The sequence below is a fragment of the Anthonomus grandis genome, chromosome 10 (genome assembly GCF_022605725.1).
Source record: "Anthonomus grandis grandis chromosome 10, icAntGran1.3, whole genome shotgun sequence".
Classification (NCBI taxonomy): Eukaryota; Metazoa; Arthropoda; class Insecta; order Coleoptera; family Curculionidae; genus Anthonomus; species Anthonomus grandis.
In genome coordinates, this window is record NC_065555.1 from 15,902,380 (window position 1) to 15,963,327 (window position 60,948).

Sequence of the window (60,948 nt, forward strand, 5' to 3'; positions counted from 1 at the left end):
GGGGGCTGGGATGATCATTTGATCCACCCATTCCTCTAATATATGAAAAAAATTGTCAAGCACATCTTGGTTCAGCCTTGATGTTAAAATGTTTTCAATACCAAATCTCTTTTGCATGTACTCAGATAAACCTATCATAGACCTGTTGGTTAAAATTATACCTTTCTGAAAAGGAAGCAAATATTTTTGGGTGCCAACGGTCATACCCAGAACTACATTTGAGACTTGATTTAGTAAGTCTTGTTGAGCTCTCAGTTCTGTACCAAAGGCATTTTTTTCCATGCACCCTAAAAATTTATTTCTTGAATTTAATAAATCGAACCAATCATTAAATAATTGACAAATATCTGCTACACTTTTCCATGATACGTTATCTGGCATATATCCATTTTCCCCAAGGTATCTAATCGCTTTTGCATTTGAATTTGACAATAGCTGCACCGCTGGCCTAACTTTTTGTCGCTCTGCTCCAGTAACATTTAAATGGTATTCGGTTATCTTGTGCGCAATTGTTAATTCAGATATTGAACAATCTAGAAGTGTTTGGAAACATACCTTGTTGATTTTTTCCCCGTTTACAGTAAATCCTTGGTCAAGAAGGTGATTACGAACCAGCTTAGTTAAATGAGGGACATCTGCAAACACAAAAATTTTTAAACTTTCATCTGACGGATGAATGAAATGGCAATTTTTCGTATGTCCAATATTCAGCTGCGACCATAAACCCATGTTTATAGGACCCATGTCGCTGACTATTGCCACCACAGTTAACCCCACATTATACAATTCTATAATTATACTTTTTATAATGTCAGCTGTCATTGTTTGATCAAATTGAAAAAAAATGGGCTGTTTCCAATTTTTTAATAATCCTCGTATCATTACAGTTTGGCAACTCTTATGAGGTCCAATTTTTTGTTCATATTTTTTTTCGATGTCTATTCTGTTGGACACATACACTTCATCAAAGGATAAAATACAAAGTTTATCAATGGGCTTCATATTCAATGTTATACCCTTTAACATTTTGATAACACTGTGTAATATACCAGGTGTTAAATCAAAAGTGGCTGCCCAGGTTCTAAGAGTTGAGAGCCCTGGTAGAGGATAGCCATTAGCTCGTAAATATCTATAAGCTTTGGGGCTGACACTGCGTAAAGATATGGCTGATGCAATGTCCTCCGGGCTCCAATGAACAGTTTTCTTTTCAGGATGTATCAGTTTTTTAATTTGTCCTGGAGAGAAAATTTTCATTAAAGATGTTTTCATCCACTTCCCTCTTTGACTTTTTTTTTGAAGTATCTTTAAAAGCATTTTATTTTTTTGCCTTAACACTGAAACTTTTGCTGTGAGTTTCTCTATTTTGTCTAGGTGTTCTTGACATGGATTTCTAAAAATAATTAAACATAAATAATATTTCAAATTATGTAATTATTAATACTAAAAAACATTTTAGGCAGAGAATCAATGTCCATATTGATGCTAGTGTCTTCATAAGATACACTGTTTATGCTCGTCGAGGGTTTGAGCATTGGACTAAGATTTTCTTTTAGTTGTGATGACATTGAGGACTTCGCTAATGGCAAATTTAAAGTTGGCAAAGCATCTTCTTTTAAAATCCTAGTATTCTTTGGATTATAATTCAGTAACCGCTGTCTTAAAGGCACTTCATAACAATCCTGTTCAAAATGTTCTGAACAAATGCATGCTGAAATCGAGAAGTACAAGTTATTGAGAGGTAAATTCATAAAAATAAAGGAAGGTACTTATTAATACGAGGGGGCAACCACTTAGAACAATTTTGTACACCAAATAGTAAAAACTATGCAAAAACTCATAGTCATTAAAAAAATCATACAAAAAAAATCATCAAAATTATAGAAAATGTGTATGTACACCAAAATAGTATTAATTAGTAATAACACTGCCCCCTTGGTACCTAAAATACATGTTTTGAACACCTACCATTTTTCAGATTAATTTTGTCTCCTCGGTGACACCTAATTACCCATTGTTTAGCAAGGTCTTCTTGTTTTGGAAATCGAAAATACTTAATTTTAGTTCCTTTTGTCTTTTTTGTGTGATTTTTACACCCCAGAACCGCACAGTTCACCATATTGGAAAACGGCACACCACACACACAATGTATAATTAATATACTATAATCTTTTAAATAATAATACTCGATACTCGATTTATATAATAAAAAGTCTTCTTAAACTGCCAAACAAACTTTTAAATAAAAATTAATCACATATATGGCACACAAATAATAAATTTTCGCCTATTAGGTATTTACGTTTACGTGCTTAAAAATTCACATCATCTGTTACACAGATGACGCAATGCGCAGAACGAAAAAATTTTTACTCGAGCGGCTGACATACCGTGTTTTGGTGTATCGTGCCGGTAGGAAGCCGATAGCAGTTGATAAGACAGCAAAGCATATCATCAAGAGGACAGTACAAAATTTTGACACTTATAAAAGAAGACGAAAATGTACCAGAAATGGGAAGAAAAAAATTATGGAAAATTTTACACGAATTACATTTTTTTTGACAAAAGCAAAATAGAAAATCTATTTTAATAGATAAAGAAGAAATAGTCTGTTGGAGAAGAAAGTATTTAAGGCAAATTAAGGAGTATCGAAAGGAAGGAAGAAACATTTATTATTTGGATGAAACCTGGCTTAACGAAGGACACACCGTGAGCAAGTGCTGGCAGGATAAAAATGTTGGAAGCTCCCGTCAGGCTTTTTTAGAAGGTTTATCGACTGGGTTGAAGTCTCTTTCTGGTAAGGGCCACAGATTAATAATTACGCATATTGGGAGCTATAAAGGAGTTTTAAATGGCGGTCTGTTTGAATTCGAATCGAAGTCAACTAAGGATTACCACGAAGAAATGAACGCCGATGTTTTTGAAGATTATTTTTCCGAAATGATCAAGTCAATTCCCGAAAATTCAATTATTGTTATGGACAATGCCAGCTATCATTCAAGATTAATAGAAAAATTACCATCATCCTGCTGGCAAAAAGGGGAAATAAAAAACTGGCTTACCGAAAAAGAAATACCTTTTGGAGATGACGCGGTAAAAGCAGAGCTTCTGACAATAGTTACAGAAAATAAATCAAAATATAAAAGACACGTTGTTGACGAAATGGCAAAACAACACAATATAACTGTACTTCGTTTGCCACCTTACCATTGTGAATTAAATCCTATAGAGTTAATTTGGGCTCAAGTAAAAAGATTTGTGGCTAGAATTAATAAAACCTTTAAATTGAAAGATGTGAGAGAACTTCTGAAAGCAGCAATGGATAACGTTACCCAAGAAAACTGGAGCAATGCTGTGAATCATGCTATAAAAGAACAAAAAAAGATGTGGACCCTCGATAATCTTCTAGAAGAAACTGTCGAACCCTTAGTTATAACAGTGAGAATGTCTGATTCGGATGAAAGCGATGAGAGTAATGAAATGTGTGATTTATAAATTGATTTTTTTTTGTATATTTCGTAAATATTTTTATTATAATATATGTAAATATGGTTAATAAATTAAATGATCCTTATATTTATGTACCTTTCTTATAAATGACAAGATGTTTGGTGAGTTGCATTTTTTATTGGTTGGTATTAAAAAAATGAAATTTTACAACAATTTTTTAAAATTTAAAAAACAATCAAATTGCGGTATTAATCAAATTTTTATATTTCATTTTATTTGCCATAGTTTTATAATGAGGCTTTCCCGCTTTTAAGAAATGTTTCTTATTAATTTAATAAATATAGGTTATACCTATCAACCATACTTTTTTCTCTAAAAATCTTTATCTAATATCATAGATAATAGATAAAATCCAACACTACTTATAAATTTTTGAAAACAGATAATTATCTAACTTAAAAATTAAAATCAATATCCATAGTCGGGACGACATGGCAATCCGTTTGTCATAAAAATGATCTCGAAACCATTGTTCCGAATTTTACGACCTATTGTATTTGAGAACATACAGGACTTGTCCACTTAAAATTGGTAAAAACAGCCTGTTTTATAATTTTGTTACATGTAGAAAAATGGAAGACTCGCCCTATATTTATGCTACTTCTGCATAAATAATGCAATCCAAAAAGGAAATAGAGTATAGTGGGTAAAAAGTGAAAATTTATAAACACCAGGAAGTGTGTAAAGTGAGTGGTTTACGCACGGTAGTAGAAAAATACTTTTTTTTAGACATGTTATTATCTACCAATTTAATAAATATTAACAGCAAGAAATAGCCTTTTATTTCTAAGTTTTTTTGTTGGTGCTAAATAGGTTAAGATTCAAATATAAATAATATTAGTTTTGCTTATATTTTTTATTGGGATTCGAGCAAAACGGAAGTGTAATCCTTAGATGTATATACTGCAAAAAGTTTACAATAAAGTGCAAATATATAGATTTTATTAAAATAAATTCATATCTCGTATCCTATAAAAGTATGCTCGATAGTTCCAATATTCTGCCATATAAGACAAAGAACGACCTTTGTATTATTTATATATTATATAATCAATAATATTTCATATAAATCATGCTTATTAAATAATCCTAAAATAAGCAATTCTAGTCTATTTCATTGCGACAAGTCTAATGGGTTTCCAATGACCGCAATGCTACATAAGTGTAATATAGTTACTATTGTCACACATAATAATCATATGCATTATGTGGGCGTTATAGGAATGATTTAGTAGTAAGTAACTGTACTAGTTTGCTCTTGCATGTTATAAACAATTTATTTAATGTTTGTTAACAATTTGTGTAAAATTACGACCGTGAAGTGTCATTTATTTTTTTCTACTTTGGAATAACATCGGAAAAAATTGACTAGATTTTTTGGATTTTTGTTTTTTTGTTTGGGTATCTCTGGATATAGTCGGAATTTTCAAAAATTGTGTCCTAATTTAACCGCTAAAGTTCTCCAGGTATAGTCAAAATCGCTCTTATCGTGCGGGTGTATCGGATTATCAACGACAAACTTTTGTAGTTACGTTTCATTTCAATTTGCGCAACAACGTTTTTTAACTACAACGCGTCAGATAAACGAAACAGATATATGCAGCGTTAATGTATCAAAAGAAGATAAAATGATAAATGTCAGTGGTTCTAAAACAATTACATTCAAAACAAACATGCCTGTCTCGTTTCGATTGACGGATGACATTATTTGTCACAAAATAATTTAAATTTTAAATTATGGAAAAGAAAAAGCCTTTTTGTGGATTTCTAAATCCTCAAGCCAAAAAAATGGTACTTAATGTTATTAATTACTTCGAGAACGAAAAAGAAAATAAAGGGTTGCCTAAGAATGTACAAGAAGAAGTAGCTAAAGCGCTTGGAATTAGTTTAAGAATGGTGCAAAAGGTTGTATATGAAAACAAGAACAATCTTATTTCCAAGAAGGAAAAAAAGTGTAAAAAGAAGAAGCCGAAGACTGAAGATTTAAGTGAATGTGTAAAAATGGAAGTAAGGGATAGGATTTATGAACTATATAGGCTAAAAACAAATATAATGCTGCCATTTCTGAGGGATGCTTTAAAGCAATGCGGCACTTTGGAAATTGGACTTTCTGCTTTATCAAAATTAATTAAAAGCATAGGTTTTCGTTATAAAAAAGACTGCAATAGAAGATGTGTGAACTACCAAATATTGTGAGCCAACGAATAGGATTTTTAAGACAATATACACAAAATGAAAAATCAAAGTTAAGGAAAGTGGTATTCTTAGATGAAACTTGGATAGTTTCAAACGGGAGTGGAATAAAATCTTGGCAAGATGAATCTGTGAAAAGCGTGAAAAGAAAAAAAGGATGTGGTCAGGGAAAACGATTTATAATTTTACATGGCGGGTCTTCAACGGGATTCATTCCAGGTGCAAGTTTAATTTTTTCTTCTAAGTCTAAAAGTATGGATTATCATGACAATATTAATTGCGAAATGTTTGAAAAATGGTTAAAGGAACAGTTAATACCGAACTTGCAAGAACCTTCCTTAATAGTATAAGACAATGCGTCGTATCATTCAAGAATTTTGAATAAACAACCAAATGGAAGTTGGAGAAAAAGCGAAATTTATGAATGGTTAGTAAAAGAAAATCAGAATCCCTTGCCATATATGCTAAAATCCAAACTTCTTTCAATTGCAAAATCGCTGAAAAAACCAAAAATATATGCTGTTGACGAAATAGTACGTGAATATGGCTATGAAATTTTAAGATTGCCACCATACCATGGTCAGTTTAATGCCATTGAGCTTATATGGGCAGGGTCAAAATCTTATTATGAGAAGCATGTGGGTGCTGGGCTTAGATCTGACCAGGTTGAAGCTGTTTGGAATGAGGCATTGAATCACATCTCAAAGGAGTATTGACGGAAATCAGTGGATCACACAGAAAACATTATTAGAACCTGGTGGAAGAGAGAAAAAGGACTCGATATCCAAGTTGAACCATTGATCATTGCTCCATTTGAAGAAGATTCGGAAAATGACGAAGAGTTTTCCGACTCTGTTAGTGATAATGATAGTTATAATTAGTTTCTTTTTTTTAGTCAAATTTGTTACTTCATTTTTACACATTCACTTAAATCTTCAGTCTTCGGCTTCTTCCTTTTACACTTTGTTTCCTGCTTGAAAATAAGATTGTTCTTGTTTTCATATACAACCTTTTGCACTATTCTTAAACTAATTCCAAGCGCTTTAGCTACTTCTTCTTGTACATTCTAAGCAATCTCTTATTTTCTTTTTCGTTATTAAAATAATTAGTTTTCTTTTTGCATTTCGTTTATTATTTAGATATGATTAAAAAGTACAATTTTTTTTTAAACAAAGCTAAGTAAATAAATTGGTGAATGCCTTGGGAGATAGAAATGCCCGCCGCATTCACCAGTTTTTTTTTAGTTATTTTTTATCTTTCTTTGACTTTTAACTGATATAAAAGAAAAGATAACACAACTTTTTTAATTTTCTGTGCATCAACGTATAGATTGGGTCGAACGACAAATAATAAATCATAAAATTAAAATGTCATTTTAAAAGTGAGATTGTAACATGAACTTGCCTTTAAACAAAGAAAGTAGTTTTCTGGTCTCTGACTACACTGCATCACACACAATACAAATTAATTGTTTGTCATTATACCAAAATGTATAGTTTCCCAATAATTATTACAAAAAAAACACAATCACACATAAACAAAGAAGAAGACAAGATCAAATAATCGTTAAAAATTAGACGCTGTTCCCTGAAATCGACAAATTAGTATGTTATGCACATAAAATTTAGGTAACAACCATTTTTAAATGAAATATGTACAATTTTAATGAAAGGCTAGGGAGGCATTTTTGCTCTCATTAAAAAATATAAAATGCTTAGATTTAGATATTATTGCGTAAAGAAAAATTGTTATTGAGAATTCCGTCTATTTCGGGCAATTTTTCAAAAAAGAAAAGTAAATATTATGTCTGGCAACTTAGCAGAATATCGGGGATTCTAGGCATATACCGATGAGGCGTATACCCAACGGGCTTTTTCACGTCATGAAAGGAAATAACCAACGTATGTTTTACATGTCGAATCTCGGATACGTAGTATTCCGCAGACATTTTTACGGCGTTAAAGGCATTACGTCAGTTAATAATTATGATCTAAGGTGTATACGCGGCTTTAATATGTCACATTACGGCGTTCAATGTATTGTCAAACTCTCAAGGAAATAACATTTTGGCAGCCACTGATTTTTGATTCATATTACGTGGTGACCTTTGAACCCGCACGATAAGAGCGAAGGCGACTATAACTATAATTTGAAATGTTAAAAATGTTAACGTTAAATGAAGACTAGCAGTTTTGCAGACAAACACATAATTCTATTAAAGTGTTGAAAAAAGTCCAGATATAAATGACTTGCGGTCTGTAGTAAACATCCACCATACAATACGTATCACGTTTATGGAAAACAAAATGAATTTTATTACAGTATTTTCAATATAGTCTAAGCGTCCTCCTCCTCTTTCCTATGTTCTATCTAGGTGAATTATTTTAAACCCTAGGATATTAAATCTTGCAGAGATATTATTCTGCGTTAGCCATGATGCAGTGACAAAAACGACATCAAGACTATTTGAAATAAAAAAGAAAACTCGATAAATCTTGTAAATTTGAACCTGATATTTAGGTATGCAAGTTTCATTTCTAGAAATATCTATTTTTTTAAACATTTCCCCAAAACGACTTTCCTGGAATTAGTTTTTACTAGTTCTCGACTGAACGGGTTTCAAAACTCCAATAGTTACCCTCGAATTTGAGACACTTTGGACATAACGAGAACAATTTAAAAATAAAAGAAAAATTAAACTTGCCTTTAATTAAAAAAAAATATTTCAATTTTTTTTTTATCTTTATAGGAATGAATATTCTTTTTTCGAACTTTTTAAAGACATGTTAGAAAAAACTAAACAGACAAAATAAATTTAAAAAAAAATTAGCGCTTCCAAAATTAATTGTTGATTAGTTGTCAATTTTTGGAAAAAAAATTAAAATAAAAAAATATTTAAAAATTGAAAAAATTGCTTTAAATAAATTTGAAATTTCAAAAGGCTTATTAAATAGGATGTAAAAATCAATTAATTTGAATATAAAAGTCAGTATTGAGTCAGCAACTCTTGAAGAACCAACCACTGGAGATTTTATTGCTAAAAAAATTGCGAAACTTAGAGTTTCCACGTAAAATTTCAATTTTATGGCCGAAATTTTCATGTAAAAAATAAAATAAAAAAAAACTGCTATAATTAAGTAATACTTACACATTTAAGCCATAATTAAACAAAACATTTATTGCTAAGAAAACATCATATAAACTTTGAGTCACTACACTCACATACACAATGTTTATAAAAAAAAGTGCGTCGTGCCTAATTAAATTATGCACAATTAATTACATCAAATGTCTTAATTTAACTTTAGTGAAAAAGTTCAACAGAGAATTGAATTTTTCAATTCGTTTCCGCGTTTTGAGCGCAATATAATTGAACTCGGGACCCTTGAGTTTCGGGAAGGGATGCGAGTTTTACACTGTTCCCAGTTGCAATAGAGCGCGAAAAGTTTCGTAACTAAGCGCGTGCGTCGAAATCGAAAATTGTATTTTGTGCTGACGGTATAGTTAAGTATATACGAGTCATTTGATAGACCTTTAGTTCGACCAATCAAGGCGACCTGTGCCATAAAAGAAATTAAATTAGAAGTTTTCTAAAGACGAAATAAATAAATTCTTAAGATAGGAACTAATGGGATGTTTTATGAGGTTAAAGGATTTTCCGGATATAGAATTTTTTGCTAGAAAGCATTGCTAAGTAAAATACGTTATCAAATCGGTTGCCCGAGTAATAAACAAATCAAAATTTGAAGATTTTGAAATTCTATCGATTTTTTTATATGTTCGTTCTTCTAAATGAAATAAAATTATTCGTAAGAGCTTACCACTTTTTTAGGCGAGATATGGCAATTTTAGAAGCCAGTTTAGGGCTCAAAGAAAATTGCCAAAAATAGCATTATTGCAAATTTTCAAAGTGCACTCAAATATATCTCGGGATTTTTGTTTTATACGGGTTGACACAACAAGGCGCTGATATAGTTAGTTTGATATCAAAAAAAAAAAAAATCGGTGAAAAAAATCCATGCCCGAAAAATGAAAAATTCCATACTTTAAAGGCTGAGTTCTCGGCACCTATAGATTTTTTAATTTATAATTCTAACGGTTTTTTTATATCCTAGTCGTGCTGAACCGCATAGGACCATCCGCAAAGCTGTAGTTCTATTACTTGCCGAGAAATTTTAAAAAATGCATTTTTATACATTTTTAAAATGCAATTTTTACAGATCTGCTTGTATTATAGTATAACTCGGTATTTTTTTGGGCTATTATCAATACAAGGAAAACTTTAATTTCTGTCATAATATTTATCAATGAAACAGTACCTAAATTTTTTATTAAGCTTGCCCTGTAAAAGAGAAATATATTATCGTACAATTATAAAAGTAGAAAAGATTATTTATTATTTCTCCTTCTTTTTTAATTAAAACTTCAAAAATATCTGCCGTTATCGTTAAATATACATGCAGTTTCACTATTAAAGTCGAAGACATGAATACTAAAATTTATTTAAAAGCGTTATTTTTCTTTACGTTAAGTTTTTATTCCACACATTTCCTACTAATTTTAAGCGTACAATAGAGTAGAGTAAAATTAAAAGTTGGCGCCATAGTCAAATTTTAAATTACCCGCCATTATGACGTCACAAACCCATTTTCACTTCCCGTTAGTATTACTCCTCGACATTCAGAGGGCGCAACAGCTAATAGGCGTTCAGTGTTCTATTGGCTCTTATAGTCCAGGACTATTAGACGAAAAAAAGATCAATCTTCTGAAAAAATCCCATCTTTCTTTTCGACATTACAAATCATCTCTCAAAAGTCCCCATGAATCCAAGTGGAGCTTTTTGTTTATGGGGGGTCAAAGGTCACAAATAACACTTTTTTACAAATATCGTCGAAACTATCAATCCTACGATAAAATGAGCTATTACCTTTTTTGTTCAGTATGAAATTCTCCATAAAAAAGGTCTTATGCATTTTTTTCGTAGAGACCTTCGATTTGCAGAAAATTGCGGTCAAAGTGTCGTAACAGTCAAAAATCATAAAATTCGAGTCAAAACGTGTTTTGAAATGAAACGTGTTTCTTCGTTGAATATTTATGGTAGGGGCTCTATAGGTATTCCCCCTTGTGACCTAGAGCACAGCTGGCCCTTTTTTTCTATAGTCGTATGTGCATCACTGTATACCTGGCTGTGGGACATTGACGTCATTTGACCAGTCTTCAGGCCAGTATTCTGTTATTCTCAGTTGTAAACAGACGTGTAGAATAATTTCTCACAGTTTTTTCGTGATATTATTCACCTAGTTATCGAGAAATGGCCTAATATTGCATAATTTGCGACAAATCGCTGTCAGGCGGAGCGACTGTTTCTGTCGAGCGCGATATTAAAACCTTACGTGACTTGCTACAGCTCAAAAGCGTAATGATTCTCTTGGGAGGCTAGTTGAGAATTGTATTATTTATGAAGAAGATTTAGTAGCAGTAAATGCGAAATATCGTAGTGACTGCTACGTCTCTTTCGCGCGACCTTTATCATTCCAAAAGCATGGGAGACCCCAAGATATGAGGATCTCTTCAGCAATGGAAGAAATTTTTCATTACATCGAAAATAATGATGACTTTCTTCACGTTATCTGAATTGAATTCGTTACCTTGAATTCACGTTATCTGAAGAAAAAGTTCTCGTTGAAAAGTACGGTGAAAAAATCGGCATTATCGCGAAGAGTCGAAGTTCGACTATGATTTGCTTCTCCGATGTTCGTCATGATATCTTGAACAAAAACTATGAAAATCGAAAATACAATAAAAAAGAAGAACGTTTCAGAATTTTAAAGGCCGCTGCAGCAATCATTCGCGAAGATATTCATTCCACACCTATTAATAGCGATTACTATCCTTCTACAAATCAAATGTTCGACAATATTAATGAAGATATTCCTGAAAGTTTGCAATATTTATTGGAACAAATTATCATTAAAAATAAAAAAGGAAAGCTGGAGCCACTGAAATTAAAGTGTACTGCTTTGAGTCATTGCATTATGTCAGCAGTGCGACCACGATCCCTCATATCGCGTTTACAAATTGGCTTATCAGTTTTTCTACATAGAGGATTCGGGTCTAGGCGTATTCTTAACATATTATCAAGCTTGGGATTATCATCATCATATAAAGATACACTTCTCTATGAAGTTGCTGCTATTCACCATCCTCAACCGTTCATATTACCACCTGAAACTGGAACATTTATACAATTCGCTGCTGATAATGCTGATATTAATGTTTATACAATCGATGGTCATAATATCATACACGTAATGGGAGTAATACAAATGATTACACCACTAAGTTCAGTCATCGCAGAGGATCCAATTGCAAGATTGATGATCATCCCAGCGGCTACTGAAATTGCAAAAATTGCTGAAGTTCCAATTGAAGTTTATGAACATTATGATAACACTGGATTGAGCAAAATTACCATGGAAAATCTCGATTATGTCATTAAGACCCCTGTCCTTTATCCGCAAAATTGATTTGTTATGGATGTATGGGAAGTGGCGTTCTATATCAAAGGTTCCAGGTTGGAATAATTTTATGAAGTTACTGTTGACTGGCGACTTCAATTTTTTAACATCTCGAGTTTTATTTCTATCGTTCATTCATCAGCCTGCTAGTAATTACAATACCATCTATAGCACTTTAAAATGTACATTAAGTAATGGACATCGGTATGGTCATAAGAAATGTCATAACGTTTGATCAACCATTGTACATAAAAGCTCGCAAAATTGTAGCAGCATCACCAGACTCAACAGAATTGTCGAAAGTAATCGTAAGACTAGGCGGATTTCATTTACTTATGTCGTTCCTTGGATCAATTGGTTATATCATGGCTGGGAGTGGTCTCAAAGATGTTTTGAGTGTCATTTATGCTACAAACTCTGTTGAAAAAATTTTGGGTGGTCATGCTTATGCGAGAGCTATCAGAGCTCATACACTTCTCCATCTGGCTTTGGCGACAATAATCGGAAAAAATATTAATATCGATGAAAATGTTGGAATTCTTGATGGTAGTGTTGAACAAGTAATGATGCGTATCTTATCATTTGATGAAATTAAAAATTCCAATATGGTTGATCTATTGGTGGACAAATTTAATGACAAATTATTTGAATGTGAGAATAGAGGTCCAACGGCGCGATTATGGGTTCAATATTTCCGAATGGTATCAATTGCAAAAGAGTTCATTAGGGCTGAGCGAATGGGAGATTGGAATACACACTTAAATTCTATAAAAAATATGCTCCCTTATTTTCATGCTTCAGGATATTTCCTCTATGCAAAATCAGCACATTTATACCTTCAGGATATGTCTAAGTTACATCTGACTATGGAAGAAAATGCATTTAAAAAGTTCACAGAGGGATTTTTCACTATTAGACGATCTAATAAATCATATTGTGGAACTTGGTGCGACATGATCATCGAACAATCATTGATGAAATCCATGAAAACAGAGGGTGGCGTTGCACGTGGGAGAAGTACACAAGAAAGTGTTTTGGCAAAATGGGTGTATGGTATGCATGCTATGAATACTATCAGTGAGGGTATAGAAAAATTATATAACGTCTGTTTAGATACATCAGACCAACATGTAGATGCACGAGATGCTTGAGTAGACCGTGACAATGACGACGTCAAAAAAGTATTGGATTGGTTTTCTTCTCATGATCCATTCTTATGTCCATTTCGAATGGAATTATTGGTGACGATAAAATAAATTGTCATAATGCTTATGAAATCGGTGTAGCTTCCATGAAGACAGTAATGGGTCAAAAATTCTCAGATATAAAGCTTAAACGTATGCACAGGGTCCTTCCATTATTAAGTGTTACTTCTTCTGTTAAAGTTCATGATACGAAAATCGCTATAGATCCGCTGAGGCTATTTCAACGTATATGTGTAATAAAAAAATTTGAAGATCAACTACAAGAATTTCTCCAAAATGAGTTAGCGCCATATCCATTGGCTCTTTTTGATGAAATGGGATTGCGCAAGACCAAGAAATCATCCTTATATGATTCTTTTCAACCAGTGTCCCTAGAATTAACTCCTCTTCAAGACACATATATTATTGATGGCGGATTTCTTTTGCATCGAGTCGTGTGGAATCGAGATGTTACATATGATGCTATTTTTGATTGTTATGTTCATTATTTACGAAACCATTTTGGTTTGAACGTTACCGTTGTTTCGAGGCTATACCAATCAATGTAACAACACAAAAAGCAATGGAACAGCAACGACGATTAGCAAAAACCGGTACATGCACTGAAATCATGTTTGATCCGTCAATGACTCTGACAACAACTCAAGAGAAATTTCTCTCCAATGTCAATAATAAACAGCGATTTATTACAATGTTATCAGGAAAATTGAAACTAAATCATATAAATGTCGTGCAAGCAGAGGATAATGCTGATCTTCTCATTATCAATACTGTAATTGAGTTGACGAATGAAAATCGGAGTATAATTGTTGGAAATGATGTAGATTTATTGGTTTCATTGACAGCTCTCGTGCCTGAGAATAAAGATATTTACTTTATGAAACCTGGAAAATCACACATTGATACAGTTATATATTCTTCGAAAAGTTTTGATACTCATATTGCTAATAAACCACTCATTTTATTTTTGCACGCTTTGACTGGATGTGACACGACATCTGCTCTTTTCAATAAAGGCAAGGCAAAAGCCATTAAAATTTTTGAAAAGAGAAGTGACATCAGAGATGCAGCTAAAATATTTAATGAGGAGCAATGCTCCCCAGATAATATTTTCACAAGCGGTATCAAACCGTTATTAGCGATATATGGTGCTCCACCGCGCGAAGAACCTCTTGACCATCATCGATATAATTGCTTCGCGAAATCGACAAGATACGATAAAGCTGTTAAACTTTCAATGCTACCACCGACATCGAGTGCAGCTCAATCACATTTATGTCGTGTTTATTATTAAGTCCAGAAATGGCTTGGTAAGAATTTGAATTCATTGGATCGGGGATGGACCATGGTTGATAATTATTTACAGCCAATACAAACATTATTGCCACCTGCTCCTGATGTTTTATTAAACACAATCTTTTGTAATTGTACGAAAGGTTGTGGAGCTAATTGCGGATGTAGGAAACTTGGACTACACTGCTCTCCGATTTGCGGCTACTGCCATGGACAATCCTGTTTAAACATAAAATCGGACAATGAAGAGTCCAAAAACATTGAATTTGATGAAAATTTAGATCCAATGAATTTTTTGTGCTCAACACTTGAAGTTGGGGAAGATGCCGCATCATGTCACACTGATGACTAAATAAAAAATCTTATTTACTTCATATTTTCATTGTAGCTTCGTGGATTAGGCCTATTGGGGAGACCACATGAAAAAAAAACGCGTCTGGTACATCTATGGCGACGTGGAAAAAAGTACAATATTTTACAATTTTTTTCAATGTCCAACATTGAAACTAAAATTTATATAAAAAAATGACCTCTACGAAAAAAATGCATAAGACCTTTTTTGTGGAGAATTTCATACTGAACAAAAAAGGTTATATCTCATTTTATCGTAGGATAGTTTTCGATGTTATTTCTAAAAAAGTGTTTTTTGTGACCTCTGACCCCTATAAAAAAAAAGCTCCACTTGGATTCATGGGGACTTTTGAGGGCTGATTTGTAATTTCAAAAAGAAGCTCTGGTAAAAAATCAGCAAGATGGGATTTTTTCAGCAGAGAAAGTCTAATCGTTCTGGACTATTATGGGAGTTTCCTATCAAAGTAGTATTAATCTATGGTTAGTGGCGTTAGCATGTGTCTGAAGGTTTTAAATGGCGGTGCGGAATGGTCTACCCAGGATGATCGACAGATTCTTATTGTCTAATTTTTGAAGTCAAATATGACGTTAATGACATTTTAACTGCCATATTTGACGACCCGGCTATCTTTTTTATGTTCCTTTTCAGAGCTATTCTGTGGAACAGGTAAATTTTTCAACATAACTAGGTGTTTTGTAATAATGTTGAGGTGCATGTTGGATGTATTATCATTTTCCAAGGTATAATTGTAGATTCAATCCTATCCCAATAGTTTGGACATATCTATGTGACAGCTCTCAATTCTAATTCTTAGACCTCCATATTCCACCGATGAAATCTTCATCTAGGTTAAGATATTTGTGCAAATATCCTTTATGCACATAAGTAATTACCCAGTCAGTTACAGAAATTATAGATATTTTAAATTTCCATCGAATCCATCATTCCAAACACTTTTCTCGTTCCAATTTGTACAACCCTAATAATCCTGTGATACTTAAAGTCCAGTTCAGAGATCTATTAGAATCTTTGATGTGCCGCGAATAGTCCGTGTGCCGGTGTTGCTTGTATTATCACATGACATGCATGTTTAAATCGCAAAATTTTATGTGAAAAGAGTCATTAAGTAATATTCTAAGCGATATTTAATCGTTCCAGCAAATAAATGTATAAATTTAAAATTTTTTTTTTTTAATTTATACATTTGATTCGTAAGATTTGACTACAGATACCCACGTACTATTTTGTTAGACGTCTGACCTCAGTCGCAGTCACTGAAGCGTGAAAAGTTGCACAGATCCGGCCTTAAAATTTATTTGTATTTAAAATTTTATTATTCGGGATTTTTGGGTTTAGTTTTATAAAGTTAGAAGTTCAGGATAGTTAATAGATAATATTTAATTAAAAGATAAGAATAAGTACATAAAATCATTTTAACCAAAAAATTTCATTTAATAAGTTTAGTATTTAGCGCCATCAGTGGGGTGTTTATAATAAGCGATGCGAGAATAGGTGGTACAAAGTGCTTAGGCCCATTTATTCTCTGGATTAAGGCATTAAACATTTACTTTCTGACACAAAAGGGTAAAATGTTTTGGTTTGTCTTCAAATTGTATAAATTTCCTTTTTTGGGTATTGAGTCTATTAGTATTCTCTTTAGGTATAATACCAAAACAAATTCAGGGTAAAAATTGATAATTAAATTATGTTCTTTTGAGTATTGACTTATTAAGTGTAGTTATGGTTATAGCTTAGGTGTCATCAGCATATTCAGAATTCCTAACATTTGGTAAATCAACAGTGTATATTAGGAGAAGTAAAGGATCTAGGATAGACCCTTGTGGCACATCCGAATCAATACGTTTAGCGTCAGAAAAAATATTATTAAATGACAAACACAACATTATTAAAAACATAGTACTAATTTTACAATGAACAATGCTTACCATCAAATCCTTTGGAATAATCGAGATTAATATTACTAATATTTTATTTATCAGTTGTTGGCAGGTTAAATGATTTCCTTACTTTGTGATTTTACTGTTACATTTTGTTAAATTTCAGGCAGTAAGGTGAAACCACTAATAAAATAGAAAATGTACGTTTTTATGTTATAATTGTTATTTGTTAGGCTAATTTTAATAACACAGCTTTAATAACTAAGATTTTTTGATATAATGAACTTTTGACCCTACATTTGTCATATAAACAGTGAGAATGATGAGTTAAAAAAATAAACAATTTAATTTATTGAATATTCTAACTTGAAATAAAAATAGCTATCTTTTAAATTTAAAAACCAAATACTATGCCCATAATTTGGGCATTTTTTTTAAATCTTAAAGCAATACATGACAAAACTTAGAAGTAAATATATCTTTCATTATTTGTCAATTGTAAAATTTTGTTTTGGCAGTGTATAGTATTTCCATAATATTTTATATTCATAAACAGGCGATTGAGTGGATTCCACGCATGTTTTTGTCAATTTTGGGCAGTGAAATCATCATGGGTCTATTTTAAATTTAATGAATTAACATATTGTAGTATAAAAATTTGGTTATTTTCTAAAAGTTTTTTTTTTAAATTTAGTAGATTGAGTTATTTTTATATTTTATTATTTTTTTTTAACTCTAGATTTTAGGCAATTTATGTAACTATTTTTTGTGAGACAATCCAGCCTCGAATTAAATTTGAAAAAAATAATTACAAAAAAACTTACAAATAGTTTAATAACACAAAAAAAAACACACTCCCAACTTTTTAAGGTGATAGAGTCATCCTTAAAGATTTCTTTAAAAACACGACGAAAGTAAAAAAAAACAGCCCAAAAATTTATCTGGGTACGGCCCCGTAATACTCTAAATCAGTGGGATAGAGATACACAATCACTTGCACAACCTAAAGTAGGAATCGCCAGAACGCAGGTGTTTTATCTTTGTTTAATAGACTGGCTAAAAAGAGTTGAGAAGTCTGTGAGTGCTGGGAATGTCAAAGGTTTTGTAAGATGCTTGGTTTTTAGTCCGTGGTCAATTTTTGTATATTATTTTCTTTCTAAAAATGAACATTTTTGAATGAAAAATAAAAAATAATGTAAAACATGGGGTTTTACGTATATTTAAAATGACTTCATAGATTAATTATATAAAATTTTGCAATTTAAACATGTATATCATGCGACAATAAATACGACATAGGTGCACGGACTATTTAGTGCGGCATCTGCGACACATCAAAGATTCTAATAGATCTCTGAACTGGACTTTACATGAAACGCTATATCATGGTCATCACATAAAATTGAAATGCAAAGTAAGCATAATTACTCAAAAACTCATCATGCAAAAAAGGTCCTGTTTGCAACCCAGTCCCAAAGTGTGCTCCAAGACATCTTTATTCAGTTAATAAAGAAGCTCTTCATTCATTTCAAGGACAAAAATCTTCAAAAATTATGGTTGCAAATCTTACAATTTCTAATTCACTAAACATCTCACTTTTCAAACCTGGACACTGTGAATCTGGATAGTATGCCAATATACTTCAACTCTGATTTCTCCAGTTTGAAAAGTAACACAGGCCCTAGTGACAAAACTCTTTTCTTCTTAAGAATAAAACCAGCTTGATCTGTTTCATTATGTTTCATGTTCCATACTTACCGGAGAAAACCTTACTGACAACTTACACAACTTTACTAAGACCATCATGTTTAAAGTTGCATTTAGAATTAATTATTTTATTTATTTTTTTTGTTAGAATGATTATTTTGCTTTGATTGATTTCTGTTTAAAAAAAACATATTATGGTATTTAAATCATTGTGCATTGTTATATAATGTCAGGTATTAAGTAAAGTTTTTTATTGGAATTTATAGTTTGTTTCACTTACATTATTTGTTATTACGTTATTAGTTTTAGGTGCTTACAAAAAAAAAGAAACAAAACAATAACATGCATATTAATTTGTACAAATGTACCTATTTGGGTTATATCTAGTCATTATTAATTAATTTATTAAACATAAGAAGATAGATTTAATTTAAGAAATAGGAACAATTTTGTTTCTTGTTATACAAATATTAATTTTGCTTTCCATAATATGTAGATATATATTATTTTGTTATGATTATATAGATGGTTGAAAAATCTATATGTTTAATTTTTTTATTTAGGTGTGTTTGTTTCATATTGTTTTTAACACTTATGGAAACAAAAAAAAGCACGTAATTTTTTCAGAAAGTTCAGAAGTAATTAAATTTATAAAAGTTAATAAAAGAAAAATATGCTTTATACCTGCAACAATTCTATATTCATACATAAAAGGTCTCAATAATACCAGGCTCACAGTTTACAGTGTTTAATTTAGAATGTATTGTTACTATTTTTATGCATTTTAAAGCTCTTTATTCAATTTGTTTCAATTCAACTAAAAATAAAATATCCAAAAGACAAATTAATCTTGTTTTTTTTTATATAAAATTAACTCCATACCTATAGTGCTAATTTATAATTATTGGTAAGTGTCTATATCTAAATATCTTCAAAATCCAGATTTGAATGTCCTAAATAAGCAATTTCTTAATAACTATAAAATTTAAATCAAATAATATTTTAGTTAATAGGTTAATTCTTGAAGAAAGTGATGAGGCATGTCTGAGATATGCAATATTAACATTTGTTTCTTTCAAATTCAAAATGAACAACTTTAATAAAATGTGGGTGTGTATTTTTAAACTGATAAGTATATTATTAATTTTAAAATAAAATAAAATTATATTTAAATATATCTCTCATCAATCGTCAGTTAATGCATCAACTTCTGTAATTCTGCAAATTACTTCAAATATAAATATCGAGCAATAGATCAGGTTTAAATTTCCCTCCACACCACCCAAGATAGTTGCCCCCGTCTTTGTCAACAACGTCAATATAACTGTCAACGGAATTTCTGTCTGTTTATTAGGCAACACGCATTTCTCTATATTTGTGTTTTGTGGGCGTTAGTACTTCTTTGACAGTCAGTGAGGCATGTAATACATGTTTCGTCAAATTTTAATTTTATAGAAAAAATGCTGTAGTACATTGTACATAAAATAGGTGTAACTCGTGTATAATAGAGTTTCCTGAACTATGTAGTGTCTTTTCTCCCGACTCCAACGCATCCTTAAAACATACAGTCCACTTTTCTAATGAAGCTACACCCGAATATGTACTTCAATCAAAAAGGTTTGCACATATGTAAAGATTGCCAACATTTTGACATTGCAACGAATATGTAGGACCTAAATCAGCAATGGTTCATCATACAAGTTCTGGTATACAGTAGTTTTTTATTATCAAGGCCAGGAATCTAAGACTTAGTGCACCAAGGTTATGTTACGAGTCTGAGCATAGTAAAGGCGCACCAGATAGTATAGATAATATAACATAACTTGCAGATTCACTGGTTATCAGAGGTAGTGACGTTCCCAATTTTGAAACACTAATTAAGATTATAGTATGAAAATGAAAGAAAGAAAACAAAGTGTTCAGTTAGTAGTAATGAGCTAACACTATAATGAATTATTAACAGAAAATATAAAGTTTTAAAGGCATATGCCTTTGCAACTCTCATTTTTTTAAAAACGAGTAGCATACCAGACTTAGTGTCACCAAAGAGCACTCTTTAAGTTCTACCCGAAAGATAGGTCCAAAACCAGTTAAGAGCAATTTCCCTGAAACCATAAATTTCCGCAGCAGAATTCTGTGACTCACACAATCAAAAGCCTTGGATAAGTCACAGAAAACCGCTGCCGCACATTCACCAGAATTCAACCTTAAGTAGAGGCTCTCCAAAAGGTTGAAAATAGCATCGCCCGTGCCGACTCTCTCCACAAAACCAAACTGATAGGCACTAAGACGTTAAAGCCTTTTAAGAAGGTCCATCACACGAGTTTTAACTAGTCTCTCAATCAGCATTGGCAGGCTGTGGGAAGCAGAGCTATTGGCCTAAAATTTGATAGACTGTTGCAGTCATCTCCCTTGCACAATGGAGTCACCAAAGACTCTTTAAGAGAATAAGGAAAAGATCCAGATGAAAAAGAAATATTGATTACTTCAGAAAGTGAGGTTTGTGGAAATGCAGCAAGTACTCTTACCGAAACTCCATCCCACCCACCAGAATTCTTACTCTTTATGTCACGCAGGACAGCTTCAATCTCATTTCTTGAATTTGTAGATCCAAGGAAAAATATTTCAGGAACTTGAGTGCTAGTAAGATAAGAGACTGGATCGACATTACACTGGGGAATGCAAGAAAATACCCTGATAATAAGTGTTAAGGGACTCAGCTGTTAAAGCTTCAGAAACAGGATTACTTTTTTCACAACACCCCTCATGTTGTTAACAATTTTCCAAATCCCTCTAGATTTGTTGAATGATTGTTCAATTCTTTTAGAGTAATATACGTTTTTTGGCCAGCTTAATAGAGTTTCGGTAAATCCCGCGGTATTTATTAACTTAAGACCCAAAATGTGCATTACCAATTGCAAATTATCTAATGTAATGCAACGATCTGAGATTTTTATCCGAAGTTAGCAGTCATTTAGTAAACCGTGATTTTCATTTTTTTTTAAATTTTAACTAAGGAAAAAGCAAAATCGAAAACCTGTACCAACTTAGTGTGAAATTTTAAAAGGGGTTCATTACTATTCTCCAACATTAAACTTTCCCAGTCTGCTGCATTACAAAGTTCTTTAAATGTATGAAAGTTTTTTCTAGTGTACAATATTCCTACTCTATCTGTGACCACAGAATGATCGGTGTTTTGAAAAAAGGACCAACAAAAGGTCGGACAGCCTAGGATTTACCACATTACAAATAACATTTTTGTTATCATAAGTTGATCAAACATAATCTAAAAGTGTTTCTGACCGAGCTGTTACACAAGTGGGCCGATCCACGTGCATAGTAAGATTAGAAGATTTAAACATCCCACTCAAAGCCAAGCTAGTCTCAGAAAAACCAGAGTTCAGAAACTTCACATTTAGGTCCGCAGTAAGAACTGTTGAGGCGTTGATTGACATTTCATTCAAAATAAATTCTAACTTGTCAATAAATACTTTAACATTTGCAGAAGGAGACCTGTAGAAACTTAGGATGTACAAGTTAATTTTCTTCCAGTATACAATGGAAAATTCACAAACCTTTTCATCCAAATAAGAATTAAACTTACCAACATTAACAAAACGGAAGTCATTATAATATAATATAATATATAATTTCTGCACCTTGTCAGTGTTCCACCATGATTATACTTTATACAGTGCATCCCAAAAGGTATGTCTAAATTCATTTAAAATTCAGGGGTGTGTTCGAAAAAAAATCCTGAAATTTAAATGAATTTAGACATAACTTTTGGGATGCACTGTATATTTTCTTACACATTCTGCATTACATTCTGCATTCATTCATTCTAATTATATTCTGCTTAACATCTTACTAAAAAAATTGTTTGAACTTTTGTTATTAAAATTTACTTTTGGAGTACTTGAACCAGGTATAAAAATTCTCGTTAACTACCAAGGAACACATCATGTATTTGGGAAGCAAAGATCAAGGTTGACGTACTCGCTGACTGCGAGAAAAGATGGACACCAAAATGTAGCCCTCCATCAAAAAAGGTTCATTTGGTTTGAGTCAATGCTCGGTTAAAATAACAATATCAGGATTCTCCTCTTCAACCAAAAACAAACTCAACTCATCCACCTTATCTCTGACTGATTGTATGTTTAAAAGGGCTAAAGTAAACCATCTTTCAATTGACCCTGGCATAAAAAAATCCTCTCAGCCACTAAAGAAAGATAAAGTTTGTAAAACAATTTTTGAGGCTTGGAAGGGTGTAGTTTTCCACAATGCCAAGAGTTCACATATTGATTTAGATGATAGTCGATGTGATAATCCCACGTAATTGTTAGTGATTACTCTAACAGATGCATTACAATTATGCACAAAGGAGTTTACACCTTTCAAAAGGTTAAAATAATACTAACAAAATTGTACCCTAGGCCCAAAGGCATAAAAAATAAGCCCAGAGATAAAAGATTTCTTAAACCAGAGCATGACAAACGAGTAACACTTAAATTAAAACATAAAACTGCATTATCATTATTATTAAAATCTGTAATATAACTAAAGATGTCTTTACAAAACTTGTGAACAGGAGCGCCATTCATTACTTGCCCCATGATTTCATAGCATTCACCTGACGATCTTTTAAAGATGGAACACAAATTTCTGGCACTACAATCTCCATAAATAAGTACTCGTGATTTCCTGGATAAAGACGAAGAAACAGATAATTTTTGGCTTTCAGTAGTACAGGTTCATCTGGAGTTGTTTCGGTCGAGCTGCTACCAGAGAGGCTGTCTCTTTGACATTCCATTGAAGATTTAGTTTTCCCATCAGATAGTCGTGTAGCCTTGTTGTTAGAACTCAGCAAAACACAAAAAAAAATTGGAAATCTCTTCTTTAAGAACAGTATATATTCCAATATAAAAATTGTGAAAATCATAGACTTATTTGTAGCAGTTAAATCACATATCTTTTGGTGCAGATTGTTGATATCCTGTGATTGGTTGAAAAGGTTTTATTTCAGTGTTGCTCTTAGGCTCTCTAAATCAATTAACTTCTGTTTAACTTCAGTTACTTCTTCTGTTTTTTCCTCTAAAGAAGCAATCAACTTTTTTTCTGCTATTATATCCTCCTCAAATTCTGCAGTTACCCGTCTTATAAGGACTTCAGGCTAGAAACTTTTAATTTAAGCTGTTCATTTAAGTTCATTAGCATTATGCAGTTCAATAATATAGCACCTCTGAACTATACAGGACTGTACTGGAAAGTATCCTTTATTTTAGTAAAAAAGTCACCATTCAGACTAAGAATTAAAAAAATTAAGATTGCAAAAAAGAGAATTTTTAAGAGAAACTCGTACACGCGCGACCCGACACACTTAACCCTTTTTTTCCCAGAGTTCCGATATTGGAAATGTCATTATTGTTCCGGTGTTCCAAAAGCGGAACGACCACGTTGTCCCCCTCTTTTCTCTGAGAAGCGTGCTCTTAACTATCTTTCCGTCGCGCGGTCGTACGTCGTACGTCGTGTTAGTGTATTTCTGGCTAGCATAAGAGAAGGTTTGATGTGTGTTTTTGCAAATTTTCCGCATTTAGTAAGTATAATTTTTATAGTTTTGATAATTAAATTGTTCTACCGCAAACAATTTATTGTAAGTGATGTAATTCAAGATATTTTATATACCCAATACGAATATTATTGAAGTTACTAAGTGATTTGATCATTTTAGGTTGTTCCTATATTGGAACACTGGGAACGAACGGGGACATATTTTTTTTTTATTGTAGGTTTTTTTTTATTTTATTACACGACCCAAGAACTAATTGATTTAGTTGAAGATGAGCAGTTTTGTGCTGCAGATGTTTTTATCCACCAAACGATGGAAGGGATTCTGAAGAGGATTCTGATGATGATGAAGTTCCTTCAGCTAATGTAAATCACCTTAGTGGTCGTCAAATGCAGTCAGAAGCTTGTGCTAAAATAAAGAACATTGATGAAGTAGTTTATATTGGAGATAATGATCAGGATAAAAATATTGAGGAAATCTTCGCAATCGATTCGCAACCTCAGGCCTCAGGCCATTCTATCGTAAATAACTCTCCTGAATTCTCTGATGGTAATGCAAGCGACGATAGCGACAATATACCTTTAGCTCGCTTGATAACCCAAGCTAATATAAACAGAACAAATTTAGAAAGAAGCTGGAAAAAAGTGGAATATAATAACTCGGTCCCACAATTTGTTTCTCCGAAAGAGCCTGGCGCAAACGTCGACATATTTCCAGATGCTGTTGCGTGCTTTGAACCATTTTTTGATATGGAAATATGTAATTATTTAGTAGAAATGTTTAATTTGTATGCCAGACAAAAAGGCAACCATAATTTTAGTACTGATGCAGGAGAACTAAAATGCTTTATTGGTATTTTATATTTATCCGGGCATTTACAAGTTCCAAGATGGCGTATGCTTTGGGAGGTGGATACTGATACATACAATCCATTAGTAGCAAACGCAATGCGAAGAAATCGGTTTGAATTGTTAAAAATTTGCGCATTGTGCTGATAATAATGATTTAGAACAACACTTTTCAACATGTTGAATAACCGATTTTTGTCTAATGCTCCGCTTAACGAAAAACTGTCTATTGATGAAAGTATTGTACCATATTTCGGAAGGCATGGAGCGAAGCAGTACATAAAAGGTAAACCTATTAGGTACGGCTATAAAATATGGTCCTTGTGTGAAAAATCTGGGTACCTAATACAATTTAATCCCTATCAAGGTAAACAAGCAAATAGGCGCTACATGGACCTAGGATTGGGAGGATTTGTAGTGATGACCCTTTTGGAGAATCTCCCAAAAAATGTCCCATTTAAAATTTATGGCGACAGATATTTTTCCTCCCTAAAATAAGTCAATTCGCTCCAGATGATCGGAGTAGGATATACAGGTACAATCAACGGGAATAGATTAGAGAATTGTCCTTTGCGCAATAAAATGCAAGAAAAAAATGGTACAAGAGGCAGCTTTGATTATTCTACAGACGCTAATTCTCCAATTACAGTTACCTTATGGAATGATAACCGTCCTGTTCTAATTGTAAGTAGTTGCGATCCGGTGAATCCTGTTGGTCAAGTTAGTCGGTGGATTTCCAATGAAAAAAAAAGCCTGATTCCTCAGCCTTTTGTAGTCGGGCAATACAATAAATATATGGGCGGAGTGGACCGAATGGATCAAAATATACGCAACTATAGAATTGGGGTTCGTTCCAAGAAATGGGGGTGGAGTCTTTTCGCATTTTGCTTGGACTCGTGCATGCATAACGCCTGGCAGTATAACAGACTTCAACCAAATGGCGAAAAAGTGGATTTTTTAAAGTTTCGAAGAGAAGTGGTGCAGGTATATTTAAGAAAATATGGAAGGCCTATTTCAAACTGGAGGACGCCCTAAAACATCAAAGCCGTTAGAGGCTCGGAACCCTAATCAAATTAGGTACGATGGTTTGAATCATTGGATTATTCCAGCCACAAAACAGAATAGGTATGTCACAAAAAGTCGACTAAGATCTGTGAGAAATGTAACCTCAATTTACATGAGGCTTGTTTTAAAGACTATCATGTGTCCACTCAATAATTATTTTATGATTTTTTAAATTAAACTTGACTGTTGTTCATAAAAATTAAAGTTGGTTTTATGTGTGTTTCATGTGTTCCCAGTGTTCCAAAAATGGAACATCAATTAAAAAAATATATATATTTAGAAACAAAAAAACAAATTTTCACAGAAAAATATAATTAGTTTATTTGGTTTTTTTCTAAAAATATAATTTGCAAAACTCGGGCATAACAGGTAATTTTAATTTATTTAAACTTGGGAAAAAACGGGTTAATTCAAATAACCCGCCCCTTTTTCGGTGGGTAGATATCTCTCTTAATATATATATATCCATGGATTTATGAAATTATATAAATTAATCCGGATCGAAGGACCATAAGAAACTCCCTATCTGCTCATATTCCACGAAACTTGTATTTTTGTTCTATATGGATCGAAAACAAGACTGGTATAGTAAGTTCGATATTGAAGAAAAAAAACACCGATACTTATGGAGTCTGTCTTCATAATTCCAACGGTTTTTTCATATCCTAGTCCTTGTTATTTTACAGATCCTTATTATCTGAAAGGATCGATCGTTTTTTTAAAAACTAGACAGCAACGTATAGGATGTTTGAAGTACCTTTTACTGGGGGAATTATTTAACCTTCATGTTTTACTGTAAAGCTATTTTGTAGAGAGATATTCTTTTTTCTCTCTTTTGTACTATATCAAGGTACTTGTAAATCATTTGGATGTTGATAATATTGTTTAATAAACTAGTTGATATTACTGCCTGAATGGTTGGTTTTCAAGAAGATATTCAAAAAATAGGCCAAAATTATAGAAAAGGGTATTAAAAAGCTTTCAGACTTATCGTCGACACCTCCAGAACCAGTTTCTCTTATAACCAAGTTTCTCTATAAAGAAATTCATATAATTGTACAGTTTTTTCCTACTTGGGAAAGTGACACACAAGTCTCTCCTTTATTAAATATCTTATTTATTTCAAAGAATTACAACATTAAAATAATACAATGTCAATATATTAACAATAAATGCAAATGTTAATGACAAGACTTTTTCAACCAAGTAAAGACTCCTTTTAGTCGTACAATATCAGTTATTTTACCGGGTTATATGTTAACAATATCATTTTTATGTTAAAGGTACTATTACTCCACTAAAAAAAATGAGATTCTGGTCAAAATTAACATTTAAATAGATAATAAATAAAAAAAGCAACTAAAGCATTAGGAATGTAAGAAAATATCACATTATTATATTGCCCCTAACAGCCACTACCTAAAGCATTATATAGCGAGTAAAATTTGTTTTTTTTTACATTACAACGGTGTGTATTTGCCAGAAAATATATTTTAAAAGTACCTTTTACAAAAATAAAAACAGTATCAAAAATATTACAAAGGCACTTTTAAAATGCATGTGATGGGATGATATGCCTAAAAAATTCGAGAATTCAAAATAAAGAATCACAGAGACACTTATGTTGCTTGTTGCATCTTACAATAAAAGTATATTATTTACATAAAGGTTATGTAACTGTGTTTATGTGTTTCAAAAAAAATAAATGTTCACCAACCTTCTTTTTTGTTCGAAAAGTCCTTAATTGTAAATTAATCTGTACAACATACACAAGTAAGTTTTTTGTAGACAAAATTCGCCAAGTAAAAGGCTTTTTTACAATTACAATTTTATAATAATATCAATGGGTAAAAATTTAAAATTATTTGCAATCTAATTGCTATAGATACAAGTTTATAAAATATTAGTACAATGAGTTCGCAGAGAGGTTTTGTAACGGTAAGAGTTCGTATATTGATAGAAATTATACGGGTTGCCTGAAATTAAGTTTATATTAATTTTAGGCTGCTTATTAACTTGGTGAAAAAAATAATAATTGAATATCACGGTATTAAGTTATTAAAAAAAATCAATTTTTTAAATGGGACACTTTGTATATTATATGTATTTTTGTTTTTATTTTAAAAGATGAAGGTAAAAAAAAAGGAATTCGGATGGAAAACCATTTGTTACATTGATTATCAGTGGCAATTTTAATAAGTGTACTAAATGACACTCTATGAGTGGTAAAAGTCTCCGGTAAACTAAAAAAGTGTGACAATAAGTAAAAAATTGTATGGTAGTGCACGTGCACAAGGCTTTTTAGTACAATTTGTTTTAGCTAATATAAAGTTCTATCAACATATTTTGACCTTTATTAGCCGACAATGAATTTATATAATTGTACTAAAAATGCCTTATATGTGGCCATTAAAGAATTTTCGAAATTACCTACATCCATTTAAATGTCAGAAATTATGATCAAGTTATAAAACGCATTTTCAGTAGTAATTTTTAAATATCCAAAGATCTATTAGCATTCTTTACCCTCAACTAGGAAGATTAACAAGAGTTTAGTTTTAAATTTGTATCAAATATGGCTTAGTCTTCAATTGAATCCTCATTTAAATATACAAAATAATGGGAAGAATTGTAGGGTGCTTGGTATCTCTGGCTATTACGCACGAGTTGTGTTAATGGCTATTCTTGCTAATAAAGTTATAGCTCACATATTTTGTTCTTGACGAAATTCGATTCTATATTTTTGGAAAACAGGCGTCCTTTTAACGAATATAGTAAGTATTATTTTTACAGTTGGGAAGGTAAAAATAGCATAACAGACTGTAAAAAGGATACGGCTAAAAAACGTTGAGTTCTTAATTTCAAATGTTTCATATAGAACAGTCACAGTAATCAAAATACCACAAAAGCAAATATGTATTATGAGTTTGGGAAACATCTTAGTGTAGCACACCTTACGACATCTCTGGGCACACGTGGAAAGTGAGTGAATGTTCCGGAACAATGGAATACCTAATATCGTCGCCTTACTGTGAAAAATGCATAAGTCCAAAAAATTCAATTTCAGACATTTGGTGGCATCTATTAGCTGATTTTTAAAGCTATCCGGGGACCTACTTTAGATCGCGAAATATTGAATAGATTATATAAAATTATAGAAATGAAATCTGCATAAGTCCAACTATTTTGACAACTCTATGAAACCTGCAAAAGTCCGTCAGTGTTTGTGGTGATGAATTTACGTACTGAACGTATATTGAACGTTACGGTATTGAATTAACGTTTTCAACGGTAAGTGCGTATTATATTGCCATATTTTCCTTTTCTTTTAAAAAAATTATAACACTAAAATAACAACTTAAACTATATATTTTTATTTAACATACGGGCGGAGTTATGCACAGTTGAATATGTTGAGAAATAGGTTATTTTTTTTTATTTTTTAAATGTAGGTAGTTAGATAGGCCCATAATTTTAAAAAATTTCGTCGTTAATGGACAACTATATAAATACTTTGATTTAAGTTTGGTGCCCAGATCCCAGATTCACAAGTATTTAAACCGCTTTACATTCTAGATCTCCTCTTGGTTTCAGAATAATAAGTAACTCTTGTTAGCATCCTTAAACGGGAAAAATTCTTATTTTTCTGTAGTGCCAACACAAATCTTTACAACATCACAACTTTTTAATAATTATAAACAATATTTAGCAATTTCTATCACCACTTATTAATTTAAAAATTGTATTTTTTCAGATATGGATAAATCAAAAAGAGGCTATAAACTACTCCAATGGTCTATTGGCCTACAAGACATTAAAAACTCGATTGATAATCAGTATTCAGAGCTACTTGAGAGTGAGAGTTTTGAAGACCAGCCACCTAAAAACTCCGATGATATTCAAGCTCGCAAAACATATGATTTGTTAAAAGAATGGCGACTGGCAGAAGAAATTTTAAATGATGAAAATATATTATTTGATAGTTCTTTCGTGATATCAACTAGTTTTGTTAATAATATTAATGAAGATGAAGATAATCATTGGAACCTTAATACAACAATTGACTTGAAAGTAGGAGAGAATGTAAGTAAAACCGATGAAAAAGAACTTGAAAGTAAAAATTTATTAGAATCAGACCAAAGAAAAGAACATAACCCAAATATTACGAAAACCTTGAACGAGTAAATGTGTTAGAGCACGAAGATGTTAAAATAGTTGAAGATCATGATTCCAGTTTTGAAATGGAACAAGAAGAAGAAAACGAAGCAACCGATGCGATGGTGAAGCGAGTGATCAGAGTCTTCTACTGGAGGAGGAAGAACAAGAAGAAATTTCTTCACGTGAAGATATTGATAACCAGGACTTAAACCGAAAACGAAAAAAAATAAAATTTAGCAATCCTGAACAGTGGAAGTATAATGGAATAAAAAAAAAGAAGACGAGAACATGGTTTAGACTACACAAGCAGGAAAGGTAATGAGTTTAAAATAAACAAAGGAAAGAAAACTCTAAAGGAAAGGTGTAAATGTGTTAAAGTAAATACATGCAAAAATTCAGTGCTTTAAAATAAGTGACCAAGAACGAGACAAGATGTTTCAGAAGTTTTGGAAGTTAAAATGGCAAGAGAAAGAATGTATGTGTCATCTAGGGTATTAGCGCTGCCGACAGCTCGCCCAAGAAACAGAAAAGAAGACGACAAAAGCCAAAGATCCATTTCATATCAATACTTTCTACATACAAAAAATGAACAAGTTCGCGTATGCAAAACTTTGTTTTGCAACACTTTGGGAGTTTTAGTAAGAACAATATCTGCATGGATTGAAAGTGACACCAAAAGTCCTAATAAAAGTGATGCCAGCTCGAGCGAAAATCATGATAATAATACTCCAAGAAAGAAAAACTTAAGATTCATCAAATAAAAGGAAAACCTAAAATCTTTTTTTCATACACTGCCTAAGCTTGAATCTCATTACTGCCGCAAAACAACATCGAGACTGTATCTTGAACCACATTTTAGATCAAAAGCCGAAGTGTACCACATTTATAAAGAAGATTGGTGTGCTAAAAACAAAATAAATGCTCTAAGTATAAAGACTTTTCACGAAGTTTTTGACGAACTTAACTTGGCACTATATAATCCAAAAAAAGATGAATGTGTTGTATGCGTGGGATATAAAACAAAAAATATAGAAGAGCAAATTTACATCGAGCACATTGAAAAGAAAAATGAAGCAAGAAGTGAAAATGAATCTGATAAACTTTCTGACGACAAAGTATTCACAATGGATCTACAATCGGTTCTCCTTTGCCCGAAGTCGAACGCTTCGGCTTTGTATTATCGAACAAAATTAGTAGTCCATAATTTTACGATTTTTGATCTCCATACCAAAGAAGGGCATTGCTTTGTATGGCATGAGGGTGAAGGAGAACTAACCGCAAATTGTTTTTCCTCTATTATTTCCCAATTTCTCATGACTGATATTATTCCAAACCTTACCCCTAACCAAAAGATCAGAATAGGAATGTCACATTATCAAATGCTCTTCTTAATCTTTGTGTAACAAACCAGGTGTGTATTGAACAAAAATAAATGGAAAAGGGTCACACCCAAATGGAATGTGACTCGATGCATTCCACCATAGAACGTTATTTAAAAGGACGAAATATCAATGTGCCCGCTGATATTGTTGCTGCCGGTAAATATGCGAGAAAATTGCCGAAGCCCTATAAAGTTAATTTTTAAGTCATGAACATTTCAAGAATTTTGACGAAATTAAGTTAGTGAAGTCCATTCGACCAGGATTTAAAGCAGGTGATCTCACTGTGAATGATATACGGGCATTAAGATATAATGTAAATGGAAAAATTGATTTCAAAATTAGACACAAGGACAATTTTAAGGAATTACCTATCAGGCAAAGTAAAAGTAGAGTGTCTGTACCCTTTAATTCGTTACCACCGCTTTATAAAGATTTCTAAAAATAAAAAAGGAAAAATTTAATAATTTAATGTTTTTGAAGAAAACAATGGAGGCAGATTATCATCCTTTCTACGATAACTTGAAGCACGAATAACCTTTTATTTAATAAAAAGATTTTAATTTGTTTTTGTTTAATAAATGTTTCTGTTCTATGATTAGTGTTTTTCTTAAAATGCATAAGTCCATTTTTGTTCGCAAATTAGAGTATGAAAAATGCATAAGTCCCTTACTACATGGTAGTTTCCAAAAAAACATTAAAAATCAAAATGTTAACTATTTTTAAAATAAATAAATTTCATTAAAAAAAATGCATGTTTTTTAAAATATAACCCCGAAAATACAGTTTTTTGCTTCTCCTGTAAAATTACTCATTTTGGACTTATGCACTTTTCACAGTAAGGCGACGATATATAAGGAGCTCTTGCCGCTAGGTGGCCAAATATCGGCGCGACTTTTAAGTCGTAATAGAGTGTAAATAAATGTTTATACTTTTCTGTGTGTTCTAAAAAGTCAACGTTGCTGACAAATGCTTTTTTGCCAATTTAATTGTATGCATAGTTTTTATTCTGTTAACCATAAGTTTGTTAATTGTGTTTCGAATTTGTGTTTTTACTCTAGTCATATTAAAGTTTTAGACTTGCAGGATGGATTTGATTATACATGTTTTCATAGAAATGGCATTTATCTCTATTCCAGGGGCAAGTGCGTGTTGGCTTATTTATTATAAAGAAGAGTGCTCGATTTTTTTTAATTTTGAACATTTCAGAACATTACCCAAGGTTGAAACGAGGATTGACTGTCGTCCTTCTCCTAGGCTTGAGGTGGTGATAGATCTTAATGCTGATTCTAATAGTGTCAGGGGGCAGGTATTTTCATTATCTTCAAATAATTCTGACGAAGTATTTTTTTTGGAAAAACCAAGACAGGCAGACCTATTAAACATGGATCTTTGAACAGTGTGTAATGTCTTCTTTTAAACATGCAATCACAATTACGAAACAAAGTCAATGAGCTGATTCTATTTTTACATTATCATAATAAGCCTGCAATCTTACAATGTAATATGTGGTTATTTGATGCTAGCCTCTTTCTGCAGAGGTGATTAAATGGGGTGAGCTACAGCAATATTTGTTCGGGAAGATTTGCATGAAAGGGTAAATTCAAGTGATGCGATTGATGAAAAGATTTGTTAGTGGAAAATTAATTCGAATTTTCACTTGTATTTAACAAAGAGATAAATATTTATATTTTATGTATTTATAGGCCTCCTAACAGTATTGTCATAGATTTTTTGAATAGATTAGAGTATCTCTCTACTCTCTCGTTTGCCTCTTAAAGCAAAGATTATGGTTGCGGGGGATTTCAATATAAATTATTTAGATGGAAACTGTATGTATACCCAGAGCTTAAATGCGCTCTTTTTATCATTTAACTTGCAAATGTTAGTAGAAAGTCCAACTCGTATAATAAATTTGTTAAGTACTTTAATAGATTATACCTAACTTCAATGATGTATGTATCTTTTGTGATACTAGGGTTGTGTCGTCGGCTCTATCAGACCATGAAGCCGTATTATCTACGATTAATTTAAAAATTCGAAATTCTAAACTCGTAAAAAAGGGAAGGATTTATAACAAATCAATAATATATATATAACAATAGATATATAACAATGTTTTTTAAGATTAAGAAATGATTGCAATAAAATTATTTGGAATGAAATGTAGAGTAAGGGCGACAAATATGGAATAGGTCAGTAATATGGAATAGTTGTAAACCAGAAAAAGTAGCAAGCGCCCTCTATTAATTGCCCGTTGAAAGTGTCGAAGTGCATTCATCTAAGGTTTTTTTTCGATCGGTCCGTCTCTAGTTTGTTTTGTTGGCTTACCATGGACAGTCGTTTTTTTTGCGGCATCATAAAAATTTTGCAGATTTTGCTGTTTCCGTGTGTTAGCGATAAAATACTTATTTTTTATTTAAACTGTTGTGCATTTGTGACAGTTCAAACATCATAGTTTACAATAGTTTTTAGGTACCTTTGTTTTTTAACATAGAAATATTTTTTTAGAGTATTATAAGATTAGGTTATGAGGGTAACTAATATGGAATTTTTTGAGCCACAAATATGGAATAGGATTCCATATTAGTATCCCATTAAGAATACTAAAATAGTGATATTTTGTTACTATAAAAGCATTTCTAAATATGCTTTTATACTAAATAGTATGTCAATAACAATTATTGTAACTAAAAAAGTAATAAACAGAAGAGAGGCCATTGTAAACCTATTAAATCTTGTGCTTGTTCTCTGCGTTAGAAACCTCAATTTTTATATAATTAAATAGAACTATGTGATTTTTTTTTATTTCAGTATGGCATCAAAAGGTAGTCGAAAAAGAAAATGTTACGAAAAAAATTATATGATACAAGCAATTTGTGCTGTTAAGGAACAGAAAATGGGGTACCTGCAGGCAGCCAAAACTTACAATGTTCCCAGAACAACCCTTTTTAGACACTGTTAGAAAAACGAAGATCCAGATATTTCTGCTGAAACAAAACTAGGTTGACGAAGAGTGCTTACAAAAGAACTAGAAGATGAACTTATAAGGTACTTACTTTATATGGAAAGTAAGTATTTTGGTTTAACCAGAAACGACATAAGGAATATGGCATATCAGCTTGCTGTTAAAAATAATCTGTCAATTCCTTTTGGCAAAGAAACGGCTGGAAAAGGCTGGCTTAGGCTGTTTATGAGACGGCACTCAGATACATTGTCATTTAGAAGACCTACAGGCACATCTTTTGTTACAGCCAAGGGCTTTTCCAAAGAAAACGTTCAGTCATTTTTTACTATCTTAACGAATGAATATGAAAAACATAACTATTCAGCAGACCGCGTTTTCAACGTTGACGAGAGTGGTGTCTCTATAGTGCCTTCAAAGATACCAGAAGTACGTAAGGTGCATGCACGTAAAGGTAAACTACAAATTAGTAGCATGACTTCCACAGAACAAGGCTCACTAATTACAGTAATATTTTGTATGAGTGCAGAGGGCAATTTTGTTCCACCCTTAGTTATATTCCCCAGAAAAAACTCAAAAAGAAGATCAGAAAGCCCTCAGCTTGCAAAGGGGGCTCCACCTGGGACAAAGTTCGAATGTCATTCATCAGGGTGGATACAAATAACATTTTTACAAAATGGTTTGATCACTTTGTAGCGACAGTAAAGCCTACACCTGAATCTCCAGTTATGCTCGTATTAGACGATCATAACTCGCATACTCGCAATATTGATGTCATTAACATGGCCAGAGAAAATAATGTTACGGTTGTGTGCTTACCGCCACATTCAACACATAAACTTCAGCCCCTTGACAAATCTTTTATGGGACAATTCAAAGCTCATTACAGTGAGGAGATAAGAACGTGGGTACGACAAAATGCCAGACCAGTAACTGCATTTGATGTGATGGAAATTTTCGGCAAGGCTTATTTAAGAGTTCAGCGTGGTGAGATTGCTGTTAATGGTTTTAAAGCCACCGGAATTTTTCCCCTTAATCCAAATGTCTTTCATGAATCTGACTTTCTTGCCTCCGAAACTATCGAGAAAGATGAAGTTGATGCTGTTGTCTCTCTTCCAGTACCTCAAGATACTGAAAATCCGACGCCACCAACAAATATTGTAACTCCTGAGATGGTCTCGCCTGTCCCAATCATTTGTAAAAAAACCAGCAACCAAGGACGAAAAGCAGGAAAAGCTGCCGTAATAACTGCGTCACCTTACACAACGGAACAGAATTGGAATCATCCGCAAAAGCATCTGTTTCAACTATATCAAAACTTCAAGTTAAAAAACAAATTGGGCAGAGTAAAACAAGCTTGACTGATTCCGATACTCCCAGCACGTCAACAGCCATCTCATCAAGAAGTCAAGCTAAGCGTAAGACAAACAATTTGGGATACAGTTTAGAACAATCAAGTAGCTATTCTGAAGAAGACTTTGTGGCAGATGATGACTCAGATGATTTATTATCTACTGTCGAAAATGGTGAAAAAGTTCCGGATGTTTCTGATAATCCACAGTACTTGTAAAGTTATAAAAAATGCTAAAAACAATTATTATTATAGTAAAATTTGTACTGCGAATAATAGAACAAAGGAAAATTGGCACATATTGAATGACTTAAGACGGAATCGAAAAGATAAGGGTAATTATAGGGGCGATGGATTGGATCCGGATAAACACAATAATGTTTATTGCACAATTGCTGAGAATTTGGGAAAAAATATATATTCTAATACTGATCCTTTGTCATTTTTAAGGAATGTGTCTGAACGAGATTCATTTTGTTTGTATCACACTGACGTAAACGAAATTAAAAAAATATTAGTTTCAATTAAAGACAAACGCTCGGCAGGTATTGATGGCATTTCAGTCAAGTTATTTATTAATCTTTTAGATGCTGTACTTGTAGAGATGGCTGCGGTGGTATTTTGTGATTTTTCCACGGCCTTTGATTATGTGGATCGTAAAATATCGCTGCAAAAGCTACCTTGCTATGGATTTAGAGGCTGTGCTTTGATGTGGCTTGGGTCATATCAAGCAAATAGAAGACAGGTGGTTAAGGGCCAACACAATAATTCATCTGTGCAGAATATCGACCGATTGGTTCCTCAAGGATCGGTTCTTGGCCCTTTATTGTTTCTCATTTACATCAACGACCCAGCGTCTAGCGAGTATTAATGGATCCTTTATGTTATTTGCTAATGACACTACTATTCTGTGGCTAGGAACAAAGAACAATACATTGGAAGAAACAATAAACAATGATATTAAACTTAATTGATATTAAAAATTGATGTGACGCAAACAAGCTTTCTTTTAATATTTCCAAAACGAATATTGTGACATTTAAAGGTATTACTACCAATCCTTCTTTGAATGGGGAGTCTATAATGAATAGAGATTGCTACAAATTTCTAGGAGTTTTTATTGACTAAATTTAAGACTCACATTGTTGCTTTGAAGGGAAAGATTGCCTCTGCTTGTTTCTATGCTGTTAGAGTGGTCCGCAGTGAGGTTGGTATAGAGGTGGCTAGAAGTGTGTACTTTGCCCTAGTAGAGTCCCACTTAAGATATGGAATTCAATTTTGGGGCTTCCCTGGTCAAGGTCTGGTTCAATCACTTTTTGTCTTACAGAAGCGTGCTGTGAGATATTTGTGTGCAGTAGGCATTAGAGACCACTACAGGCCGCTATTTGTAAGAGAGCGAATACTCATGTTAACTTGTATTTTTATACTGATGACGGTAGAAATGATTCATAAAAAATACAAGAGTACTAATGAGCCCAACATATATCTAACAAGATTTAATAGTACCAATCTACGTCTATGCACCCCAAAGAGTACCCTTATATAATACTCAATTACTTATACCTTATTACTTACTTATGAGGATATTAAAATGTATAATCACTTGCCCCTGGAATGCAAAGTAGTAGCAAGCAGTTTAGCTGTTCTGTGAAGGATTTATTAATTAAAAAAGCATATTACTGCCTAGAACAGTTTTATAGGGATGTTTTGTAAGTCTTGAATATTTGACATAGTTTTTTTAAATCTTATCGGATCTTTTAACCTACCTGCATTTTATTACTTTTTTTTCAATTTATAACTTTAAAGTTCAAATGGTATTATATCTTCTCCGCTGTCAATTTTAGGAAAAATTTTTGCAACGCTTAAGTGAATTCTTCGACGGATGTATAGAATAAAAATGATCTATTGATCTTCGGAGTGTTTTCACTTATACTGATGCAGTAAAAGTACTTTATGAACACTATGTCAAAATTATTGAAACTTTGATCTTATTTGAGGAAGATGTAACTGAAGATGAGACTACGCGACAAAAAGCTAGAGTATATGATACATGAATGGGTTTTATGAAGAGAAAGCATTGAACATCCCAGAGACTACGACAAACGACTACTTGCCGAAGAAGAAAAAGAAAGTTACAGTTTGACGAATCACGAGATGGGGAAGTTCAGTTGTCGGGTAGTGATGATTTTTAGGTGAATCCTCTTAAGTTCGATCTTGAATTACCAAACGGGTACCTGGCATATGAAAGGATCTACGACAAATTTTCTGTATGTACTGCATTCGGCAAGATTGATTCAACAAAATGCATAAAAGATCTGAACATTTGAGAAAAACTTATACTTTAGACCTTGAGTTCTCTTATTCGATGACGAAATGATTTAATTTTACTCGTACTGTACTTAGTACTTATCAAAAGTTGAAACGTAATTTAGATTATGTAATTATTTACCTATAATTCTACAATAAATAAATACAATTACGTGAAATTCTTGTATATACCCCCTTTGAATTGTCACCGATTTTTCAACATGAGTAAGTTTGAAAGATTAGGGCGGCATTTTTACCAAATCCTAAACTGGCACTGAAGATCAACTAAATTTCGAAACGTCGGCAAAAAGTCATCAGTTGGTTTCCTTGACGTTTTAAATAAAATTTGAAATCACCGAGTGTTTTTTGTTGAAATTGCATCATTGAGTAATTTATAGATCCTAATTTGGGTTTATCGATAATTTAACAGATACCCGCCAGTTATAAAAATAAAATTAATTAAAAAAAATAAGTACAAAAATTCGAATTCAAATACTGAATTCACAGGTTATTTGCTAATGATTGCTGTAATACATGTCCCATTTAAAAAAAATTAATAACATAAAAGAGCGATTGTTTAATGTTTTTCAGTTTTCGCTATGTTAAGCAGCAGCAAAATGCGGCAACTTTGCTTATTTCACCATCCTGTCATCTTCAGGGATAACAAAGTTAATTATAATGCAGACTTAATTTGAAGCCCCCGTACAGAATAAATATGAGCCTAAAATTACATAAATAAATTTATACAATACAATGTTTATATACAGGCCGTTATAAATTTGAAACACCTCCTCCGTTCTAAAAACGTGAACATAAAAAAAAAATCTTTTTTTACCTTTTCCTGAGTTTATTTAAGTGGTACTCTCAGACTTACAGTACCACCTTTGGCCTTATTACTAAAATTTGTAACTTCCTGTATACCAATTAAAAAAAAAAGTTTATCCGGAAATGATGAAATCCTAATACGAGCTCCAGCCAATCGACTTGCGTATCACAGTTTAGTAACCAACCATACGAGTTAAATTAAAAATTATCTTTCTTCCTTAATAAAAAAAAGCTGCATCATATTTCTAGGCGACTGTACAATACAGAAGCTGGAAATTAATAAAAATAGAGAGACACAATGTTTATCATGACGATACACGAACTCCGACCAACTTGACCCTCTGAAACGGTGCCGAGGATTCTAAATAGGGCTCCCACGCATTTTCGTATACGAAGTTATACTAAACGGCGGTGGGAGTCCTTAACTGTCAGTGCCATTTCGCTTTCTGCGCGAAAATGTCGGCGCGCAGGTTCTGCGCGAAACAGATGCCCAGAATCTATAAATAAGGAATAAGAAATTAGTAAACAGTATATGGGAATTAAGTTGATTGAGTGCAATGATCAGGTGTTACATAGAAAAAATGCTCAGTATGGAAGGAGATGCATGAAATCATATCCGTCATAAAGATAGTTACTTGATTTTTTGGGTTAAGTTCATTGTTTTATTCTGCATTTATCTAACATTCTTAAAAATGCTCTATTATGAGAGATTTTTTCTGTTTAAAGTGTTTTTCCAGGTATTCTCATGGTATCTCCAGATAGACAGCGGATCATTTAGTACGCCTGCCAAGCAGTTGAAACCATTCATTGCCAGGTTTTTAAGGCCACAATTTTATCAATAAGATATCGGCAGTGGGAGCCGGAACCATATTACTGTTGAGAATTGTGGCATTGAAGCCTCAAAGAACACCTGTGCCGAATTCCGATGAAGAACCATCTCATTCTTTGAATGCTTTTAGGTAAAACCAAGTAAAAAAAGTTCCACCGCATCGACAGTGGACAACGAAGCATGTGATATTTTCTCAGGTCTACTACTCAACATCTAGTCATTAAGAAATAAATCTAACGACCTATTTCTTTTCCTGGAAAGCCATAACTCCTATAATTGTTTTGTTAATGCCACAGATTTACAGAATACAGATGCGAAACTGATCGAAAATACGCGTGCGAGCGCCAGACTTCAGACACTGGATGAATTTCCATCACCCGCCTAGTACGGTGGCAAGGGGTTTAATTTGCGTGCAAGCATCCGCGCCGCGTGCTTCTAATTTTCTTTGCGTGTTTATGATTAATTAAATTAAAATAATATATTTGTATTTTTTTTAAATATTTTTTAGGATTATTTTTGTTGAAATGGGGGGGTGTAAGTGTGTATATCTTTATTATTCCAGCCACAGTGGTGGAGGAACGTTATTTAGATTTCCAAAAGATGAGTTAATAAGTTAATATTTCGAGATAATGAAAAGCATTAATTTTACTCACCCATGTGATAACTTTCCTTTCCAGTATTTAATAAAATTATTTATACGACTTAAAATATTTTATACTTTAAAATTCGCCAACAGAGATTTATCATCTGCCAAAAAATCAGATAAAACTAAAAGAAAATTAAAAATTTTGTTTCATCTTTAATGTTTTGTTAAATAAGATCCTTAAATCTGTTAAATGAAATAAAAATGTACTCAAGAACCCTTACATTCTGTTTTATTTAAGCCTATTTCTATTTTGACATTATAAATGCATTACAATATCTCAGCGAAATTATAGTGCAGAACATCTATCCCTACAAAAAAAAAAACTTAAAAATGCATTGGTGCGGCCAGTCCTAACCATCCTTTTCAAGGGCATGGAATATCAGAAGCTTATATCCGCGATCTTTTGCATCTGGTATTCTGTAAATCTGTGTTAATGCAACATTGGCTCAAGCAGAATTACCTTATTGAAATGTCCCGTTACGTGGTTGTATCTAAATTTTGTAGATCTCGATCTGTGCATGGTGGTTGAATGATATTTATTGATGGCTGAAAGCTCCATAAAGCAGAGCTTGGGACTTCTTTCAGCAAATAACGAAATTTAATTACCTATGACTGGAAGGCGTATTTAAATTAAATAAATCTTGAAGTTTATATATAGTGTGCATTTATCGGGCGCCTTCCTCTGACATTGAGGAATTCCTGGGAAGTCTGGATGACATCTTGTTTGGCCTTTCAGGCTCTGCAAACATAATTTTAACGGGGATCTTAATATAAATTTCGATAATAAGAGCTCATGCACAATTCGTTTAACTAGTTTGCTTGAATGTTATTGCTTGCATACATTGCTCGATTTTCCTCTAGTACTATTGTACTAGTACTATATGTGCTCCAACTATTGTACTGAGGTGACCTCATGTAGCGTTGGAAATGCTGCGCTGATCATGAAGCAATTTTCATAAACAACCTAAACAGCAGGCAAAATCTGTATCACATTTAGGGCGAGCTTTTGGCACTACTAATTATAACCACATTAACAACTTATATGCCTCTTCAATTCTTGATAGATTCTTAAGTCAGATGACTAAATATCTACATTCCATACGAAGACTGTGGACTTATTTAATACAGTTTTTTCCATAACAAAAATTAAAAGCAAAAAATTGTATAAGAAACTGTGGTTTACTAAGGATCTAACTGTTTCTTCTATATCTTCTATTTCAATGTGTATTTCACTAAATATTATTCTAACAGGCTTATACTGCACCAAAATTCGCAAAAAGAGTGTTGGAATATTATAAACGGCATACGAAAAAAAACTGTCGTTGCCCTGCTTCCACCCCAAATGCGTTAAACAACTTTTATTGCAGTATAGCAGATGACGTTCAACAACACTTGACACCATCAGTAAATCCAATTTCTTACTTATCATGTGTCAACGTTCCCGTCTCCTTTCTGTATTTTCTATTGATCTGACAGATTTAAAAGGAGTCTTAAAGTCAATAAAAAAACAAAAACAGTTATTTCTGGTCCTGATGGCATTTCTGCAAACATTCTTCTCAATATTCCTGATTCAACATTGGGGGTCCTGATAACAGCAACCAATCAGTCATGGGAGACATTTCCCTCATAAAAAACAGCCAGAGTTATTCCAATCCTAAACAAGGGCATTTGGATGATCCCTTTCATTTCTGGCCCATATCACTTTTATCTACCATGTCAAAAATCATAGAGAAACTGGTGAAAACTTGTATGCTGTCTTTTATCAAAGCGAATAACCTTCTTAATAAGTGTCAGTTCGGATGCCGTGAGAATACCAGTAAAAATGTTGCTGTGTACCATCTTCTTTGGGACTTATACTCTCGGCAGTTTTTTGTAATCTGTTAAAAACTTTTGACTATATTAGTCATGGTATTCTGCTGCGGAAGCTTCACCACTCACAACCGTTTCTTTATCATGATTTTCTTACTTCCTGCTTGGTTGACGTTCATTTTCAAAATTAAAATACCCAAATGTATGTATGTAGCTATTTATGCTAAATAAAGATTATTATTATTTTTTTTATTAAAATTTGTCTTCTATATTTAAAAGTTATTTTTCCTATTTTTTCTTTAACCAGACGATTCGAACGTTTTTTTAAAAAATGCTACAAATGGCAATTCTCTCAAATTTTCAAAACACATTTTGCAAATTATTTCAAAATTAAATACATTTTTTTTGGAGCCTTTTTTAAATTTTTAATTTACAGCTTTTCCAAATATTCAAAAATTAAATTTAAAAAAATTCAAAATTTTACAATTTTTTGTTTCAAGATGATCCTATAAGTGGCATATTTTTTATTTGCAAAATAATGTTGGCAGTGTTATTTTAATTTTTTTTTTATATTATTTTGTGGTGCATTTTTAATTTAAAAAAAATTAAACCCAAAGAAAATCTGCCAAAATTAAAAAAAAAATTGAAAATTAAAAAAGTCTTTTCTTGAAAAGATGCTACAAGTGGCTTTTCTCATTTGAAAAATATGGGTAAAAGTGTGGTTTTAGTTTTTTTTAAACAAACGTTTTTTTAGACCCAAAGAAACATTTCTTTCAAAATTTTAAAAAATCCGAAAAAAAATCATTTTTGAGATATTTTTTAAAAAATGGTACGAGAGAGTGCTATTTTAAATTTTTTTTTAATATAAAAACAAAATTTTGGAACATAAGGAAGCAAATCTTTTTTTTCTTAAAAAAATTATTTTTTTTATAATAATAATATTAATAATATTCTTTATTTAGCATAGATAACATGCAAAAACCCATATGTTCCCCAAAAATGAAAAATCAACCCAAAAAAGCAATTTTTTCATAAATTTTAAAAAATTACAAGATTATGTGTTTTAAAAAAATACTGCTACATTTTTCCAAAAAAGCCTTCTATACACAAAATTAACCACCAAAATATGCCCAACTTCATTAAAAAAAAATCTTTAAAAGAGCTCGAGATACGATATTGATTTTTGCATCTGAAATATACTAGCTTTAACCTAAAATTAATACATAATAAAATCTCTTTTGAACTGCTTAAACTTGTGGATGGTATTAACACATTGCATGGATCAATTCTCTTGCCTCTTAATTTTCAGTTAAGTAAACTCTGTAACAGCGGCTAAACTATAAGCCTAAATCCACATTGGTACGTAATTATGGATACGTGAGGCTGTCAAGCCTATCCGTGATTTTTATCCATCCACTAGAGATAAGCGTATCCGTAAAATGACGTTATATTTTTACTCGAGTTTTTGGTGTTTACAGTTTTGACGTCCCACAATTACTTCAATCTATTTTTATGCCCTGATTGTAAAGGGGTTCTCGGATCTCATAGAGGCCATTAAAGTTAAAGCATTGTCCTCGTGGGCGCAAATCTCGAAGGTAAAACCCTGGTTCTCATCCATATGTACTAGGAAACCTTGATGTTCCAAATAATTTTGGCACTGACTATTAATTAAAACGCCGCATTTAAAATATGTGGAACCCGGGGTCGAACCCAAACTCGATATTCTAAAAAGAATGGTACAAAATAACAACTAGTAAAAAAAATTTGGAAAAAAATCAAAAATAACAATAAGAAACAAATAAAGTCCAGTTCAGAGATCTATTAGAATCTAAAACTAGTCCGTGCGCCTATGTCATATTTATTGTCGCATAATATACATGTTTAAATGGCAAAATTTTATATTGTTTATCTATGAAATCATTTTAAATATACGTAAAACCCCATGTTTTATACTATTTTTTATTTTTCTTTCGAAAATGTCAATTTTTAGAAAGAAAATAATATCACAAGAAAATAATATCAAAAATTGACCGCGGACTAAAATCCAAGCACCTTACAAATTATTTTAAACACTTCCAGCACTCACAGACTTGTCACCTCTTTTTAGCCAGTCTATTAAACAAAGATGAAACACCTGCGTTCTGGCGATTCCTGCTTTAGGCTGTGCAAGTGATTGTGTATCTCTCTCTATCCCACTGATTTTGAGAATTACGGGGCCGTACCCAAATAAATTTTTGGGCTGTTTTTGTATTACTTTCGACGTGTTTTTAAAGAGATCTTTAAGGATGGGTCTATCGCCTTTAAAATAGTTGTTGGATGGGTCTATCACCTTCAATAGTTGGGAGAGGGTCATGTGAGGTATTATTATTTGATGGGTTTTGCCAGTTTTGCTTTTTACACGTTTATGAAAGTAAGGAATTTAGAATTTGGCCTTTATTCGTCTAAATTTTTTGCTGTGAGGAAGTGTGTTTTCTTTATTTGTGTTTGTGGATTTGTTTTGGTATTATACCTAAATACCTTAAAATGTTTCGACCCTGTGAAAATAGGCAGGAAAATTTGGCAAATAAAGAGGAAAGTGTTTGTGCGGGCTTATGGAGACCGTGAAGACCGATGAAAACAATAAGAGTGATCTGGATAGTGATTTAGACTTACATAGTTCTGATAGTTCATTTTCTAGTGTTGAGGAACCAAAAAGAAGCAAGGAAAGTAGAAGCTACAGATGAAAATCAAGCAGTTTTAAAACGTAATTGTTTAAGTACAGACGCCAAACAAATTTATCTAAATATCTATAACAATCTAAGAAATGATCCTCAGTTCATAAATGATTGTAGTGCTTTGCAAAAAACAGCGTTTTTAACAGGGGTTCCCTATAGTACAATATGCCTGTAAAAAAAAGGATTAAAGGCAGAATAAAAAAGAAAGATGCAGGACAATCAAAGGGACTTGACACGGATATTGCCAAATTGCTAAGGAAAGGTGTGTATTCTAAACATAGAAACAATGAGGTTCTGACCATAGAGACACATTATCGGCTAGGGACAAACTAGGGACAAACTGATAAAACTTGGATTTAAGCTTAAGATGGTTAACAAAAGAGCTGCTGTAATGGAATTGTTAGGAGGTGTATAGAAGATCTGAGGAAAATTAAAACATTTTGGGAGGAAGGAAGATCCATATATTATTTAGCCGAAGCATGGTATGATACATTTATGATTGATGTATGATTTCCATTCTTTATCATGTAGTCAAATTTTACGAGTCAAATGTATAAATTTAAAAAAAAATGCTTAAAACATTTATTTATTTAATGAAATGATTAAATATCGCTTAGAATATTACTTTATGACTCTTTGCATATAAAATTTTGCGATTTAAACATGCATGTCATGTGACAGTACAAGCAACACCGGCTCACGGACTATTCGCGGCACATCAAAGATTCTAATAGATCTCTGAACTGAACTATACAACGGACCAAAAATACGGAATGAAGTTCGAATTAACCAACTTCTATACGTGTTTTCCTTCACGTAGGTACGTGAAACCTTTTGGGTCTTTTATTGGCTGATAGCAATCACGTGGTCCCAACGGATCCGTAATTACGTATCAATGTGGATTCAGGCTAAGGCTTTGAAAACATCCCTTTTCCAGCTTTTACAATATAATACCTCTTCAAAGAATCTAATGCTAATCGTCCTAAAAAAATAATAGCACTCTTCGCTACTCCCAATACAAACAAAAACCTTATCTCATCTAATATTTTTAAGAGTCCTTTTTTACAAATGCAGCTTTATTAGATGGGAAGTGCCTCAGGGCTTGGTTTTAGGACCAGTTCTATGGAACTGAACCCCCTTATTATAGTCAACAAAAGGTGTAGTGGTTCGTTGTATTCGTTGCATTTTTCTACTAACGATCGGATTGACTAAATATACCTGTATTCAATTATTGTACTAAAGCCTTTACGAAATCCAGGCTCTTTAAGAGCTTGGTAATCATGTTATTTGTTGGCAAATCTATTTTCTTCTTTACAATTTTTGAAAAAATACCAATGCCCAAAATTAAAGAAATCTTTAAAAGCTCTTTAAAATGTCGGTGATGAAGTGGTGAAAGTAGGATCTAAGAAAGTTTTTTTAGTGGTATGTTTTACGTTGCTGTAGACCCACTTGGGTATTTTCAATACGTCTTCCGGAGTCCTGGAAATTGTCAACTATCGTTTCCGTTCCCAAGGTACAAAATACAAAGCCACAGTAAATTTCGGTCAATCAACATAGGTTCAATTTACGAGAAGATATTTGAAGTGTGTGTAAAAGAGCAGTTAATTCAATTCTATTTTTACTTTATGTAAATAATCTGGTTGATCTCTCAATCTGTGGGGTCTTCACGGGATATCACAATAATGTGGCAGGCTCTGGACTCAGATTCTTTTCATAAGGTCAACTTGGAGAATCTTAAGATGGTAAAAAGGTGGTGCGAAAACTTTACTTACAAATTGGTATGTTTTAAATGTGGTCTTGAATATGTATCTATAGACAGTTATCCAATTCACATTAACCCTGGCAAATTACTTTAGAATTCGTTGGTTCGTTGTATTCGTTGCATTTTTCTACTAACGATCGGATTGACTAAATATACCTGTATTCAATTATTGTACTAAAGCCTTTACGAAATCCAGGCTCTTTAAGAGCTTGGTAATCATGTTATTTGTTGGCAAATCTATTTTCTTCTTTACAATTTTTGAAAAAATACCAATGCCCAAAATTAAAGAAATCTTTAAAAGCTCTTTAAAATGTCGGTGATGAAGTGGTGAAAGTAGGATCTAAGAAAGTTTTTTTAGTGGTATGTTTTACGTTGCTGTAGACCCACTTGGGTATTTTCAATACGTCTTCCGGAGTCCTGGAAATTGTCAACTATCGTTTCCGTTCCCAAGGTACAAAATACAAAGCCACAGTAAATTTCGGTCAATCAACATAGGTTCAATTTACGAGAAGATATTTGAAGTGTGTGTAAAAGAGCAGTTAATTCAATTCTATTTTTACTTTATGTAAATAATCTGGTTGATCTCTCAATCTGTGGGGTCTTCACGGGATATCACAATAATGTGGCAGGCTCTGGACTCAGATTCTTTTCATAAGGTCAACTTGGAGAATCTTAAGATGGTAAAAAGGTGGTGCGAAAACTTTACTTACAAATTGGTATGTTTTAAATGTGGTCTTGAATATGTATCTATAGACAGTTATCCAATTCACATTAACCCTGGCAAATTACTTTAGAATTTTCATAGATAAAGATCCTAAATTTGCCACACATAGACACACATGACAGCCTAACAACCAGATGTTAGCTTTTTGGCAAGAGGATTTATTCCTCTTGCCAAAAAGCTAACATGAACTAACATAAAACTAACAGGAATAAATCCTCTTGCCAAAAAGCTAACATCTGGTTGTTAGGCTGTCAGGGTCGGTGTTCATGAACTCGGTCCAAAAATTGGCACATTAGTTTATTATTCACTATTCGTTACGGCATCGCTTTTTGGGGTAGCACAAGCAATTACAACATTCAAATGTTATTTGTTGTCCAAAAACGGACCATTCAATTCAACTGTAGGGCTTCTATAATCCATAGGTACAGAGAAAATTTCATGCTCAGGAATACCCACTATTCAAACAGGAATCAGATGAATTTACGTCTTCCTCGATCTACTTCATCTTTATCAAAAAAAACATTTTTTTTATGACAGTATGTCTATTAGCAATCATCTGTAACAATTTCAGGCGAAATTTTCAAGACAGATTGCTGGGAATTGATTTTAAAATCATAATTCCCATCTTCACAGGCATCTTTTACAGGTTGAAGTCTTATATCTGTTTCTTAGAAGCAGTTTTTGCAGGCAGTTATAACAATTTGCTATGCATTTCAAGCATTTGAAGTCATCATTGTATGATTAGGCATTTAGGCTCATTTATTATTTTTCATAGGTAATAGAATCTACAATTTAATTTCTTCCAGACAGTCATTTCTATGTTCCAGACTCTAGAAGTAATTCTGAATATTATTCTAGAAATGTCAAGTTTATTGCCTATCATTTTATACATTCAAAGCCATTTTGAATTCTTATGATAAATACAGCACGGTCGCGATAATCCACATCCGCGATAATAGTTCGGATTGCGGATTGCACCCTGTTATGTACCTTGTAGTCCGGATTTTCGCACATTTAGTAATCCGGATGTGAACCACCACTCCGTATTTTATATGTTTTAACAGTTTTTAACAAGGATTTAATTGTTACTGTGCCACGTGCATATTATTGTTTCTGTCTACTTTTGGACTCTGTTATGTGCAATATCAAGAAATGGCGCCTTTAAAACGCAATCACAAAAGTTTCACTACCCAAGAGTTGGTTATTATTGCTCAGCTTAATCGTGGAGTTAATGGTAACAGTTTAGCCCTTAGATATGATATGGGAAATTCTACAATAAGTGATATTAAAAAAATACAAATAAAATTAAAGGGTAAGTATTTATTTGACAGTATTTAACAGTATTTGTGCGATAGTAATGTTGGGTACTATTTTAATTCTTAATTTATTATTACGATGCCGTGATTTATTTTTTTTTAATTTCAGATTAATTGATCAAGGTGTTGCTTTAAAAAACAAGAAGATAGGAAACGTTTTGCTCAGCTACAGGAATCAATAATTTTTTCCAAAACATTTGACGTCCATAAACAAGGAGCAGAAGAAACGAAGAACCGTTTGGCTCAACTGCCTGTAAGAAATCAATAATTTCTTCCAGGCATTTCATGCCTCTAAACAGAAGACGAAGACAAGAAACAACGGCCAGAAAAAGGCAAACTTAAGAAAAACAGAGTACCCAAGGATAGAAAGTAAACTACATTCGTGGTTTGAAAGTCTTCGAAATCGATGTGTTTGTGTTTCATCTGAATTTTTAGCAGCAAAAGCTAAAGAATTCTTTGCTAGATTTTACGGAAACGAAAACTTTCATGCAAGTAGGGACTGGATTGCCAATTTTCGAAAGAGATATGGCATCAGTAGATTAAAATTTGTGGAGAAGAGTTATCGAATGATTCAGCAGCTGTGAAACCATTTATCGCTAAATTGGATACACTATAAAATTACTACACAATTTTATAATGCTAATGAATTCGCATTTTTTTGGAAAATGTTTCCAGATAGCACCCTGGTGGGTTCCAAAGAAAAAATGCTCCGGGAAGAAAAACTGGTAAGGAAAGGATTAAATTTGTGGTACTCTGTAATTCTGATGGCAATCACAAATTAAACTGTGGAATCTAAAATTGAAAAATCTAAAAATCCCAAAACATTCAGAAATGCGGGGCTCTCCGTGCATTATAAACTTCCAGCAAAATCTTGGATGACTTCAGAAGTGTTTAAACAGTTGTCTGACCAATGGTTTGTAGCCGAACTAAGAAAATGTTTGAGAGAAAGCAAGATTCCTGAAAAGGCGTAACTTCTTATTTATAATTCTAGTCATCGTAGTGAAGACGAATTGGTTAGCAATGATGGGTGCATTGCATTGCAATGTTTTTACTACCAAATACAACTTCCTTAATTCAACCAATGCATCAGAATGCCATATACTTAACAAAGCTTTGCTGTCAAAAAAAGCCTTCTAGCAGAAATTCTAACAAGTAATAAAAAAGACCTGTTGTTCTTAAGTGTCTCACGAGCTTGGACATCAAGGCTGGTGCATGCCTTCTCTATAATGCTTGGAAAAAAGTGTCTTTTAAAAAATGCTGGGATAAGATTTTGCTAACTCAAAGTGACGAAGCGGATGAAAATAATCCTTGTAATTTAATCCCTTTAAGTGATTTTAAGCAAAACCTACAACCATATAGGTACTAAAGATGTAGATGTTGGTGAAGCTGTAGATTGGATAGATGTTGATGCTCAATTGCACCAGGTAGACGACAGGATGGAGTCAAATGATTAATCAAACGAAGATGTCTCGAAAATGACCTCGCATTACAAAATTAAAAATCACTACAGATAATAATCAATCTTCCTTATGAAAAAGAGCAAAACATTAAAGTCAACAGGCTAATATCTCTAATTTCTTTCAATCAGTTCAAAAAAATTTTAATGGTCCAGAGAAAAGAAATGAAACTGAATGCGTAGAAATCGTATATTAGTTCAATATATAGATTTTTATTTATATTTATCTTGGATTATTTATTTATTTTATTCAGATATTTCGATAATTCGGATCGGCTTGGTTTTTATGGTTTATCTTGGGTCAAATTGATGCCCACTAGTACTTTTATACACAAAAAATCAAGTATCACAATCTGTATGGTAGGCAGATCACAGTCATACATGCAAATGATAAATCATTAGTAAACAAAATATCGAAATTGAATTCGTAGGTTCTGAAAATACCAATTATTTTCAATATTTTGTCATAAATACGATAAAAACCAAAAGAAAAAAATAACTTACTTGAAAGAAGCAAACAAAAATAGAATAGGTGGTTAAAGTAATCATATTTTTCTCTGTCCACAATTCAACAGCTTCGAGGCAGCCCTGCTCGTAAATTATTTTTGAGACATCAAAAGCCTGAAATGAAATGTATGCAAAACAAAAACAAATAAATAATATGCATAAATAAAAATAAAACAATCAATACAATATATAATACAATAAATTTAATACAATCCCCTAGGGTTCATTCTTCAATATTGTTTTAAGCGTAAAATTAATTATGTTTGTGAAAAATCTTTTTGCCAATATTAATTGCAAACTGTAAATGTAAATTAACGCAAATTCAATATTTTTCATTCCATTATACGTCACAAACCACTTTTTCAGCAGCTAATAGCTGTTTCCACTATAATACGGGCCAATATAACGCTATTTTATTGCGAATTAAATTAAATATTTTAAATATATTTATATGGTAATAGAACTAGTCGGGTTTACTGTATAATAAATTTGATTAAAATTAATAAAATAGGATATATTTTATTATTACTTATTTTGGTTTTAATGCAAAGTTGGGATTGAGGAGCAATGCATGTCGCACATACCTATGTAAATAAAAGGCATTCTAATATAAGATAATTTCTTAAAAAAAAATAAGAGTTAATATTGTGGTTTAAAAATGCTTTAGAAATTTATACAAGGTGGTAAGGTTTGAACAAAAAATCAGTTTTATTTCCAAGGATTTGAACTGGTTTTCCATAAGATGAAAAATGTAAGTCCAGTCTGTAATAATATGCAGGCATTAATCAAATATTATTTGATATTTAGAAATGTTTTCCGTCCAATTTTTCACTTTTTTGTACCCAAAAGACGGCGTCGAAAGCTGACTTTCAAGAAAAAACAAGGTTCAATACAAAAAAAGCAGATGGTACATAAGCAGCATGCTTGTTCGTTCACGACATAATTTTAAATGCTCAAATAAATAAAAATTACTACAGGTGATTTTTGCCCGAATTTAATACCTGTAGGATCATAATTCCTACTTTAACCGCAGCAACTGGCACCAGGTTGCTTTCTATCCACTCCTCACCCGCTCTCAAGCAACCCCTTTCGAAAATATGCCTCTCTTCTCCTGGCTGCATTTAGCATAATAAATATTTAATTTGATACACTTAAGTTATGGAAAGAATGCAAAACGAAAATCAGTATGATAATACTTACAAATCCAGGTTTTCTAACATCGTATCCGCACTGCTTATTTTTGATTATTTCCTGAAATTATCTTATATAAGTAACTTATTGGGAACAGACATTGATAAGGATTTACATTGGGTTTTCTTTTACAGCAGGAGAATGGCACACCACAAGCTTCCCTGCTACCAACAACTCGAGAGGAGCAATTGAAGTAATTGTTTCTGTCCCAGTCTTTTGGACCCTCGATTCCACAACATTGGAGCTAAAATACAAAAAAAATATGGTTCATTATAAATGTTTAGGAAGTATATATGAATTTATATTGTGTAAAATTATAAACAAGAGATTGCAAAAAAACATTACCTAAACATTAAATTAAAAGTGCATCTTGCCTGAACAACAAAGTTCCATTTAAATTAGTATTCATGATTCAAATGCATTCACTCATTTTTTTAGGTTAGTTAATTCTGTGACCTTTTTAACTGTTTTTTGTTAAATATACAATCTATGAGGTACAGGACTGACGAACTTTATGTGGTTTTCAAGAGGCTAAATTTTCTTACTTGTACAACTATAGTGTTAATTCTGTATTTTCTAGATCAGATTCGTGGTGATACAATAATATTATCAAGCAAGGCCGCATATACAGGGTCCGGCAAAATTATATCCCACATTTTGCGCCGCCACTGAGCCCGAATCACTAAAGAGGGAGCCAGCTTAGCGTAGTCGGTTGGCTGCGCGCGCCTTGCCATTTCTGTTGTCGCCATGAACTGGACGGGCAAGCATCGTGCCTTCGTTATCGAAACATTTTTCAAAAGTAACGAATCTGTGATTACGACACCAAGAAATTTTCGTACTCACTTCGCGCTTGATAGACATGATCCAGTTCCAAATCGCAAAACAATACTGTTGTGGGTTTCAAATTTTAGAGCTACAGATTCAGCCTTAAAAAGAAAATCAACTGGTAGACCCAGAAGTGTTCGGACACCTGAAAACATTGCAGCTATAAGAGAAGCAGTTGAACGATCTCCTAGACGTTCAGCTGTTAAACATGCCTCTGCTTTGCGTTTGTCAGATCGTTCTGTGAGAAGAATTTTGCACACCGATCTGAAGTTCCACCCATACAAAATGATGATCGTGCAAGAACTTAGTGAACGGGACTGGGAAAATCGCCGAGAATGTTCCAATGATATTCTTCAAAACGTCCGTCACAAAATGCGGTTTTAATAACGAGTGACTAGGCTCATTTCCATTTGTCTGGCTGTGTGAACAAGCAGAATTTTCGCTACTGGGCACCAGAAAATCCGCGGCAGCTCCATGAAAGGCCACTTTACAGACAACGTGTTACCGTTTGGTGTGCTGTTGGTTCTTTTGGGGTTTGGGGTCCCTATTTTTTTGAAGGAGGTCCCTATTTTTTTGAGGAGGGGTAACCGTTACCGTAACTGCTAATCGATATGTCGACATGCTACGTAATTTTTTGGAACCAAAACTTAGGGAACTTGAACATCCGAATGTGTGGTTTCAACAGGATGGGGCTACAGCTCATAAGGCAAGGAGGATAATGGACCCCAAACCATTGACAAATTGAAAGCAGCAATACGCCAAGAAATACAGAAATATCGCCTCAAATTACTGCTCGAGTAATGGAAACTTTCAGAAATCAGCTTCGAATGTGTGTCGAAAGAAATGGTCGCCACTTGGACTCTGTAATTTTCAAAACTTAATAAAAACAAAATGGCATATCATATGGGCAACAAACTAACTGAATCAGTCTGAGAGAACTAAGTGAATCTTTACAAAATATTAACGATGTATTTGGTTTAAAACAACTTATCTCAGAGCCCACAAGAATAAATAATTATAGCTCATCTACCATTGATTTTATATTTTATTATCAGGATAACGTCATAGATGTTGGCACCGAAGATATACAGATATCTGATCATAACCTAATCTTTTGTAATAATCAAAAAAGAAAAATGTAAAACCATTATATAGTTTTAAATTTAGAGGTCTTTTAATAAAGAACTCTTTCAACGCGACCTTGAAAACATTTCCTGGAACATTTTTTATGAATTAAATAATGCCAATGAAAGGGTAAATTTTCTAATTTCAAGTTTATTAAGATTGTTTGACAAACATGCCCCTCTCGTCAGTGTCAATGGCAAAACCAAACCATACTCACCATGGATTACAGATAATATTCGTCTTATGATAAAACTTCGCAATAAAGCACTTAATAGATTTTCAAGCCACTTAAAACCCCAATCACTAGGTTTGCTATAAAGAACTTCGTAATTTCACAACATCGGCTATAAGAGCTGAAAGAAAAGCTTATCTGAATACCATCTTTAAGCAAGGTACTACTAAGCTGAAATGGCAAGAACTTAAAAAAATAAACAATAAAAAATAGATCCAGCCACATTCCAGAACATCTGTCCAACGTTCATGAATTAAATAATAATTTTTCGTCGATGAATACCAATAATCAAAACATACATAATGAAACATTATTATCCTTTCTAAATAACAAGGTCAATATTACAAATTCATTTTCTTTTATTTCTGTGGCAGATAGCGATATATTAAAAGTAGCTTATAACCTAAAATCAAATGAAAATAGGCCAAGATAAATTAAATTTAAATCTTATTTTATACTGTTGTCCATTTTTAATTCCTCATTAGACATCTTGTAAACTTTTGCTTGATATCAGGTACATTTCCTGATTCATGCAAGCAAGCCAAAGTCAGTCCATTCTACAAATGTAACAACCCTAAGGAATTAAGCGATCTTCGATGAATCTCAATCCTTCCTTACTTATCCAAGATTTTAGAAAAACTAATGGAGACTCAGATTAACACTTTTGTATTATTATTATTATTATTTATTAACTATACTGCTCAACTCACATTCTTTTATTTAAAATATATTCATTTTTAATCTTACATTACAGATCATGGTGCTACAATACGGGATTATGTATTCAAACTTTAAGAGTATTACATGAAACATACTCTCAAATTTGCTTTAATTAAAGCTTCTTGTCAATTAAATAAAACGCGTGGTCGCTTATTTAGCAAGAAAAATGTAGGGATCTCTCTGAACTAGTCACTTGGCCGACAACTAAGTGCGATCGATCTCTTGAAAATTTGTATGATATCTTAACAGGAGTCTTCACCTTGGCCTTTACCATTGTGAAAGTTAGAAATAAAACAAATAAATATTGGGTAACAAAAGGCATACGAACTTTGTCCAGAAATATGAGGTGCTTGCATGACCTTAGAAAATTTTATTACGGGAATGAGTTCGTCTAGCGTTATTATAACTTATACTGGGTTATTTATAGGAGTCATAAAATTGGGAAAAAGAATGTCTCATGGAGAGAATGTGTATAAAGAAATGTGGTCAATTATCAATGACATTAGACAATCTCATAAATCAACTATTATTACACCAAATGTGCTCAATAATTTCTTTTGTTCTTTTGGTGCAGGACTCTTTTCTTAAATTGTGACTGTAAGTTCTTAGTTCCTACCGACTTAATCAAATTAAAATCAGGGTGGGACAGTATGCCCATCAGGATATTATAGGAATTAGGTAATTCTGCTTTAAATTCTTTGGTCGATGGGGTAATTTTTTTTTCACTTCTCTGATACACTCATAAAGGCTATAGTTGTTCACAAACCCAATATCCCACCTTTCCAATTGCTAGTTAAACTTAGAGTCCTGAGATTTTGATTAAACATAACATACTAAACTGAAACAAATTTGATTTTAGAGAGAAGAAAGGTACTACTGATGCTCTCTTTTCTTCTCTGGAACATCTTGACTGGCTTGACAAAAGTTTTTGACTCTCTCAGTCATGAAATACTATTTAGGAAGCTTCAAATATGTCAATGATATCTGTTCAGTAGAAATCAGTGGCCATTTAACTAACAATCTTACTTTTAGATTTAAACTTGATACAGATAAGATAAAAAATCCAGGCAGTTTAAAATTTTTAGATATTATAATGGACAATAGACTTAACTTTGAAAATCCTAGTGTTGCTTTATCAAGAACAATGTCTTCCAGTTGTGTTGCCTTACTACCTATTTCTGGGGATGTGGATCATAGTGCAATGAGAATGGCATATTTTAGCCTAAGATATGGAAAATCAAATATGCAATTTGAATCATGTACAATGTTGGATTGAGGGATTTATGCAATCTTATCTTTTTGAGAAATAAAATTGAGACACTCCCTTGTTTATTTATTCTTAAAAGTGTATGTTTGGTTTTTGGCAAGTATAGGCATATGATTGTGCAAAAACATCCTACTTGACAATTACAAAATATTCCACTACTAATACCCACTAACCAATTAAACCAATAATCAATTAAAGAGATAATTTATTTATGATGCAAAGAAAATCTACAACCACTTACTCCTTAACTTGTGAAAGTTTTAAAAACTCCATTGTAAAAGTAAGAAAGTGCTAGTTAGCAATGCATATTATAATGTAAAGGAATATTTTAGAAATCAACTTACATCAAGGTAATGTCATATTATCTGGTATCAGCTTAAGTTTTTATATTTTAATATATTCTATATCTCATTTTGATTTTATTTAGACTTAATTTAAATTAATTTTTTTATAGGCTTAATTTTAATTAAAGCTTTGTTAATGAGATTTATTTGATGTTCTGATAATAAAGCATGTTTTGAGTTTGAGTATAATTTGCCCTTTTTTACAGTCGACAAATGAATTTAACTATACAAATATTTCACTTAAATGCTATATATATTTTTGTATTATTTGGTCTATACATTTAAACAGCTTACAACAAAAATAGCCTTTTTTATCAATTGTTTAATAAAGAAATTATTATTACACAGATTTTCACTTACCCAATCTTCCTGAATCCAGTCAATGAGGTTTTGCTGATCAGGATCTTCCCTGTAGTGGATAATAAAAGTTTGAAATCCAATTGTAGCTTGTGATTTAATCTGAAAACAGTAAAAAAAGCTATATTTTATTTATACTGCTTTAAAAGGTATTAATCTATTATTTAAGTTGCTGTATATAATGTGGAATTTAATTGGATTGTATAAGTAGGTTCAATAAAATATGAAATAACCAAATGTTTTTCCAATAAAATGTTACTCACAAATACCAAGAATATTTTGATCAATTAACCCAATTTATAAATACCAAGAATTGACAAATGACCTATATTTCTGTCTGTTGTCATGTCAATACATACATTCTTTTCAATAACAGAGGAATTGGTTAAAAAAAATATACTGAACTCATTTGAAATGCATTGAACTTGGCACTGAACCAATTTTTCCCCAAATTATAATATTAAATTTTTTCCGTAACCACAATTGCACATATTTATTTATAAATAAAAATGATGTCACTTACCCAGTCTTTGAAAATAAATCCCAAAATCCCTGCTGTCATTTCAAAAAGCAAAAGAACTGATAAAAAGATAGCATACTGAAAAACCAATTAATACATATTAAAATATCACTGCAATACCAATTCTATAAACTTACAGTTGCCAGTAAGCAAGTGTTTTCTCTGAGAGCACCCACACAACCAGTAAATCCAATCACAAAAGTTACAGTTCCTAAAATTTAAGAGTAAAGGTTGATGAAAATAACAAATGTTGAAACTTACCAATACAAATCAATATGAATGCAGGATCCAAAGCAATATTTGCTACTTTTCCTAAATTATTAAATATGTCTTTTTCTGACCAGGCCCATACTCCAATCGTTAAGATGCCAAGTCCCATAAGCTGTAATATGAAAGAAGAAACTTGTTTTTTTTTCTTAATAGTCTAAGATTTGCACTAATGAAGTTAGCTCCCTATTTACAGCAGTTCTGAGTAAATTACTTTACAAATCTAGTTATGAAGCTTCCCAATGATGCTATAAGATCTAATTCATTAATAAATCATAAATCATCTTTAATGGCAGTTTAACTATGAATATAAATTGAATCCCTGTGGTGGTGAAATGTAATAGTTCTTATGGTTTTACTTCAAGAAACCCTTATTTACAATACATTCATAATTTTTTTTTTATTATTAAAGATACTTGGAACTAATGATTTATTCATAAGGTGTATCAGATTTGAAATGTCTGTAGTGCCAACAAAGATAAAGTGACCACATTTTCATTGAGACAAAATGGGACAAATGGAATAAATTGAGAATTATAATTTAATTACACTTAGTTTATTGTATACATTCGTATACTTGTATAAAAATGTATTTATTATTAATTATTGGCAACTATAAAAATATTTGTAAAAAATAATAATTTGTACATAGTTACTTTTAATTAAATTAAATTTCTTATGAAAAATAAATAATTCTCTCAGTCAGGTCATATTTTTAATCCAAGTGAATACTTTGCAATAAATTTGGATCAGTTATTAAACAAAACGTCAATGACAATGATCAAATACCCCCACATTCACTCTGAATGCATTTTATGTGTTTTTTTATTTAGTTCACTATTTTCACCATAATACTTAATAAATAACAGGTAATATATTTTTACAGTACATCTAAAATAAGAAATGCAGATATTTTCTGAATAGCGGGATATTTTTAAAAATCAGAGGGATGCAGGACAGTGCACCAAAATGTGGGACTATTCTGCTAAAATCCAGATGAGTGGTCACTTTAAACAAGGAGCCAACTTTAATGATATTCTACTATTTAAATAAAAATGTATTGTCTTCTTACCCAGAACAAAACATTGAATCCAAAAATCATATATTTCAAACAGCTACTGACTTCTGTTGTGGTGGTCTCTCTGCGAACCTTCCTTACTGCAGGCATCTTATTAATAGCCACAGCAACAGTCATACCGCGACTTACCCCGAAATCTGCCCTTTGTGTGTATGGTTTGTTTATTAAATTCCTAGAATCTTAAAATTCATATTGATTTGGTGTGGATGTTCAACCTGCTGTGCCCTTGGAATCCAGTCAGAATCTTGATAAACCCAGTTTCATTTGAGGTTTTTGGCACTCGCTGGCGTAAAACGAGAATTTTCCTATGTTTAATTTTGCGTGAGGTTCATTAGACATGTAATGGTGTTAATGAAAAGAAATCTGAGGGGGTGTTTGGATATAAAGGAATTATTTTTATTGGTATTTATTTACCTTTGTCTGACACTGGTGCACGCAACTGACAGCTGATTTTGACAGTGACATTTCGTTGACGTAACGGGGTCATTTACGTGAAATATGTGCGGAAAGCATAAAGAACCGCAGTGTTGTCATTATCAAATGTATTAAATATTAAGGGTGAGTTAGGCTCGATTCACACTATGATTCCGATCACGGTTCGCTCTCGGTGCGGTAAAATATTATCTAATGAGAAACAATGATTCCGTTCACACTATCCGTACCACTCACGTTTCGGTACAGTCACCGTCCAGCACCGATCCAGTTTGACGAATATTTTGCTGGAACGTGATTGAACTTGTCGCGACTTGTATCGATAGTGTGGATGGATTTGCGTTCTCCGTTCAGTCTTTCGAAGTTCAACTAACTTTCTGTTCAACCTGTGAAGATAGTCCGCAGTTTTGCAATAGCTGAGAAATTTTCGACATTTGAAAAAGGTAAGTAATTGTATAAAATATTTATTATTATGATTTTTGAAATTTTATTCGAATGCAGAATAACTAAAAAATATTTAGAATATAAAATTATACAGAATATAAAATTAAAAAAAAAAATATAATTAATTTTAGTTGAATGAGGTTGAATTTATTAATTCTTATTTTTCAGATGAAATGCTTATTGAACTAGTGAAAAGTAAGCCAGGAATGTATGACTTGCAGTCACATTAATACAGTACATAATACAGACAATTATAAAAAAAGGCGTGGGACGAAATTGAGAAAACACTAGAATTAACTGGTAAGTCAAACAATAATCAGTAATAATATGAAAGAAATAGAATATGTCTTGTCTACCACATAATACGCTCTGCTTGACATGGCACTGCACCTATCGGAGAATTGAAATTTTTTTTTTTAAATTTCTCTAGTTTTAAAGGCTTCAGTCTGTGCATTTCCGCCTTGTCTTCTCAAGTTTTGTACACAATTAGTATTACTATAGGTTGAAACATTTTCATTATTTATAGTTCTAGTGTTCCTAATATTATGCAAAATACAAGTAGTCAAGGCAATTAAAGTTGCATTTTCAGGGTTGGCTATCAATCTTCTCTGGTAGATGCGAAACGTTTGCGATAAAATACCAAAGGCACATTCAACTAATCTTCTTCCTCGACATAGATGATAATTGAAGATCCTCTTTTCGTTATCTTCTACATTTTTCAAACTTGGATAAGGCCGCATTAAATATTGTTTCAATGGAAATGCTTCATCTCCCAAAATAACATACGGAGCTAATATTTCTGTTCCTGGTAGTCGAGAGTCTTCGGGAATATTCATCGTCCCATTTTCTAATCCTTTTCCGCATGCAGAATTCGCGAATATTCCTCCGTCACTATTTTTACCATAGGATCCAATGTCTACGGCTATAAATTTACAATTAACGTCCACCAAAGCCAACAATACAATCGAAAATGTTTTTTTATAGTTAAAATATGTATAATTATAGTATATACATGCTTGCCATCTAATGCTCCTAAGCAATTGGGAAAATTCCACATTGTCCACATTTGATGCGCAATTTGTTGCCATTTTTCCCGAGAAGAAGCTGGAATATATTCTGCCAATAACACACCTACTAAAACCTAAAAAAAGTAGGTTTAAAACTGGCCCCGGTCTATCGGTCTTTCGTCGGCACGCTTTTATCGTTTTTATCGTCATTCAAGCGAGAATAAAAGGACTATACC

At 32.4% G+C, this 60,948-nt stretch overlaps 1 protein-coding gene across 4 annotated transcripts; it reads right to left on the minus strand.

Annotated features, from left to right (window-relative positions):
• Positions 1–27,250: 27,250 nt before the first annotated feature.
• LOC126740958 (tetraspanin-5) lies at positions 27,251–59,275 on the minus strand. 4 transcript variants are annotated; one of them, XM_050447164.1, is made up of 10 exons: positions 59,244–59,275; positions 58,824–59,112; positions 57,746–57,866; positions 57,622–57,695; positions 57,488–57,562; positions 56,968–57,066; positions 52,210–52,338; positions 52,104–52,154; positions 50,901–51,017; positions 27,251–39,637 (listed from the first exon to the last, which is right to left on the minus strand). In XM_050447164.1, exons 2-10 carry the CDS (start codon positions 58,944–58,946, stop codon positions 39,569–39,571), a joined length of 858 nt encoding a protein of 285 aa, XP_050303121.1. In that variant the 5' UTR covers positions 58,947–59,112; positions 59,244–59,275; the 3' UTR covers positions 27,251–39,568. The 4 variants fall into 4 exon arrangements, with proteins under 4 accessions (XP_050303121.1, XP_050303120.1, XP_050303122.1 ...); XM_050447163.1 differs by having other exon boundaries at positions 58,824–59,134; XM_050447165.1 differs by lacking the exon at positions 59,244–59,275 and adding an exon at positions 51,905–52,011 and having other exon boundaries at positions 52,100–52,154; positions 58,824–59,237.
• Positions 59,276–60,948: the final 1,673 nt, after the last annotated feature.

Coding starts and splice junctions, on each gene's coding strand:
- LOC126740958 (XM_050447165.1), bottom strand. CDS start 58,946: ATGACTGTTGCTGTGGCTATTAATAAGATGCCTGCAGTAAGGAAGGTT. Junction 57,867..58,823: donor GATTCAATGTTTTGTTCTGG/GTAAGAAGACAA, acceptor TTCATATTACAG/CTTATGGGACTTGGCATCTT. Junction 52,155..52,209: donor GCTGTAAAAGAAAACCCAAT/GTAAATCCTTAT, acceptor AGATAATTTCAG/GAAATAATCAAAAATAAGCA.